This window comes from Cervus canadensis, chromosome 6 (assembly GCF_019320065.1).
Source record: "Cervus canadensis isolate Bull #8, Minnesota chromosome 6, ASM1932006v1, whole genome shotgun sequence".
In the NCBI taxonomy this organism is placed as follows: Eukaryota; Metazoa; Chordata; class Mammalia; order Artiodactyla; family Cervidae; genus Cervus; species Cervus canadensis.
In genome coordinates this window covers 10,094,714-10,155,661 of record NC_057391.1, presented here as the reverse complement: position 1 = coordinate 10,155,661, position 60,948 = coordinate 10,094,714, and the positions used below count along the sequence as shown (strand labels likewise).

The 60,948-nt window shown below is 45.3% G+C and overlaps 2 protein-coding genes across 2 annotated transcripts; one reads left to right on the top strand and one right to left on the bottom strand.

The window, feature by feature from the left end:
* Positions 1 to 1,279: 1,279 nt before the first annotated feature.
* On the bottom strand, positions 1,280 to 55,660 carry THBS4 (thrombospondin 4). Its single transcript, XM_043470764.1, has 22 exons — positions 55,125 to 55,660; positions 45,459 to 45,662; positions 29,311 to 29,558; positions 26,921 to 27,029; positions 26,458 to 26,540; positions 26,077 to 26,128; positions 25,653 to 25,855; positions 23,854 to 23,991; positions 21,547 to 21,615; positions 18,881 to 19,033; positions 15,769 to 15,873; positions 15,089 to 15,196; positions 14,624 to 14,783; positions 13,088 to 13,206; positions 12,162 to 12,214; positions 9,369 to 9,562; positions 8,310 to 8,488; positions 6,016 to 6,064; positions 5,722 to 5,918; positions 4,956 to 5,128; positions 2,059 to 2,198; positions 1,280 to 1,503 (listed from the first exon to the last, which is right to left on the bottom strand). Exons 1-22 carry the CDS (start codon positions 55,210 to 55,212, stop codon positions 1,442 to 1,444), a joined length of 2,886 nt encoding a protein of 961 aa, XP_043326699.1. The 5' UTR covers positions 55,213 to 55,660; the 3' UTR covers positions 1,280 to 1,441.
* LOC122443020 (JNK1/MAPK8-associated membrane protein-like) lies at positions 30,473 to 32,087 on the top strand. The gene has a single exon (XM_043470765.1). It carries the CDS (start codon positions 30,489 to 30,491, stop codon positions 31,404 to 31,406), a length of 918 nt encoding a protein of 305 aa, XP_043326700.1. The 5' UTR covers positions 30,473 to 30,488; the 3' UTR covers positions 31,407 to 32,087.
* Positions 55,661 to 60,948: the final 5,288 nt, after the last annotated feature.

Genomic DNA, 60,948 nt, shown 5'->3' with positions numbered 1-60,948 from the left:
GGTATACTCTATACCAAAGACTGGGTGGAGAGCCAGGAGGGCCAGAGGGCTCCTGAAGGTCTTAAGGGCTCAGGAAATAACCTTTCGCTAAGATACAAAAAGCAAGGAAAAGGGGGAAGGATTGAGAGATGACATTCTCCAACCATATTAATTTACTTCTCCTTCCTGGGCTCTCTTGAAGTGGGATAGATCTGTAGATGTGTCATGATAGCAGTGTGGCCCTGAGACCCTGGGAGGCGGCTCCTGTAGCAGGATCCGCCTGCAAGATTAGACAGTGTCAACAAGCAGGTGATTGGTGGACAGGCCTAAGCTCTGTCCCCTCACTGAAGACCCTGATTGAAGATCCTAGTCCTGACTTGAAGCAACCTATGCCTGTAGGCTTTACATGTGAGGGGGCCCCAAATCCTCCACATCTTGTATCGGTCATGCATATACCACTGTAGTTTCTACTGAAATCATACTAAAATGATTGTGCCAGTGTTTATCCTTTATTTATGATTTAAGATATTTCCAGGAATTCTGGAATAGGAGAATATATTGCTGCCCAGCAGTATTCCTTGAAACAGAAATCTAAGGGAATTTATTTTAAAAATTGGCCTGGATCATTTGCCTTACAAATGCAACAGGAGAAAAACTAGTGCAAAAATCAGGCAAGTTTCTGTCCTGAACATACAGTGAGGCTGCTGATACCACCATAGATAGTGTATGTTGTCAGCAGCTTTCTGAGTTGAAGGAGGGCTCATGTCCATGTATATTATTGTCCTTATTACTTAAGAATCAACCATCTAGCAAAAAATGGACTGGAAATCTCCATACCAGGTATTCAGATTATACAGATTATAGGAAGACATGGTCCTTTAATTCTCAATTAGCTGACATTCCACTAGGGGGAGCCAAATATATAAAAAAGCACAATTGAACGTGCTGGTAGAGGTCCGGGTGGAAGGCGTGTGGGGTGGAGAGGGTATCAGAAAGAATTGGACAAACTTGCCTCAGGATCGGTCAGGAAAAGTCTTCATAGGAAAGTGTCCCTGGGCAGTGTTTCTGAGGTTCCCTACCCCAAATAAGGAGGCTGCTGAGGTGAGCATGGAACTGTCGGGCTTCTCTGTGAAAGAAACAGAAGGTGAGACCTCTGGCCTGAGCCTTCTGACTGATGTACATGGTCAACCTCATGACTGAAGAAAAAAGATCCCCTGGCAATTGTCTGTGGACTCCGCAGAGAACAGCAGAGTCCCCGTCAAAGCCTGAGTCACGTGGAAGTGATGTCTGGGTAACATGGTTTTTAGAAATTATCTCTTCTTTATTGCCACATTCATATAAGAAGTTTGGTATATCTGCGTGGGCAAAAAGAAAGCCACACTGTATACAAAGAAAGTTGTAGGAAGTTAAAAAATATATGACTTTAGTGTTTGGAAAAGCAGTTACGGATTGCGTCTTCCGTTTATTTATCCAGGCGATCAAAATTCTGGGTCTGAAATTCTTGGAAGTCCTCTGGGATGGTGTCTGCAAAGGAGGACAGGTACAGGGGCATTAGGAAGGCTCCCTCTAGCCCTAGCGCACCTCGAGCTGGGAGGCAGCCTGCAGGGGTCGCTGTCAGCCCGCCCAACAAGCCCCCAAAGAACCACCCCCAACCCCCCCAACCCCGCAGCCATTTTCTACCTCAGGCTGCTTTGTGAACTGTTGGCTTAAAGCCCAGAAGCGTCATTCACAGGCCAAAAGAAAATGAGCAGGCAGAATGGGTTTTGAGTTTATGATTATGTTTGAGCTATATAAAAATGAAGGCTGCCTCTCAATTAAATCTGCCTCCATCTTTCACAGAACCCTATGTCTAAAGCCAAGCAGTTTAATAGTTTAATTCTCTGGGGTTCCATCTCATCTATCAAATAGGAAACGTGAGCTCTGTCTTTTGCTTGGATCACAAAGGGACCCTCAGATTTCAGGAATATATGTGTCATGACCTTCAGCTTCTGAGAGAGATGTGTGCTATACAATAAGCTGGCATTGTTTGATTTTTTTTTTCTAGTAGTAATAATATTCAGTAACAAGTATGTACATTACCATTGCAGCGATATTTGAGATTGGACCAAATGATGTTTTCCTGGGAGAAGCAGAACACGCCGAGCCGGCCTCCACGCATGGTGGTGTCTATGGTGACCCCAGAATCAGCCACCAACTCAGAGCCTTCATAAAATCTCACCCTGTGGACAACACGGATGGAGTGGGTTTCAAACCAAGGTCGGGGGAACCACCCATCAGAAGACTTAGGGGGTCCCACTTCCTGGCCACCGACGTCCTTGCTCCGTTTCATCTTCCACTTTTCTCGGACCTGGACCGTGCTTCCCTTGCTCTTTTCCTCTTTCCCTGCTAGACTGGGAGATCCGTGAGGTCAAGGACCACCTGTCCACATCTGCCCTTCTTCTGTCTCTTGAAAGGCCTAATGAGGCTGGGCACTGAGTCCAACTCACTGGGTCCTCGCCCATGAGTCAGAGAGCACAATATGACCCAGGACCAAGAGGCTTTGTGACTTCCCTGTGCAGTGAGTTGCCTTGTCCAGACATCATGCTTAAAAACCACTGCTCTTCCCTAGGTCTGAATGATATCGCTCAACTGGTGGGATCCAGGAGCAATGACTTTCCTTGGGAGGGACAGCATTCCCTAAGCAGGATTTTAGAAATGTGTGGGGGCATTTTGGGCTGTCACCATGGCATTCAGTGGCAGGAGGCAGGGATGCTGGGTGGCTTACAAGACCCCGGAGAGAACAATGAAAACCTGTCCTGCGTCCAGACACCTTTGGGGTGCTCCTCCAGACCCGTGGGTAGGAACAGACCCTTGGCCTGTTTCTAGTTATCTGGGCTTAAAACCCAACTCAGTTGTGAATATCAAGTATTTTTGCACTAATATCAACTGATTTTTTCCAAGGTAAACTGATAAACTGTTGAGTACACTTGACTCTTAAACAATGTAGGTTTGCATGGGCCTACTAATATGTGGATTTTTTTTCCCCATAAATACTACTTCACTACATGATCTGCGGGTAGTTGAATCTGCAGATATGAACCACAGATACAGAAGGCTGACCATGGGACTTGAGCATCTGTGGATTTTTGTCCATTGCAGGTCTGGGAACCACCCCCTGAATTGTTCAAGTCAACTGTACTTCACTGTCTTGTTTAAAAATTAAGCGGTTCACTATTTATCTTATTGGAGTATGGTTGATTTACAATGTCTTACTTTCCGCTGCGCAGAAAAGTAGATCAGTTATACATATATCCACCCTTTTTAGATGCTCTTTCCACAAAGGACATGACAGAGTACGGAGTAGAGTCCGCTGTGCTGTACACTAGGTCCTTATCATCTATTTTATAAACAACGATGTGCACATGTCAGCTCTGACCTCCCAATCTATCCTTGTCCCCCCGGTAACCGTAAGGTTGTTTTCTACATCTACTGCTTCTGTTTTGTAAAGAAGTTCATTTGTACCCTTTCATTAGATTCCACACATAAGAGGTATCATACGATATTTGTCCTTCTCTGTAGCTGTCCGTTATTTTAGAAATTCACAACACTGCTGGCAATACCACGTTGTGTCCACGACACACCACCTGTAGCAGGACATCACCTCTGCAGTGATTCTAGGTACACGGGCCAGCGGCAACCTCACTGTGTGTTCTGCTATGGTTGTGTCCAAGCACTTACATGATTTTGTTACAAACCTTATTTCTCCATTAGGGATCATATTGATCCTTAAAATCATGCAGATAGGTAATATTTTCTATGACTTCATTTGGGATGGAAGAGGCGGCATTTCAAAATATTTGTTATAAAAAAAGGGGCATGCGGCTTAATAGGGCTGAGCATATGACAACTTCCCTCTAGACAGACATCACATTTGGTGTAAAGTCTCAAAGAAAGACAAAGTATGAATTAGCTTTCATGATTTCCTTTTTTCCACTGGGCAGCTTTCCTGCCCCGGTCAGGAAAATGCAATCAGCACCCCTTCCTACAGAAGTGCTACATAAGCTGGTGTGGATCTGTAAGTCTAAGGAATGAGAAAGTAAGTACATTGCTGCTGCTAAGTCACTTCAGTCGTGTCCAACTCTGTGTGACCCCATAGACAGAAGCCCACTAGGCTCCTCTGTCCCTGGGATTCTCCAGGCAAGAATACTGGAGTGGGTTGCCATTTTCTTCTCCAAAGTACACTGACTACATGTCAAAGATGTGGTTCTAAGACATCCTAGCTTCTGAGAATAGGTGTTTGTTTTTTTAAACAGTCCTACAGGGAAGTTTCAAGGGCTTCCCTTGTGATTCAGATGGTAAAGAATCTACCTGCAATGTGGGAGACCCACGTTCGATCCCTGGGTGGGGAAGATTCACTGGGGGAGGGCATGGCAACCCACTCCAGTATTCTTGCCTGGAGAATCCCATGAACAGAGGGGTCCAGTGGGCTACAGTCCATGGGGTTGCAAAGAGTCGGACTTGACTGAGCAACTAACACTTGTTCACAGGGAAATAAGGCAGAACATGGGCTCACAAGAGGGTCAGTTCGTGCTCAGGGTAGTATGTGTCGTTGCCATGTCAGGCGCAGGGGAGACCAAGATAAAATGAGACACGGGTGCTGCTCTCCTGGAGTTTATCAGACCATGAGGGACTCATTGCAGCATGAAACGTTGAGGTAAGTGGTGATACAGGGTCCAGAGGGACCACACAGGAGGGCGGATGAGAGAGTCAGTCTCGCCTCACACGGGTCAGGGGGCAGACTGTTCTGGTGCCCAGGCCTCCCCCACAGAAGGTCCTTCCACCCCCCAGTGTGGCCTTACCATCCGGTGGTCAGTCTGAGTGGGGTGTCCTCCTCCTACCTCTTTTCTGGGAGCCTGAGGTCCTGGCTCGCCCTCGGGAGCTGTCTGCTCAGGGGAGCAAAGGCTCTGAGATGTGGGAGGAGGGGGTGCAGCGCCTACCTGATGTAGCCCACCTGGGGCCGGTGCTGCAGGAACCAGCGGTAGGACACCTTGTCCTTCCAGCCCACGTTCCTGGAGTCCTTCCACAGCAGCCGGACCTGGTCACTGGTGTCCCCTGTGTGCCACAGCGAGTTGCGGAGATGCTCCCCCGGACCCGTCTTGGACTTCACGGCCTGGACAATGACACAAGCAAGGTCTTAGATGCACAGACCACACCTGCATCCCACATCCCTGGGGTGGTGATGGGGTCGGGATTCATGGGTGCAACCTGGCAGCCTTGAATATGGACACAAGGCATAAACACTTAAATGCCATTTCTACTGTGGTCATCCCCAACCTTCAGTAATCAGCACTGGCTGGTATTCCACTAACTTGGTCCCTGCTTTCCCTGCTGTAAGCCCCATCGCTCCCCACATTTGGCCAAGGAGGGCTCTGAGCTCTGCCTTTCCTCCCAGCAGGAGTGACGGACGTAGCTTCCCAGCCCTCCTGTACAAGGCTGGCCACAACGAGGAAACACATTAGTCAGTTTCCAAGGGAAGTGTGCCCGAAGATGTACCCCTAAATCTTCCCTACCTCTGGGGTTGGACGTTCTCACCCAGAGGGGAGCATGCAGCTCCTACGGAGAAGTGAAGACATGGCCCCCTGGATGGGCTCCAGAGTTCCCAAATTTGAGCACAAATGCATCCATTTCTTAATGAATAAATGCCATATGGGAGAACACAGAATTTAAGAGGGTGAAGGGCCTAGAAGAAAGGGAGATGAGTACCTTGAGCTGAATGCCAGGTTCCGCGACAGCTCGGAACGGGGTGGCCTGCCAGTATGTCTGCTCTGTCTGCTTCCACATGACCACGTAGAAGCTGGAGCTGTCCTGGTAACCAAAGATGAAGCCAGCATAGTCATCGTCCGTCTGGGTGTTGACGTGGAAGGTCCCTTCGAAGTCAACTCCGTTAAAAGCCGTGTACCCTGTAAAGATCAAAACAGATGAGAAAAACAGACAAACCACACGGGTAGCTGGAAAGAGTGAATTCCACACAAGCAGTGACAGAGGCCCTGGACATACCCACTGCCAGGCCAGGATCACTGTTCATGGTCTGCACGATCTCCATGCCCTGCAGAGAGAAATGCAGGAGTTAAGATTAACCTCAGAGGGGATGGAATAAGCTCCAGGAAGCTCAGATTCTCGGGCATCACCGGTGAGCAGTCAGTGATGTCTGAGCTCCATGTAAAGATTTCACTATCTGAAGAACTGCCCTATCTTGTTATGTGCTCAAAGAAAGCATATACTTTTCAACAAAACAAAATTTCAATGCTGACTAGAAACAGTTTTGCTAAAACTGTCACTTGAGTTGACTCAATAGACTCTTAATTAGAGAACATACACTTAAAATTTTTTTTTAAGTTTTAATTGGAGAATAATTGCTTTACAACACTGCTGGTTTCTGCCATGTTGTTGCTGTTCAGTCGCTAAGTCGTGTCTGACTCTTTGCGACCCCGTGGACTGTAGCCCGCCACCCTCCTCTGTCCATGAGATCTTCCAGGCGAGAATACTGGAGTGGGTTGCCACTTCCTTCTCCAGGTTTCTGCCATACAACAACATGAATCAGCTGTAAGTATACATATGTCCCCTCCCTCTTGAGCCTCCCACCCCAGAGCCCTCCTCCCACCCCTCGGCTGCCAGAACATGGGGTCGAGCTGTGTCATACAGCACCTTCCCCTAGCTATCTACCTTACACATGGCAATACATGTTTCAGGGCTATTCTGTTTGTCCCACCTTCTTCCCTCACTGTGTCCACAAGTCTATTCTCTGTGTCTGTTCTCTACTCCCGCCCTGCAAATAGGTTCAGCAGTAACCATTTTTCTAGCCACAAAAAGGGACAAATTTGAGTCAGTTGAACTGAGGTAAATGAACCTAGAGCCCGTTATACAGAGTGAAGTCAGAAAGAGAAAAACCAATGTCGTATATTAATACATACACATGCTTTTTAATGAAAGTGACCCACTGGGTAACACTGGAAAATCTACTAAGCCTCTCTGTGCCTGCCTTCTTTAGTTTCACAAGGAGGCGAACACACAGGAGCCCCTGCTGCAGAGACTGGGGGCATGGGTCTAGGGTCAGACTGCCTAGGTCCCAAATCCAGCAATCTCAGCTGCTGACCTGCCGTGCTACCGTGAGCAATCAGTCCAGCTTTGTAAGACTTGAGCTCAACATCTGTAAAATAAGTCTGATTAAAGTGCTCCGTCAACAGGACTGTTGTGGGGAATAAATGCGACGTGGGAGAGCGCCTGGCTCACGGTCGGCACCCTCTGAATAACCCACTTCTCTCAGGAGGGCCTGTGCTGCGGGAGGAACTGGGAGACTGGGTTTGACACCCACACAGCAGTGGTGCTGCGTGTGAACCGGAGAACTGGGGAGAACCCGCTCAGGGAACGCTCCTCACACCGCCTGGGAAGGAGGGCCAGAGGCAGGGGATGTGTGTGTGTGCCCGCTCAGGGAACGCTCCTCACACCGCCTGGGAAGGAGGGCCAGAGGCAGGGGTGTGTGTGCCCGCTCAGGGAACGCTCCTCACACTGCCTGGGAAGGAGGGCCAGAGGCCGGGGGTGTGTGTGCCCGCTCAGGCCGGGGGTGTGTGTGCCCGCTCAGGGAACGCTCCTCACACCTCCTGGGAAGGAGGGCCAGAGGCCGGGGGTGTGTGTGCCCGCTCAGGCCGGGGGTGTGTGTGCCCGCTCAGGGAACGCTACTCACACCGCCTGGGAAGGAGGGCCAGAGGCAGGGGTGTGTGTGCCCGCTCAGGGAACGCTCCTCACACTGCCTGGGAAGGAGGGCCAGAGGCAGGGGTGTGTGTGCCCGCTCAGGGAACGCTACTCACACCTGCCTGGGAAGGAGGGCCAGAGGCAGGCGTGTGTGTGCCCGCTCAGGGAACGCTACTCACACCTCCTGGGAAGGAGGGCCAGAGGCAGGCGTGTGTGTGCCCGCTCAGGGAACGCTACTCACACCCGCCTGGGAAGGAGGGCCAGAGGCAGGGGGTGTGTGTGCCCGCTCAGGGAACGCTACTCACACCGCCTGGGAAGGAGGGCCAGAGGCAGGGGTGTGTGTGCCCGCTCAGGGAACGCTACTCACACCGCCTGGGAAGGAGGGCCAGAGGCAGGGGTGTGTGTGCCCGCTCAGGGAACGCTACTCACACCGCCTGGGAAGGAGGGCCAGAGGCAGGGGTGTGTGTGCCTGGGTGACCCGCTTCGCTCTACAGCAGCAGCTAAAATGACGTTATAAAGCAACCACTCTCCAATAAAAACCAGTTTTAAGAAGCCTGTGTTGAGAGGCAAAGCGGAGCCATCGCCAGCCCCGTGGCACTCACCTGGTTGAGGACCACCCAGTTGGGGTCGATCTGGGCATCCCCTTCAGGGTCCAGGACCACGGTCTGATAGGCCCTGAAGTCGGTCAGGGTGACCTCTGCATTCTCTGGGCACACGTCTATCCGATCAATGACCTGGTCCTGGTCAAAGTCGGCCTCACAGATGTCTCCCACTCCGTCACCTGAGGGAATGGAGGAGGGGAGCTGGGTAATGCCCACCATCCCCAAGCCACCCCCTCTGTGGCAGGAGCCAAAGAGAGCCCAGAGCTAGGGCTAGGTCCTCAGCCTGCGTGGAGAGAGAAGCCCTGCAGTCAGCTGTGGCTGAGCCGGCCCCAGGGTCCTCGTGGTGGGTGGGTGAACCCCGCCGCAGGTGGTCAGAAGGACGTCCCAGCGGCAGCGTGCGGGTATCTGTTCAAAGCTGACCTGACAAGAAACCCTGGGTGGCCTCTAGGACAGGCATCTCACTGACAGGTGGGTCTTAAGTCTGACCTTACATAAGCAAATGTCTGCAGTACTGTCTGGACTATGACACAGAAAAAGCAGGGAAATTATGGCCACCAGACACTCTCTCAGAATAATTTACAGTGACCCTTAGGCTGAATCTAGCTCAGAGTGTCTTTTGTCCAGCTAACAGGATGGTATTAGTATTAAAACTTGAATTTGAATACTTGGCATGGGCATGCCCTTGCCAGCTCACCACCACGCTTACCACCGTGCTCACAACTCTGCCATCTCCCTTCCGGCTCTGTGCACACCTCTCCCCTGAGGGCATCAGAGCCTGTGAACCCTACCCCGGACTGTGCTGCTCTGGCCTCCTCTCCCTCCTGCTCCCGCTGGGACCCTGGTGAAAGGTATGGACAAGCCCCAAGGGGGAGCGCCTGGTTGCTTCCCGGCCCCGTGTGGTCTCAGCCCAGGGCTGTGCCCTTCTCTGACAGCTGGAGGCGGGTGACTCCCAGGGCTCTCCTGGCCACACGAGCGGTGGCTGCCCAGAGACGCAGGGCCCGGACCGAGGTGGGCCACCACGAGCCTGGCTGAAGGGAGCCCCAGACTGAGCCCGCTCACTGTTCCTGTCCTCCTGGGCAGGGTTGGGGACCAGCCGGCAGTTGTCGGGTCCGGGGGGGACCAGGTCTGGGATGCCATCGTTGTCATCGTCATCGTCACACTCGTCTCCTATCCCATCCTTGTCAGTGTCCAGCTGGGCGCTGTTGATGACAGTGGGACAGTTGTCTGTGCTGTCCTGGTGCCCATCTCCGTCGCTGCGGGAGAAAGGAGGGAGGGTCTATGTCACGGCTCAGCAGGGGACAAGAGGAGGCCAGTTTTTAGGAGGGGGAGTTTGGGTTTGGTCTTTTATCAAACTTCCCTGGTGGCTCAGATGGTAAAGAATCTGCCTGCAATGCAAGAAACCCAGGTTCGATCCCTGGGTCGGGAAGATCCCCTGGAGGGCATGGTAACCCACTCCAGTACTCTTGCCCGGAGGATCCCATGGACAGAGGAGCCTGGCAGGCTGCAGTCCTTGGGGTCACAGAGTCAGACACAACTGAGCGACTTTCACAGGTCCTTAGATAAGGCTGCCTTATGGGCCTCAGAGACCGTTTCCTACTTCCGTGACCTGTTGAAAACAAGATCTTTTCTATTCAAAATAAGGGTCAATTTCTGTGATTCTGTGACCAGATGCTCCTTTCAGTCCCTGGCACAACTACGATTCCTGGCAGAGACTCTGGGAGGGGAAGCGAGGGAGGGGCAGCGAGGGAGGGGCGGGGGCGCCAAAGTGCTGGCTGAGAGCCCTGGCTCAGCCATGCGCCTGCCCGTGGCCCCAGCACGACACGTGGCGCCCCGTGGCTCGGCATCCCCCTCTGTACCACGCGGATAGTAACAGCCTGCCTCGCAGGCTTGAAGACTAAAGGCTGATTAGGACAGTGCATATTACATATTTATACATGAAAAACCACTTCCAGGGGCCTGGTCCTTGGGAGGCCCTGGGGTGTCTCCTTTTCTAATACTCTTCACCATGCCTGGCCAGTAGACCCGAGAAGCTTCAGCTGTGAATGCACAAGGAGAAGTGGACGTCAACATACGTTTCAGTCTCTGAGTCTCGATTTTTTCCCAGGCCTGCTGGCCACCAGGGGAAGAGTGTGCCCTGTCCCCAGGCTTCCCTGAGTGGATAGTGGCCTCCTATGGCTACTCGGGATTACAGCAGATATTCCTTTCACCAGTTCTATCCATGGCCCATCCTGGGCTAGCAACTACCCCCACGATGGGGTGGGAAAAGGAGGCCGGGGACCAGTGCATGCCCTTCAGGCCAAGTTTCCCAGATGGGACCCAGGGAAAGTGAGGTTGGCTCCAACAGCGGGATTCCTGGGCCTGTGGCAGGACTGTTTTCTAAAACATAAGCCTGAGCTATTGCCGTCAGCAGCCATGCCATATAGCCCTGAATGTTTTTATGCAAAACCAAGCAGTTTCTGTCCTCAAGTCTGTGGGAATTAAAATGTAGCAAATGAGTCATTTATTTTAGGCAAATTCTAGAGGGTGGTGGGACAGGATATTTTAGAAAGCACTCAGATGGCAATCAGAGTGCAGGATGACCTGCAACAGGGAACATTCGTGATGTTCATCACCGAGGGAAGTTGTCAGGGTACCAGTCCCACCCTCCACTCAACAACGGAGATGTCCTGTGTCAGCCTGTCAGGGACTTGCCTCTCCTCACGCTGTGGGAACAATAATACCTCACTTACCATTTTCTGCAGGTCACCCAGGGGCCGGTACTGCGCTGGGAGCTTTAGCTACATTATCTTTCATTTGCACCATCACTTTTAAGATGCATGCAATTATCTCTACTTTGCAGATGAAGAAGCTGAGACTCAGACTGAGAAGTAAGCTGACGTTCACTGAGCCAGCATGTACTCTGCAGTGGATGGAGATGGGGCTTGACAGGGTCAATCCGTGAGCAACGCTGGGCTTCAGCGCTGCTGGCTGTAGGGCAGCCTCTTAGGAGAGGCTGAGGAGGGAAGCTACCTTGTTCCCTTTGCCTTTCAGACCCTTTTCCCTCCCTCATCCCTGTCCTGCTGCCCCTGTGATTCCCTACGGAGATGACAGGGTCCAGAGTCTCGGACTGCAGGTGCCTCTAGCAGAGCTGCCCATGTCTATGTTTTTGATGTTCTTATAGCATCTGATCCAGCTCTCTGTCCTAATATAGGCCTCCATCTATGTGGGACTAAAAGGGCTGACAACATTCATTTGCATAGAACAATTCCACCCAAGAAAAGAAAACTGAATGAAAAAATTCCAGAGACAATGAAATCACAAAGATCTCTCAGCAGACTGGCAGCTCTCTATTTGGGGATGATGGTGACGCTTCCCTGAGCTGAAAGAATATGTAATAGCAAAAGAGCTAATATCCATGCAACAGAAACTGTGATATGTACTTTCCATAAAATTAACTCAACCTTCACAATAGTCCTAAGAGCTACATTCCACTTTCAGCCCCATTTTACAGATGAGGAAATGGAGGCACAGAGAGATGGGCAGCTGCTGTGTAAGGCTAGCTGATGTGTAAGTGGAGAACTGGGATTTCCATCCAGGTGTGTTGCTCCAGAGTCCATCTCTAACGAGGGATGCCACACTGCCTCTCCTGTGATACAGTCTCAGTTGCTCGAGTGCCTCGTGGCCCCTCCTGATACAGTCACCTCCCCCATCCACAGAGGTGCAGTGACCCTGATCAAAGACAGAGCTATTGCTCCTCTGGCAACTCAATCTACCCAGAGAGCCCCCAAAGCATGGCAGCAGCAGAAAGCTCTGAGAGAGAAACTCTCTCTGAATTTTTCATCTGGTCCTATGCAGTTGGGAGACGTGCCATACCTGTCCTGATTGGTGTCACAGGAGTCCCCAACCAGATCGTTATCCACGTCAGACTGCAAAGGGAACAGAATGTGTTATTTATCCCTAGGCCTGCACAGAATGTTCCGGAGAAGGCAGACCTGGCCCATCATCACTGGATCTCAGGAATTATTTCTTTGAAACTGAGGTGGTGCAAACTGCAAAAGGACAACACCATATTGGTGTAGGCACAATGCTGAATTTTCAAAAAAGTCTTCCAAAATATCAAGCTCCAAGGATGAGCTGCCTACACACCAGATGAGCTGACTAGAAAAGGGCGCCGGGGCAGTGTGGTGGCAGGTGCAGGCGTGGCCCTCTGGCACGGGTCGGAAGGGAGCCAACCACGGACATGAGGATGAGGCAAGCAGGTTTTGCTTTGCGTCTGCATTTTGGAGTGGAGCCAGAATGGGAGTGAGTCAGAGGGCAACAATGACGACCCTTTCCCAGGACTTTCAAAATACGTGATACATCAGACCCAAGGATCCAGACAGGAAAGAGGAAGAGAGAAGAGAAACTACACATCGCTGATTGAACCTAATCTGAAAGGTTCATACACAGGGGTTTGGGGATGAAAAACGGACATGAGGCTCCCCATGGTTAATTTCCATTACATTTTCCTTTCAGCAGGAAAAAAAACTTGTTCTGGGCATCCTTAGACTCCTATGACTGACCTCAGAGGGACTCTACAGCCTGTGAGGTGAGTCAGAGGGCCCCAGATGTCCTGCAGTTTCCTTCCCATCACCTCCAGGCCTACGTATCCAACAGTATCACCTCTGCTGTTAGGAGGAAGGCAGCAGCAGCAAAAGGGGCTGGTGGGCTCTGCAGGGTTCTTCCAGACGCTGGTCTTAATGTGCATCTTTGTACGGGGCGCTCAGCCTGGGGTTCAGCTTCCCCTGGGTCCTACTAACCTGGTTCGGGTTGCTGACCTCAGGACAGCTGTCACAGGCGTCCCCCACCCCATCACCGTCTCTGTCTTCTTGGTCACGATTGGGAACTTTCTGGCAGTTGTCCAGGATGTTTTTTATTCCTGCAAGAGAGGAATGCTTCCCTGAGTCAGGCGAACGTCACAGAAAGGTCTGGAGCACAGACTCTCAGGGGCTGTCACCATCAGGCCAGCACGCGGGGAGTGGCATCTGCCCAGGCCATCCCCGGGGAGCACCACCTCTTCCAGCAGTTATCTGCTGTGTGTGCATGCTCAGTCATGTCTAATTCTCTGTGACCCCCATGGACTGTAGCCCCCCAGGCTCCTCTGTCCGTGGGATGTTCCAGGCAAGAATACTGGAGTGGGTAGCCATTCCCTTCTCCAGGGGTGCAGTTATCTTGAAGTAACATCAAAGGATGGATTCTGGCAGGCTCAAAAACGAACAGTGACTTGAGGCATTTATCCAGTGAGTTAGAATCTGTCCAAGGTGTCGAGGGCTATCACTGTGACCAAATGAGGCATCAAGAGGGCCAACCCTGGGGAGGGAGGAGCTTGTGGGTCTGTTACTACCAGGGACCCAGGGCTTGGGCAGTGATGGGCTGGAGCCAGGCCCCTCATATCATTTCTCCCCAGCTTCCTGTTCAATTGTGTCATCTCCTCTTGGTACCCTGGAACCAGGGATGGTGGGAGTGGTATTTACATCATGGAAATGCAAATGCTACAACTCAGGGCCTTTTCTGTTCATTTTGCTGAGCTGGCTTACCAGCTATAAGGCTTATAGAAGGTAAGGTTGCATTTTAGAGAGGTGTGGATTTTCTGGAGTAGGGTGTTGGTGGGTATAGTGTATTTCTAAAAGGATATTCCTTCAAGGTCCTGTGATGTGATATGTTTTTCAGAAATGATCGGATCCAGCCTATACTTTGATGACAGTCATCTATGTTTTATGGGAGCTATACAGAAACAAATGTCCTTCCCCCTGGCCTGTGGAGCTCTAGAACTGTCCTCCAGGGATGCTACTCACACAGACCAAAGTATGAGGCCCTTCAGTGGACCCTGGAGCTGGCTGATGGCAGCCACCTCCCCTTCCACTCTCTGGGAAAAGACCTGATTCTCTGCGTGAGGAGCCTGACCTGCGGCTGCAGCACTTGACCCTGCTCCGCCCCTCTCCCTCAATCTTCTACTTCTCAGGCTCTTACACTTGAGAAGGATGGTGGGAGGGAGGAAGCTGTAGTCTGAGAAGACAGATGTCCTCCAAAGACACAGCCTTGACAAGACATTGCTTGAAGGGATTCCTACAGCTTCTGGCAATGACGTCGCGTTCCTGGAGCATCAAGATTATTAAACATGGGAGAAATAAGTAGACAAAAATAAGTGGACCTGGGGTCCCCCAGGCTCAGGCTGTGTAAAACCACCCAGAGCAGGAAGGCCTTCAGAGTCAGTCATTCTATTCCTGCTCCTAAGAGAGAACAAGGAGAAAAGCACAGATAGGTCCTGAGGGAAAGACTGAGCGAGGCAAACCCACCGTCCCCATCCATGTCGTCATCACAGGCATCGCCTTTCCCATCCCCGTCGGTGTCTTTCTGATCGTTATTCAGCACGTTCCGGCAGTTATCACAGGCATCCCCAAAGATGTCTTTGTCACTGTTCCTCTGGTCCACGTTGTGGGTCAGGACACAGTTATCCTAGAGGATCCCGAGACCGACATTGACTGAGACCCCCGTGTGCCTGGTCCTGTGGTGGATGCCAGTCAACCTCCTCCCACCCCACCCCCCTGCCACAGGCATGAGATGTCAGACCTCAGGTGGGCAAAGCTCCTCAGTTTTGTATTTTAAACATTTCGGAATCTCAGAATAAAAAGTTACAGTGCCGTGGAAACACAGGCGTGGAAACGGACATTTGGGATGATTCATATAAACAGTGAACTTCACGGACTTTCCTCTACCACCTCTGGCCATTCCCAGGCCCTCCCAGCAAAGCAGGTGCCTACCTGCTCATTCAGGATCCCGTCCCCATCAGCGTCCTCATCGCAGGCGTCTCCAATGCCATCCCTGTCTGCATCCTCTTGGCCAGAATTTGGCACATACTTGCAGTTGTCCTAAGTTGGAGAAACACAGCTCAGGGGGACATCTACGTTTGTCTTTTTTTCAGCTTTATTGAGGTATTTTAACTGACAAAATTGCAAGACATTTAAAATGTATAATGTGATGATTTGATACATGTGTCTATTGTGAAGTGATTCCTCCACTGAGTTTATTAACGTATCTGTCACCTCACATATTTATCCCCATCTTTATTTTGCTGAGAACATGTAAGTTCTACCCTTAGCAAATTTCAAGCATACAATACAGTGTTAACTACATTAGATCCACAGATCTTATTCACCTCATAATGGACAATTTGTACCCGTTTACCAACTTCTCCCCATTTCCCCACCCCATCTCCATCTAAGTCAAAAACTTTCTGACCTCAACACACTCTATACCTATCTGACTTTACTGTCAATGGCCGTTTTGCTACATTGAGATGCAGCTACTTTAAAAATACAATTCTGAATGGAACCCACAGAACCTCTCCCCCATATAAGATGAGGCTTTGGAAAGTCACAGAGCGAGTCTGTATATGTGCTTGCATGTGTGTGAACGTGTTTCTCCTGCTCGTCCCCCTCACCTTTTTGCAGTTTCTGGCAGAGCATGGCAGTTCTTCATCAGGGTAACTGTCAATGTCCACATCCTTTCCACAGATGTAGCCGTCCCCAGCCCAGCCGACCCCACACTGTGAAGACAAAAGCCTGTCAAGAGCCCAGGCGTTGAGCCTGGTGGGAGGCTGGGGTTTACAAGGGCCTCTGCTCCTGTGCACAGGCCCAGAGGGAGGGCCCAGAGCCAGGAGGCTTTGTTGGTAGGATTTTAAAACTATTAAGCTGTGTTTTGAATATTGTAGTCTAATGGTTCAAAATTCAAAAGATACAAAGGCAGAGTGAAAGTTCCTTCTGCTCCTGGGCTCAGGAATCCAGGCAATTCACTCTTATGAATCCTTTCAGAGACACGCTGGGCAGAGACCAGCAAACATATATTCTTTTCCTTTTTTTTGTCCTTTAGCACAACTGGTAGCACACACATATACTACTCTGCACCTTGATTTTTAAAAATTAACATTACATCTTGGGACTCTGTCCATATCACTGCATGCAGATGTATTATACATAAATTGGAATGCATGCACCTTAATTCAACCAGTCCCCTACTGGTGGGTGTCAAGTCGTTAAAAACTTTTTCTATTGCATACAATGCTGCCACAAAGAATTCTAGTAAATTTGTCCTTCTGCACATTTGACAAATTCCAGTATATTTGACCTTCTGGTTTCTTAGTGTGAAATTCCTGGTTCAAAGGGTATTTATTTGTATTAATATTTGTAATTTGGGATTATTGTCAAAACATTCTCCAGGGGAAATAAATGCACACATGGGGAGAGAGGCTGTTGAGGCACTTTGCTTATCATCCTGGCGCCGTATCTCTGTATCTAATGGTCTTCTAGATCATCTTCCACCATGCGGGGAACCTTTCAAGGTGCTTAACCTCTATTCATATCCCGTAACAGGAGAAGGTTCCCACAGGTGTATTGCTGGGTCTGTGCATTCTCTATTTTTCTGAAAAAGTCTACCCAAGTTCTCTGCCACCACCAGCTGCTGAGAGAAAGCCTTCATTGCTAGTAGAATAGGCATTAAAGTTAACAGCTATTCCAGACCAGACTCTATAGGCATTTTCTCCAGTCCTTACAGTGATGGTGCAAGGTCATCATTACCCAATTTTACAAAAGAGTCAACTTAGAGCAGCGAAGTCCCTTGCCCAAGGTCTCAGGGCTGGGACTTGAACTCAAGACTGTCCCAGTTCAATGTCTTCTGCCATATGTATTTGGTTAACATGAGTTATCCCCCTCATATCCATATCCTAGTGGGCCTGCTTAAAAGATGAATGATAAACCTAAGAGAAAGGCAATCATTCCAGAAGGGTGTCCGGGGTGTGAGGTGGTAGCTGGGAGCTCAGCCCAGGGGCAGGATAGGGACCAGAAGGGACAGGTAGAACAGAAGAAGGAACAAGGGACAAGGGGGCCTGGCAAGTGACAAGGAACCAGTGAGGTGGGGGGACAGAGGTGGGGTGAGAGTCTGGAGAGCAGAGTCAGGGCCAAGGGAAAAGAAACTTGACATGAGTTAATGTTAAATTTCCTGCCCTCATTAATCAAAATAAGGTGATTTAAGACCAGTGACTTCCTAGGCTGCAGCCTGTCTCTTCTCAATCACGTGCACCCCTCTTCTGCAACCAGAAGCATGGAAGGCAGGGTTCCAAAGACACCCCTCCCGTAACTACCCCTATTTCCGTTCAGTTGTTTCAGCAGGGCCTTTAGAAGGCCTGGAAAGTACAGCCATGGGGGTATCGTCCTTGACTCATTTTAATGAAGAAAAAATTTCCTCTAGGAACAAATACGTTTTTAATGAGCCAGTTTCTGACAGATTAAATTATTTTAGTAGTCACTCCAAGTGTATTAATCCTTCACCATCTGTCGCTGTGCCTTATTACAAATTCAAAAACACATTAAGAGCCCCATCACCCACCATCCCAGGGGAATCGTTAATTTGTTCACAAAAGATGAGGACTTAAACATAGATATATGCTTGCCTCTCAATGGGAATAAACATGCCCCACTGATAGGAATTAAAGAAATCGTTGGTTTTTTTCTCCCCCTTCAACCCAGCTTGTTCCCTCGTCAGTACCTTGTACAAATTACTTATACCACTGGAGAGAGGGCATGGCATTACAGTTATTTCTTTAACTTGGTTTTGCTTCTCCTCATTCGTCCTATTTGAAAGCCATGTGCTCACAGTAGAAAACTTTGAGAACAAAAAGTAAAGAAGTCCGAGGTATGAAGAAGAAGGGAGAAGTCTCCCAGAATCCATCCTGCTGTTCAGGCTGACTGCTACACCAGTCTCTAAGGGGCCTGATCCCCGGGGAGGAAGGAGGAAGTGAACAGCTGAAGATGGATTATTTAGCCATGTCTAGAACTGAACTGAACTGAACTGAGAAGCCCCCCACTCCCGTCCCAGGACTCTGGGGCTGGGGGTTTGGGGACAGATGGCAGTAACAAGCTCCATTCCTCACCAAGGGCCCGCCCTACACCTGAGTGGTGGGAGACCCTCGTGAGGCTGAAGTGCTCTGCCCTCTTCCCCGGCCTCCCCTCCCCAGGCGGTTCTGGGCCAGGAGATGCACGGAAGGAGGAGCAGCTCCTCCTGAGCCTGGCAGAGACGGGCAGAGAACAGCGGGTGCTGGGGAAGATGGAGGCTTCACTCCCAGGGCAGTTCATCTCCTGGAGTGTTAGGCCAGACTTGGAAACTGGACGTCCTCGGGGCGAGGACAACGAGGAAGGGCAGTGTGCTCATGAAAACCAGCAGCTTATTGAGGGACTAGTCGAGGGAAGGCGTCTCCCCCGATCCTGGGGCTCACCTCCTGGGCCTCCCACAAAGGGTGTATGGGAGCTGGGGCTCCACCACCAACATGCCCAAGAAGATGGTATTGACCCACGGCCAAGAGAGCAAAGGTGGCTGATGGTTAGGTGACTTCAGATTGCTCCCCCAAAACTTCAGCTGACTCTGTTATGACCACATCCTTCGTTTATTTTGATGGAATTGCTTTCGTTTTTGAGTGCTTTTACTCTGAAGCAAGCAGAAACCAGAGATGGGTGGTGGTTCAAAGGGAAGATGGAAAACAAAGCAAGTAGCAGATGACTTACCACGCACGTCACATCCCCCTGCCTCTCTTCGATGCACTGGGCGTTCACACTGCAAGGGTTCAGTTCTGGATCTCTGCAGTTTCTCTCCATTTTGCATCCCCTCATCTGATCACCGATGTACCCTGGTTTGCAAGGCCCACAGCGATAAGATCCCTGCAAGGAGCAGAGCGAGATGATGAGCTGGGGGCTCGGCCCTGGGAGCAAAGGGCCTATGATGGAGTCTATTTGTATGTGGACTTGATGATGCCAGGACCAAGTGAGCCCCATCCCGGCCTCTGTTGTGTGTGTCTTATAACATCGTGTGAATGTTGAGGGAGACACTAGCAGACTGGAAGCCACAGCCAGCCACAGAGACATGAGAGGATAGAACCAAAGGCAGAAGAAGGCTGGCCGGCGAGCCACTTGGTCTTGCCAGCTCCACTGTGGAGGGCCAGGAGGAAAGGGGTGAAAACCTTAATGAAGTCCTGGGAGGTGGACAGAGAGAATTTACTTTGGGGACAAAGGATATGGCTTGGTTAAAAGGCAAGTTAGAAAAAAATTTTTAATGTTCATTTAAAAAAAAAACTCAAGTGATGAACAGAGAAATGTCGGTGGCCTAGCACTGAGGATTTTTGATGAGGTGGGCTGGTGTGGAAGAAACCTGGCAAATGAGCTGTCAGGTCCATTGGGATAGCACTTCCAAGGCAAGCCTGACTTTTTTCTTAAGACAGCTTTACTAAGATAGAATTTACATACCGTGAAAGACACCCATGTAAAGTATACAATTCAGTGATTTTAGTCACTCACAACTCCTTAATCACTAAGTGCAGAAGATGCTCTCCAGTGATTTTTTTAAAATATTTATTTGGCTGTGCAGGGACTTAGCTGTGGCATACACGATCTTCAGTTGTGGCATGTGGGATCCAGTTCTCTGACCAGATATAGAACCCAGGCCCTCTGCATTGGGAACATGGAGTCTTAGCCACTGGACCACCAAGGAAGTTCCTTTTTTTTTTTTTGCTGCACCACAGGGCTTGTGGGATCTTAGTTCCTTAACCAGGGATTGAACCCAGGCCCTGGAAGAGACCTAACCATTGGACTGCCAGGAAATTCCCTCCAGTGATATTTCTTGGCCTGTTAGCCTCCCTGGACCATGGCCTTTGGTCACTTCTCCCCTCTTCTTTGCTCCTCTGCTCATCTTCCTTCGCCTACTTGTTCATTTTTGAGGTTCTCTAGAGTTCTACTTTCTAGACAATTCCATTGCCTACTTTTCTTCTCCTGGGGTGGCTTTAGTTATTACCTTCATGTCAGTGTCTCCCAGATCTATTTCTGCAGACTAGCTTTCTCCTGGTAAAAAGCTAAGAAGCAGTAAGTCCCAGTATATTAGCAGGCAGAGTCGTGAATAAAAACGGTTCTGCAGGTGAACTGGACATGTGTGGTCTTCGCCTAATTATTTCACTTTACTGTGCCTCAGTTCCTTCAGCTGTAAAATGGGAATAATGATAGTGCCTACCGACAGATTGTTGTAAGGATTAAAATAAATGGCAATATTTATAAAATGCTTTGACATATAAGGAAACTAGGAACCTAGAGATTACAAACCTTTCCCAGGAACATACTCTAAGTGAGAAGCAGTGATATTGTTGTTTGGTTGCTCAGTCATGTCTGACTCTTTCCGACCCCATGGACTGTAGCCCACCAGGCTCCTCGGTCCATGGGATTTCTGAGGCAAGAGTATGTGGAGTGGGTTGCTATTTCCTCCTCCAGGGGGATCTTCTGACCCAGGGATTGAACCCACATCTCCTTCACTGGCAGGTGGATTTTTTTTTAACCGCCGAACCACCAGGGAAGCGAGAAGCAGCAGTAGCTGAAGCCACTAGTTCTTTCCTTACAGTCTACTCGGCTACATCTATCACCTTGGAAAGAGTCAACAGGTACTTCCAGAAATAAAACCCTTTTCCAAAGAGTTAAAATTTAGACCCCTAAGTGTTAAGCAGTTTAATTTAATACAAATGACTTTTGAGAAGTTCTGTAAAAACAATGAATACCATTTGGGAATTGTCACCAGTAAAATGCCTATTCTGGAATACTGAACTATAAATACAAACTAAGAACCTCTTCCTATTTAAAAAAATATAAGAATGATAATATTTTATTAAATAAACACTCGTCCAGAAGAAGCCCAACACTGCAACTTTGAGAGATGATAAAGAACAAGTTTGGCATTTTGAAAATTAATATTTTGGACATGCTACTCTTGCTTGTGAGATCTTAGTTACCAGACCACAGACTGAACCTGTGCCCTCAGCATTGAAAACACACAGTCCTAACCACTGGACTGTCAGGGAATTCCATTATAAAGTTATTCTTATATAAAGAATTACTTATCAATTACTCTTACAGTAAAACCTTTTTCAGTACAAAACTTTTTATTTTTTGGCCATGCTGCATAGCATGTGGGATCTTAGTTCCTCAACCAAGGATTGAACCTGCATCCCCTGCAATGAAAGTGTCGAGCTTTAACCACTGGACCACCAGAGAAGCCCCTCAGCACAAACTTTTATCCTCATTTGCAAATCAAATATATTACGCCCATATGTTCTCTACTGCCCTGGGGTTATGATTTATAGATACACACTTGTTTTAATCACTGGTCATCAATAATAAGAGCCATGAAACATACTTACCAAAGTGTTAATACAGATAGAATTGAGAACACATGCTCCGTTTCGACACTCATCAATATCAGTGCAAACCTAGTGTGGAAGAGTTGAAAGAGGCACACTGTTTAAGTAGACAGGCAAATACATTTTGCTTTGTTCTGACATCTTTGGTTGAAGCGACAACATGGACTTTCAGAGTGGCTGGTCATCAGAGCACTGTTTTAGCCATCTCCCTGTGTTTGCATTGGTCTGGGCTCAACCTAATGCCAAGTGATAGTTGACTCCCTGGTATTTAAAGTTGTTCAGAAACTTAACATGATTAATCTGCTCCACAACCTCAGGAAGGTTCCACTTTACCCTGCCTGGGGCTCATGCACTTCTTCTACCCAAGGATTTCTATCTTTACTCAGTTCTGAAAAACCCCTAGTTCCCCTCTGCTCCTGTTCCTTCTGTTCCTTCTTTGTAACTACACTTAAACAAATATTAGACTTTCTTAATCTCTTTTGACTCTTAACTTCTCATCCCTGTTTTCCATATTTTTCTTTCTCTGTGCTATATTCCAGACGATTTCCTTAGATATACCTTGTAGACAATAAATTCCCTGCTAGCTGTTTCGCTCATCTATTTTATTTTTTATGTCAGTTATTATATTTTTCACTGAATAAATTTTACTTGGTTATTTTTTCAAACCTGACTACATGTATTTTTTCCGCATTGCCCTATCCCTTAACTATGGTATCTATTTTTTCCTTTTTCTCCTTCTGAACTCATTTTATATTTGTCATATCTCCTTAGGGTAGCTTCTTTATATAAATTACATTTTTGTTTATAAGTGTATTCTTAGTGGCCTTGCTTTTGCTTGAGAGTGTCCCATGGGCCCTAAGTTTTGGAGTCTCTTCACAAAGTGGTATCAGCCAGGGCCCTGGGGATTTTACTGCTCTAAGGCTAATTTTTATGTCAATTTTGGGGCTTGTTTCTGCATTCAATCTGTAACACAGATTCAGAGCTCACGACTTTATGTTGTGCAACCTCGGAGCTTTGATTTGCTGTCGGGAACCATGATTTGCTGTCAACCATTTCCCAAAACTGACATCAAGCTTCCTATTGCTTTGCAGGGGGGTGGCTAGGGAAGTTTTTTCATCTCCTTGTAAGGAGGAGGGTAGCTTTCTGAGGCTTCTGGCTTTCTTCAGGGGTACCAGGTCTTTCCAAAAGTATCTGCTATACCCACATAGTGCATGAACCCCAGTGTCCCATTTGGGGGGCCTATACCCATCTCCCATCCCCCATGAGCTGCTGTGGCATCAGCTTCCATCCACAGCTCTGAGTCTGAGTTCCCACTTTGCTTCTAGAACCTGCACATTTCCTTGTATTTCTTTTGATATTGGTCATGCATTAAAATTTATTGTTAAATGTTAGCAAGTTGGCTCCCTTCGACTAGAGTTCCTTCTGCCATACTGGAAATCCACTGGAAGGGCTCCTTCCTAGCTGACATAAGGCACCTTCTATTTCTTTTCGTCTGTTTCCCTTGGCTTAGTCTTGACAATTCTGTCTTTACAGAAGAGGAAATAAAGCTTTAGGTCATTACTCTAATGACTTCTTGCCATCCCTGTGTGTCTAGCTTGGTTCCTTTTTCCAGCCTGAAAAATGATGCCCTCTAGAATTCTTTGATAGGCAGCTAGGAAATAATGAACCTCTGTCCTCTTCAAAGCTAATAATTTCCCTAAGGTAGTAAAATATATTTATAGACCAACCATTTTTAAGTGCTGAATACATCAGAAAGAATTTCATAGTCAGTTAGTTAAATAATGACCAGGATATAGTAGAACATCGGGAAATAAATGGAGACTGTCACAAACTGCTCAAGAGATTTTTGGCAATTTATGGCTGGTATAAGAAGGAAGGGGGGTTTCCCCGAGGGATTATTTCTACTCTTGAAATCCTCTCATCTCTAAAACAGCTTCTGATCAGCAACAATGACTCTATAGAAGTGACCTAATTTTTCAAAGCTTTTATTTGTCTCCCCAGTTCTTAAGTTATTGTGTCACTAATCGTTCAAACGGCTACCGACAAAATAAGCCCGGATCCAGGCACATATCCAGTTTTACTGCCTTCACTGCTTTTCTAAAGATACTCGATGATCCCAGTTGACTAGCTGGCCCCTCACCAGCCTTTATGGACATGTATATCCAGAAATGAGTTGGAAAAGCCTGCTAATGTGCCCATAGCGCCTGAGGACATTCCACACGCCCTTGTGGAATGGAAAAGAGATGGGAACGAACCAAAGGTTTCCTGTTGGCGATTAAAGATCAAAAGACCACCACTTCAGCCCACCTGCTTATTTGTCTTGGCGAAATTGATCCCAACGCCCTGCATCATGGGCCCCGTGAAGCCCACCGGGCAGGCATCACATCTGAAGCCAGGAGCCAGGTTTACACAGCGCACGCCAGGGTAGCAGGGGTGGTATTTGCACTAGAGAGAAACAAAAATTCAGCCTGTAGCCACACAGAGAACACACGCTCAAATGTCCATTCGTCTCTTTGCACAAACTTGTGGAATCACTTAACTATCCATTTTTTGGTGGCTGAAATGATCAAAGGCAATAAAGGCTTCCAATTTCATAGTGACTCACAGAATCCCTGACCCACATGGCCTGGAGGTTGCCTTGTTGTGAGCTTCACTATAGTATAGAATGAAGCACAGCTGAGTGGAAAGGGTCCTAATGTTAACCAGTCTACCTCCCAGGGCAAACTCCCTGATATTCTAACTTGGAATTTAAAAATGTCTGGGAGAGAAAAATGCTCCTGGACCACTTGTCAGGTGGACATTGAGTCCAAAGGCATTATTAAAGCAACTACTCAAAGAAAAAGACCTTGAGAAGATCAAGCCAGGGCAGTTGTCATTTCTTCAGTAAGATGTGATTCATCAGGGGCTGTTACTGACTTTGTACCCTATGAAGCCCATGGCTATTTCAAGGCTCTCACAGTCTAGGAGATTCATTCTTTTTTTTTTTTAAACCACTTCGACTAATGTAAAAAACATGACCACTTCCTGCCCTTTCAAAAGAAGGAAAATTCCAGTTCACAGATAAGATCCACATGCAGTTCTGTGAAACATGTGCAGATGCTCTTCCAAAGGAGGGATAACTAGAAATCATTTTAATTGCTTACTACCTGGGGAGGTAATCGGCTACCACAAGTCTGTAGGATGCCTGTACATAAGCTAGGCTCCTTCCAGCCTTCCTCTGGCCCGAAAGTGTGAAAGAGTTAGTTGCTCAGTTGTGACCGACTCTTTGTGACCCCGTGGACTATAATCTGCCAGGCTCCTCCGTCCATGGGATTCTCCAGGCAAGAATACTGGAGTGGGTGGCCATTCCCTTGCCCAGGGGATCTTCCTGACCCAGTGCTTGAATCCTGTGCATTGACTCCCCTGCACTGCTGGTAGATTCTTTACCATCTGAGCCACCAGGGAAGCCCTCCTCTGCCCTGATGAAAGGACAAAGGCACAAGCTGGGTCAGCCTTGCCACGGGTTACGAACACTGCGTTGAGACTGGACCAGTGACTGGATAACTATAGTCCTGAAACAATCTCTGTCAGAGGCTTTGCCATTTGGCCAAAACAGCCTGTATTTGCCGTATGTGTCTTTCTGGCTCTGTCTCTGGGCACATTTGGTTACTCACAGATTATGGGACCTCCTCAAAAGGTCTTGTTGGTTTGAGATTCCTCTCACTCCTCCATTGAGGAAGCCTGAAGAAATCAGTTGCAACCCCTAAAGTATATACCCTTACCCAGATGGTTCCCTTTCCACATTCACAAGCGTACAATAAACATCACAGTAGTCCCAGAGACTGCTTATAAGAATCAGCGGTAGAGTCGAAGGCTGAAATCTCAGCACTGCAGCGACACGCACCACCGCGGTGGGAAGCCCAGACAGGAGGTACAGTGATGGCGGCCACAACTGCAGGTCGCGTTTCCGCCTCCCCACCACCCACGGGTCTCTTTAGATTCCCGAGGGAGTCGTTTTTATGTGGCCTGGAGGACAACCCAAGTCAACCCTCAATCATGGAGCCGGCTTCCCTTCCCGTAAGCCGTAGGATGGATGCGATACGGAGGCTGTCGAGCTGAGTGTTTACCTCATCCACGTCGGAACAGGCGATCCCGTTTCCGGTGTAGCCCTCGGGGCAGGGTCCGCACTGAAAGCCGTCCCTGGTGTCGGTGCACCGCACGCCGCGGAAACACGGGTTGGAATCACAGCGGCGCACTGGGGGTGTCGGGGATGCCGCGGGTACCACGGGCACCAGGGTGTTGGGGGTTGGAGACTGAAAGCTGAGCGGGCCTAGACAAAAACCATCATCCACAGGTTTCTAAACCACCGGGAAAACAGAGCTGATACAGGATGTGGCTCAGCTTCCCGGTGGCTTTCTTTTCCCTTGCCTCCACCTCGGTGCCAAACCTCCACAAACCGCAGCCGGCGGAGCCTCACCCACCCAGGCCCTTCAGCAGTCCGCACGGGCTTGTCCAACTCAGAAGCATGCCAGTTACTAGAAAAGCACTTACCGCAAGCCTGGCATTCGGCTATGGTGTTTCGCAAAAATGATGTTTCCTTGACCTTTAGAAGTGGGAAGGGGAAAAAAAAAAAGATGGAAAAGGAGTACCTGATGTATAATCCAGGAATGAAAGAATCCATGAGTGGCAAACTATTAAACAGAACCTAAAGGAATGTTAACACAGCCCTGGGTGGCTCCCATTCTGCCTGGAGCCCTGGTGTGTTTATCACCCTGTGGCCCCCCATTCTCAGAGCCCTTTCAGCAGAGCCCCAGGGCAGGAGGCTGCATGGGGCCACCTGAGGTCTGGTTCCAGGCCCTTCCCTGCCTTATCAGCTCCAACAGACAGCGTCTCTGTTACAGGGCTTTTCTGTTGGTCCATCCAGCTTGTTACCTGCTGTCTCAGAAGATCCTTCACCTCTCCCAGTAGCTGGTTTAGCTGTGACATCTGCCCCAAGAACTGCCGATTAAAGTCTCCTATAGGAACAGCAGAAGGAAAGGAGCATCAGAAGGTGACAGCTATTTCTATAGGGACTCAAAAACAAATTATTTCCCAGAGAATTATCATGATGAAAAACTCAGGGTATGAGATTTTAACATGGGGTAACATTCATCTAATTCGCCTAAAAAATAGTGATAATGATGCTGCTGCTCTAGTCCAAATTCCTATGAGTTATACAAATACAAGAGTGATGAAGTTACCTCTTGCCCTGGACTTTGGCACAAAAGCCTGATTTCTGTAGACACACCCTATAGGACTGCCCTGCTGACAGCCCACCCTTCGGGGACAGGACCCAGCCCATGACGGGCCTGGGGGTTTATTGATGGAGGTGAGCAAACGGCCCGAGCACACACACCTGTGTTTGTGGTGGCCAGTGGCTCGCTCTGCTGCAGGAAGCAGTCTTGCAGGCTGGCCACCTGGATCAGCGAGCCTCTCACCACCAGCTTCAGCTCTTCCAAAGAGTCCTGGAAGAAATTGGATTCATACCACACATTGCTGATGCCATTCAAAAGCCAGTGGGCATGCAGACTCACAATTTTCATAACACAGTAGGCCTGAATACTTGGACTCTGACATCTTACATAATTTTGTGGGTTTGCATTTTTTCCTGAAGCCCGCGAGCCCTGCCCTTCTGACTGAAGCAAATATGGAAGCAGCCAGCAGCTTAGGAGAGTGCTGGCCTCCAGTGTGGTCTGAGAGTTCATCAAGGTGACTTGGAGAAAAGAAAAGGCCCTTTTCCTTCATGGTAAACAAGTTCTTTTGTGGTAGGAGCCTCTTAAGAATTGTGTGTTTATGGAGTTTAGATTGGAATGAGTAAGACATTGATCCCAATTTTAAACACTATTATTTTTAGGATGTCTTGGCTCCAGGTTTTAGCAAAGTCTCCGGTTTCCTTGGATTATGAGAAAGAATACATAGTATATTCTATGATGTACATTTTTGTACGTTTTCATATATTTTCACATTACTGGATGATAGCAATCATTCATTGTTAGTCAAGTTAATTTTCTCACCCCTTAATTTTGTAGCTTTTACCTGTACCCATTATTTTATACACAGATGATAGAAACGTTTATGTTAACTGCTGATGTGAGGTCTTCATCCTTATTTTAGAAATGAGCACGCTGACGATTTTCAGAGGGACTCTGCTTTTCAATTTAGTTAAGATGTATGCAACACGGTTTATGTAACAGATATTGTGTTGGAACCAGACCATAAATTCTATGGAGGCCATGACTATTTTGCCAACTATGGGATACCTAATGCCTAGAATGTGCATATTGACTGATTGATTGATTAAATGAGAAGATGAATATGAAGATAGAGCATTGTGGTCCTTGCTGACAATCAAAGGAAGTAGAATCTGGGGGGAAAAAACCCAAAAAATTTCATCTATTTCTGATGACCTTGGCTTTTAGAAATTGACTTATTTGGTGGTGGATACTAATTTCTAAAATACTGACATAATTTCTTACTGTCATTCTGACTATCTGGGATACTTTGGGGATTCAGAAATAGAATTCAGCGTATCTCCTCATTTTTTTTTCTCTTTCCATAAATCTACACTAAATATATGTATATATATATATGTATGTGTATATATATATATCTTTCTCTCACTCTCCAAATGTAGATTTCAGTCTTGAAATTTCTGCTTGAAAATGCTCTCTATATTTTAAGCACAAATTCTAGTATCTGATTCATAGTTTTTATATTATTATCTAAAGTTTCTCAGCATTCCTAGTTATAACCGAAATTGCTGTTTATAACCTGCTTCTTTGTACAAAGGGCTCAGAACACCTTGGTACTGGGTTGGCCAAAAAGCTTGTTCAGATTTTTCCCATAACATTGTGCAGGAAAACCCAAATCAACTTTCTGGTCAACACTATACAAGCATATATAAATAAGTTAAAGCACATATAATAATGAAACAGAAATGGAAAATTGTGATTGTGATAAATAAGACAACAACAATATGGGCCACAGTGGATGAACATGGTTATTGATTTTGGCACTGACTTCCATATCAGATGAAATTCAGGAACTATGACCAATTATAGTAATTATTGGAAAAGACAAAGAATACTAATTATTTATAGGAAATGGAGTATTTCCTCCATTTCCTATAAATAATAAAATTATATTTTGTTTTTTAACAAAAGTATAAAGGAATACATGTGGCAATTTCTACAGTAGGTGCAAGGACATAATGGAAAAAATACCACCAACTAAAACAGAAGACAGAAGTGATGTGATATGTAAGGCCTCGTGGAAGTAAGTTGGCAATAAGGTTCTTTTTGTTAGAGATGCTCTAGTAAGACCTATGGAAAATGTTGTTCCTGGTGTTTGGCAAGTTCCAATCATTCTTTTTTACTTCTATTAAAAAACTATACTTTTATGAAAGATTAAAAATAGATCATCTTACAGCAATAAGATAGTTTAAAAGTTTTTGCTATTCCTTTTCTACTTTATAATTATATGCCCAAAGTCTCCACTTATCTAAAGGAGTAGTAGCTCTTAATTTTGACTTCACATTAGAATCAGTATTTTTAAAAGGACTGATGCCGAGGCACCACCTCCATAGACTGATTTGTCTGGAGGGTGAGCCATCTAGCAGTTGGTTTTTAAGTGCAGTAAGTGGTTCTAATATGCAATCAGAATTAGACCCATTCTTGACCTCAACCTACTCTTCTGCATTCTCAGAAACCATCTTTCCACTTTGGAGAATGGTCTGTGGGTTCTTACGTGTGCCTTCCTCTGGAAAGTCCTCAGTTCCACAGCCTCGGGACTCTGGGCGAGGCCGGAGAAGGCTCTGGGGAGGTTGTGGATGGAGTCCACTCGGGTGCAGTCCAGGAACAGCTCCACGGAGCCGGCACCCCGGTGCAGGTTGGTCAGTCTCAGCAGCAGCCTGTGCCTCCTGCCGTCAGCCAGCTGCAGGTTGTTGAAAACCACCAAGTGAATCCTCCCATCGTTCTTCAGGTAACGGAGGACGGCTGGAAGCAAGCACCGACCAGTGAATGATGAGAGAAGGGAAGAGGGGGTGGCCCTGTGCCGAACAGCCTCCAGGTGACAATGACAAGGCCAGGTCATCGGAAAGATGCACGCAAGTCAGAACCATAAATGTTCAACGTTTTGTGTGCACTGGCCACCCACTGTTGCTGGGGATGTTTTGTGCTCATGAAAAGAGATGATAAGTAGTAAATTTGAAAACAAACAAGATAATTTCAGATAATGATGAATACACTAAATAAGCAGAACACACTGAAAGTCAATTAACATCCAAGTAAGCTCCTGAGGGCATGAATTCATTAATTCTCCAACACTTCCTGAGCACTACTACGGGGATGGGTGCTGCCCTTCATTGTCTTAAACATTTATATTCTATTCATTGCAACCCTATGAAACTGGAATTAACTACAGGTGAGGAAAGTGAAGCTCAGATAAGTGAAGTAACTTGCTCAAGGATATAGTAAGTGACAGGCTAGAATTTAAAGCCGAGTGTGGTTTATTCCATGGCTAAAGAATGCTAGGCCTGGATGGGGTTTTGTAAGCATATGTTGAATCAGGTGTAATCCGTTGTATTATCCCTCAGTAAAACCTATTTTCAAATTTTAACAATGCTCAGAAAACCAAAGGTATCCATGGATGCAAAAGAAAGACTCCATGGGAGATCCACTGCCTTACATAAAAAGACATTCTCAGTATCATGTTGAGTGAAAAAAAGCTACAGGTCAGTATAGGTTCGCTCCAAAAAAAACTATGTATGCATGTACATACAGTATACACACAAATACAGAAAGTTAGAAGAAAATATTTGTACGGTCATTTCTGGGTGTCTGGTGATATGTGTTTCTTTTTTCTTCATTTTCATTGTCTGATTTTTCTATACAAGAAACGTATGCAAGTAAACCTACGAGCTGCTGATGGCATGCCTTGGACTTTATTGTGGGAAGACCCTGTTATTTAAAAATGGCTCAACTGAAATATATGGAGAATGTGGGGTGTGTCCAAGAGGACAGAGAACAAATGCACAGAAATACTGTCAGCCTTGCACAGAGTCTCCAGAACTTTATGATTGGCTCTATCTTGGCTTTATGGCTATGCTTCCTCTTGTTTTACATTGGTTCTTCATTGAATGGTACTCAGGGAAAAAGAGTTCCAGCGCCCTCTTCCAGCACATTACTGCACTGTTTGAATGCACCATGGCAGCTATCATCACCTTACTTGTGAGCGAGCCAGTTGGTGTGCTTTATATCCGTTCATGTCGAGTATTGATGCTTTCTGATTGGTACACCATGCTTTACAACCCAAGTCCGGATTACGTTACCACAGTGCACTGTACTCATGAAGCTGTCTACCCATTATACACCATTGTATTTATCTATTATGCATTCTGCTTGGTATTAATGATGCTACTCCGACCTCTTCTGGTTAAAAAGATTGCCTGTGGGTTAGGGAAGTCTGATCGATTTAAAAGTATTTATGCTGCACTTTACTTCTTCCCAATTTTAACCGTGCTTCAGGCAGTTGGTGGAGGCCTTTTATACTATGCTTTCCCATACATTATATTAGTATTATCTTTGGTTACTCTGGCTGTGTACATGTCGGCTTCTGAAATAGAGAACTGCTATGATCTTCTGGTCAGAAAGAAAAGACTCATTGTTCTCTTCAGCCACTGGCTACTCCATGCCTATGGGATCATCTCCATTTCCAGAGTGGATAAACTTGAGCAAGATTTACCCCTTTTGGCATTGGTACCCACACCAGCCCTTTTTTACTTGTTCACTGCAAAATTTACCGAGCCTTCACGGATACTCTCAGAAGGAGCCAATGGACACTGAATGTAAAATGCCAAAAAAAACCTAAGAAGTGTTCTTAATTTAAAAAAAAAGTAAAATAAAAAAATGTATTAGTACTCTTCTGTCGTACAAGGGAATATAACTGTCAGTACATCTGATGTTTTGGGGAGTTTGTTGTTTTCTTTTTTCAATTTAACAGAATTTATGGTTTCAAGGAAAATGCAAAATACCATAATTCTCCATTATGTACAATAACACACTACACTTACAGCACTCTGTTCTATTCCACTGGAGGCCTATTAGGAAGCACTTACCTCTTGCAACAATTTAACTATTCTTTAGAGCAAAATCATGTTTCTGTGTACCTAGCAATGTGTGATGTTCCTATTTTTATTAAGAAAAACTATTAACAAGTATAATCTGAAATCCTTAACATTGGCATAATTGTGCATGCCCATTGTGTTTTACTTTGTTTTTCAAATATACTGAATTATAAAGTCAAGCATATTTGTGGGGTCTGATAGCAAACAGAAATAAAGTATGTTGTTTTTGTTATCTATTTATTTTCACCAATACAGTATTTTGATCTACTACAAAAATAGAGCATAATTTATATAACAGGTTTTTTGTTTTTAGGTAGTTTTGTTGATGATATCCTCAGGTTATTCCTCTCCTGTAAAGAAAAACATTAATAAAAAGCTTAACTACAAAAAAAAAAAAAAAGAAACGTATGCATCACTTATATAATACAAAAAAAGTTTAAAAAAAAGAATTCCACATGTAAACCCAGAGTGTGCTACAATCAATCTGTATGATTCACAGCAAGCAACTGGGACCATCTCTCTTCGGGCGCCTCTTCTGTGAGGTGTAAATGCCAACTTGGTGCTGCCCAGGCAGGAATACCTGTTTACGCTGTGGAATTGCCAGAGAAAACAATCACCACTTTGAAATTTAAGGGTGTTTTTGAAGACTTCCTCCAAATACACTCGACTTTCTAGGTTGATTTCCCCACCCTTCTACAATCTGCCTAGATTTTCTTTTCCATTTGACCATGGCTAGAGGGGGGCCAGTTGGCATCTGAGTCCGTGGTATAGAGAGAAGCCAGGAGGCGCCAGGAGATCTTCCCTCATGCCCATGGGACCACTACCACTTGCTTACTGAGAGAGAAGAACTGGTGAGACCCGGCAGGACAGACTGCCTAGAAGGCCTTTCTATGACTATAGGACAACACTATGCTTCTGAAGCAAAGTATTGGTAAGACTGAAATGTGGAATGAGGAGAAAGAAAATAGACGTGGGTAGACATTCTTGAGGTATTTTAAATATGGGATACAACAGTATTTTTGCCCCTTTTTTAATATTGTTGAGAATTTATAATAGTAACAGCATGGCTTGAAATTTGAGGCATAAAGTACACAAAAGAGGGGGTAAATTGAGCCCAAACATATGCACTAATTCAATATTTTAAAACCTCCACTCCTTTACTTTTGAAATAGTTTTGTAAATCCCCAGCATTTTTACGGGCCAATGAAAACACTACTCAGACCACCAAACCTCAACCCGGTCACAGACACATACATACTCAGGATCTCCTTATTTTCCTTTCAGCCACAACCTCTGTTCCTCATATTAATGGTTTAAGAGGATACGTAGAGTAGCTTAAAACAAATACTCGTGGTTTTTCTCCCCCAACTGAGATTTCTGGTGGAATTCAAAGGAGACATATTTTAGCGGACCTCTTGCCTGTTTTTAGCAGGCCTTCCAGGCCATGTGGGTCATGATTTATTTTCATAACTGAATTGCTAAGTTTAATTTTACAAATACTACCTAGTGGAGTAATTTCCACCTAACAGGTGCACATTAAATGTTGTGAATATGAACTTTCAATGAGATGACTGCATTGAAAGCTTTTCACATATAAATCGAAAAGTTTAGAGTGGCAATTTAACATCTACTGCAGACAGCCAAACCTGCTATTGTGTCCATGCTGTCTTTTAAGGGCATTCCACACTTCTGCCTTGCTTGGCGTTGCAGTGCAACGCTGAATTAGGTTCCTCCCGCTCCCAGATCTTGCAACAAGAGCAAGAGGGGGAGAAAAAAAAGGAAAAGAATTATGGAAACTACCCTCTTCGCAAGGTCTGTTAGCAGAAAAATTATCAAGTGCTTCGACATTTACTATTCTTCACACTTGATCCAATAATTCTCATTTTGCTTATGGCTTTCATTTTTCTTTTTTATTGCAAGTTCCTTACTTCAGTGCTTCTGTACTTATTTTAGCTTCAGAGCAGTAACATTTCCCAGAGAGTCGACAGGCACCTGCTCAAAAAACACGTATCCCCCCCAGTCATACCGAGACTAGAGACAGACTCAGCAAGCCAGGAGGCCGCAGCCTGGGACCCTCCCCGAGCAGCTTCAGCAGCAGCCCCGGCAAGAGGGAGAGCGCAGACCCAGCTCCCATCCCCTCACCAGTGCTCACCTCACCCCGTCTTAGCCCCCTCCCCTTCACACATACACACACAGGGAGCATCGCAGAGGGCAGAACACCAGTCGGCCAGCAGGACATCACTGCGCCTCTGGAAGGAATGCAGTCAGGCCCGGGAGCTGGGAGGAGCAGTCTTCCTTCGCTGCATCCCACCCCTGCCCCTCGGCACCCCAGGGAGCATTGCACTCAGGAAGCAGCCGTCACTGGGGACAGCTCTGCTTCTTCAGCTGAGGCACATTCCGCTCTGCTTATTTCTCACGGAAACAAGTTAGCCTGGTGATTCCAACCTGCTTCTCTCTCAGGGTGAGCACCAAGAACCCGTCTGATTAGAACCAAAGGCTGCGGGTCTTCAAACACGTTTCTGTCTCTACGCTGTTCCATCTCTGGGTTTCTCTGCCAGATTCCTGACTCATCTTCCTGCTCAGGGTCTTTTCCTGTGCAGTTTTTCTGGACGGACAGCTTGACATGCCTACATGACTGTTCTGATCAAACAACTACCTTCTCAGTGCAACACACAAGCGAGCCAATGGAATCCTTCACCAGCTCCCTAGTGGTTCCCAATTAATGTGTAACTTATCCCAGGACTGGCCTAACCTTCTAGCCACCTTCCATTCTGCTGATGACTGCCAAGCTGAACAACCTGTTTTAACAACCCGTTTTCACGCCTCTCTAGCTTTCCCCAGCCTCTCTCATCCTTTTCTTTCTGTGCAGAATATTCTCTTCTCCCTCCCTCTCCTTCCTGCTCCATCACTGCTACAAATCGAAAGCCAGGATCCAGCTCAGATGCACCTGACTCCCTCTAGTCTTCCATCTTCCTCATGACTGGAAGTTATCTGCCTCATCATGTTCCCTTAGTACTTTCTCGGTGCTTTGATAGCTGGACTTTTCCAGCCAAAACTCAGAGACTTCAATCCCTGTGTCACCCTGAGTCCAGTTTTTAAACTATTAAAAGGATTTAATAAGACCTGTCCTTCCTACTTCATTTTCTGTTCAGTGGTGATTAAATAAGAAAATGCAAAACTATAAGCTGCTACACACATGTAGGTACAATTATATTTGCTTATTTCTTATCTTCTCTACTAGAGCATAAACTCTTGGGACAAGGAGTCTATTTCTTACTAATTTTCCCATACACCACAGCATCTGAGAACACCAAATACAACTGTTTGTTGAATGAAAAATTGATAAAATATAATATTCTTGTGTTTACTCTGACTTTTTAAAACCCACAGTCTTAAAAAAAAAAAAAAAGAGCAGTTTCTATTGGTTTACTTATATAAATCCTTCCCTTCTAAACTTAGCATCTTTGTGTACTTGAGAATCTGGAGCCTGATTTTATGACTACATTTCCATGTCCAGGTAATAACCTGACAGAGGAACCACATAACCTAGCCTGATTAAATGCCATCCCAGTGACTGGAAGGAGATGAAGCAGCAAACCCAAGCAATGAAGATTTGAAATATTGCTATCATCTTGAGAAAGAATTTTCAAAAGGTGCTTTTTGAAAAGTGGATGGACATGGTAGTCAAAAATATTATGATGTGTTGAATGTCAAAGCTATGAAGTAGGCTGCCAGGTTTAAAGAACTGGAAATGATAATATTTTGCCTGCTTGGGCTAAGGAGTTCAGAGTGACGTGGCCTGCTGGGGCAGCGAACTCGGCAAGGTAGTCCGGGGCTTTCTGCTTTGCTTGGCAAATGGCTTTGCTCTTTGGCACTTTTAAAGATATGATGAAAGCTGCTGCTGTCAACCTTTCCTCTTCTTCTTAAATAATTGTATATTAAAAGAGCCTTCTTGCCATTAATGTCTCTTGTGATGGATGTTCTTGTTTGCCTTGACTCATTTGTCTTTATGCCCTATACACTGGATCTTTGTAACTTTAGTGCTTTGGAAATACATATAAAAGGGAAACGATCAAATTGCTTTTCCTGAAAGTACTGTGGGTGACTCCCAGGTGTGATAAATGCAGTATGTGTGTTTGGAAATTCTTTTCATAGCAGTTTCAACCAATGTAAAGTTTACAGAATACACACGGAGCAAAGAAACCATCCAGTGAAAGGAAGCACAGCAAGTATAATGAACTAGAGGGCTCTATGCTTGGATAAGTTACGAGGCATCACTACACAACTACCTGGTGGGGAGACAGTAGTAAGTGTGCACAGAATCTCAAGGTCACCTTACAGGAGAAAATTACAAAGCAACTTTGATGCCCATGGAACTCTCTCTAGCCTTAGCAGAGCCACAGAATATTAGCATTATAAGTCATCCAGCTTAATATCTCACTCCACAAATCCCTTCAATAAAAATGTAGCCTCTACCAGCACATTTCCAGTAACAAAGAACTCATTACTTTGCAGAAAAACCCATTTCACTTTTGGATTGCTCCCCAAGATTTTCCTAATTCAGAGCCAGTATCTGTTTCCTCTGCCTTACACCAGTGTGTCCTAATTTTACTCTTCACAACTATAGACAGATTTAATCTTATCCTCAATCAAAGTGATATTCTTCAAATATTTTTAAGGCAACTTTCATCTCTCTCATGTCTTCTGTTTGACTCCTTGATTTCTCCAGTTCCTTTAACTTTTTGACTTGTGGTATTAAAAAAAAACAAACTAGGACTCAGAAAGGTGCCAGTTTAGTGACTCTCTTCAAAGTAATCTCTGACTTGACAATGTGCCTATGAAATGTGCTCACAACCAGACACAGTATACTAGATGTGGCTGGATAATTAAGAATCCAGGGGGACTACTAGCTTCCACAAATCTGGTTACATGTACATATTAATGTACAATTAATAGAAGAAAACAATAGAGTGGGAAAGACCAGAGATCTCTTCAAGAAAATTAGTTTTACCAAGACAACATTTCATGCAAAGATGGGCACAATAAAGGACAGAAATTGTATGGACCAAACAGAAGCAGAACATGTTAAGAAGAGGTGGCAAGAATACACAGAAGAACTATACAAAAAAGATCTTCATGACCCAGATAACCAAGATGGTGTGATCACTCACCTAGAGCTAGACATCCTGGAATGTGAAGTCAAGTGGGCCTGAGGAAGTATCACTATGAACAAAGCTAGTGGAGGTGACGGAATTCCAGTTGAGCTATTTCAAATTCTAAAAGATGATGCTGTGAAAGTGCTACACTCAAGATGCCAGCAAATTTGGAAAACTCAGCAGTGGCCACAGGACTGGAAAAGGTCAATTTTCATTCCAATTCCAAAGAAAGGCAATGCCAAAGAAAGTTCAAACTACCGCGCAATTTCACTCATCTCACACACTAGCAAAGTAATGCTCAAAATTCTCCAAGTCAGTCTTCAATAGTACGTGAACTGTGACCTTTCAGATGTTCAAGCTGGATTTAGAAAAGGCAGAGGAACCAGAGATCAAATTGCCAACACCCGTTAGATCATCGAAAAAGCAAGAGAGTTCCAGAAAAACATCAATTTCTGCTTTATTGACTATGCCAAAGACTTTGACTGTGTGGATCACAACAAACTGTGGAAAATTCTTCAAGAGATAGGAATACCAGACCACCTTAACTGCCTCCTGAGAAATCTGTATGCTGGTCAAGAGGCAACAGTTAGAACTGGACATGGAACAACAGACCTATTCCAAATCGGGACAGGAGTATGTCAAGGTTGTATATTGTCACCCCGCTTATTTAACTTATATGCAGAGTACATCATGCAAAATGCCAGGCTGGATGAAGCACAAGCTAGAATCAAGATTGCCGGGAGAAATATCAATAACCTCAGACATGCAGATGACACCACCCTTATGGCAGAAAGTAAAGAAGAACTAAAGAGCCTCTTGATGAAAATGAAAGAGGAGAGTGAAAAAGTTGGCTTAAAGCTCAACATTCAGAAAACTAAGATCATGGCATCTGGTCCTATCACTTCATGGCAAATGGATGGGGAAGCGATGGAAACAGTGAGAGACTTTGTTTTCTTAGGCTCCAAAATCACTGCAGATGGTGACTACAGCCATGAAATTAAAAGACGCCTGCTCCTCGGAAGAAAAACTATGACAAACCTAGACAGCATATTAAAAAGGAGAGACATTACTTTGCCAACAAAGGTCTGTCTAGTCAAAGCTATGGTTTTTCCAGTAATAATGTATGGATGTGAGAGTTGGAGTATAAAGAAAGCTGACTGCTGAAGAACTGATACTTTTGAAATGTGGTGTTGGAGAAGGCTCTTGAGAGTCCCTTGGATGGCAAGATCAAACCACTTCATCCTAAAGGAGACCAGTCCTGAATATTCATTGGAAGGACTTGATGCTGAAGTTGAAACGCCAATACTTTGGCCACCTGATGCAAAGAACTGACTCACTGGAAAAGACCCTGATGCTGGGAAAGATTGAAGGCAGGAGTAGAAGGGGATGACAGAGGATGAGATGGTTGGAAGGCATCACCGACGTGATGGACATGAGTTTGAGCAAGCTCCAGAAGCTGGTGATGGACAGGGAAGCCTGGTGTGCTGTAGTCCATGGGGTTGCAAAGAGTCAGACATGACTGAGCAACTGAACTGAACTGACTGAACTGAAAATTTAAGAACCTTTTAAAAAATTTGCATCACCCTATCTGTTCTTTCATTCAGCAAACATTTTTGAGCAACTAGTAAGTGCCAGGCACTGAGCTCAACACTGGGTGGTTCTTCACACTGTTGATTAGAGTGCTTAGGGTGTTGTTGCTGGTGTTGTCGTTTAGTCGCTCAGTCGTGTCCGACTCTCTGCGACCCCATGGACTGCAGCATGGCAGGCTTCTGTGTCCTTCACTATCTCCCAGAGTTTGTTCAAACTCGTGTGCCATCGGTGATGCCATCCAACCATCTCATCCTCTGTCTCTCCTCCTGCCTTCAATCTTTCCTAGCATCAGGGTTTTTTCCAATGACTTGGCTCTTCGCATCAGGTGGCCAAAGTATTAGGGTTTCAGCTTCAGCACCAGTCCTTCCAAAGACTATTCAGGACTGATTTCCTGTCCAACTCTCATATCCATACTGACTACTGGAAAAAATCATAGCTTTGACTAGATGGACCTTTGTCAGCAATGTGATGTCTCTGCTTCTTAATACGCTGTCTAGGTTTGTCATAGTTTTTCTTCCAAGGAGCAAGCATTTTTTAATTTCATGGCTGCAGTCACCATCTGCAGTGACTCTGGAGCCCAAGAAAATAAGTCACTGTTTCCATTGTTTCCCCATCTATTTGCCATGAAGTATGGTACTAGATACCACGATCTTAGTTTTTGGATCTCCCACAACCTGTATATCTGCAATTTACTTTTCACTGCTAGAGAAAGCATTTACAATTATTGTTAAATTTCATCTGATTGTGGCTTGTTGTGTCAGCTTGGTAAGACCTTGGAAATCTTGATGATGGCATCCTATATGTTCAACTGTCTTTTCCAGCTTTGTGCCAGTTGCAAACATGATAAAATACTGTCTATGTTTTCACCCAAGTCACCGATTCATTGAGAAGTTCAATGCCGAAGACAAAGCCTTGCCTGAAAACACTACATACTTTGCTACAAGGCAACTTACCAATCCTCAATAGTACTATTTATGTAGCTCATTCCTTTTTTACATGATTCAGAAAGGTATATTAAGTGACTTCATAAAATTGATTTAAAAGTTTAGGACTTATTTTTAGTAAATCTGTCTGCCTTCAAATAACCCTAGCTTTCTTTTCCAGGAAGTCCCCAAATGTATGAATAATAATACAACCCTCTGGGAGTTTGTCTGAAAGTTCACGAAAATTCTTTGCGCTTTCTGCATATGGCCACTTTAGCTCATTCAATGGTACCTAGTATGAATGTGGTGAAAGTTAAAAGGGAAAATGAGCACAGTCTTCAGTACAGTCTTGCTTCACTGGAATGGCTCCATAAATAAATATTATTATAAAGTGTCTCATTTTTCCGCTTCAGTATTTGGTTCGGAATTCTAACTATTTTTTTGGCTGCACAACGTGGTTTGCAAGATCTTAGTTCCCTGGCCAGGGACTAAACCTGGGCCCTTGGTAGTGAATGCTCAGAATCCTAACCACTGGACTGACAAGGAATTCCAGAATTCTAACTTTTAAACTCTTTCATCTCTTTCAAGTTGTATCTCTCATCAGCCTGCAGGCTTCAGAACAACCACTCTGAACTATTTGACTTCTCCTATCACAGGCTGAGGAGCTGGGCTGACTCTGTCCAGTCATTACCACCAGTTCTTGGAGTTCCCTTCATTTCCACAGCACCAAGTGGTTTTTCTGTGGCTGTCAAACTTAAGCTAAAGAAGAAGTCCTCATGCTTTTTCTGAGAGGTGAGGTTTTTGCTAAGGCAAGCCAAGAGTTCACCATCTCATCAGTTTTGGAAGACAGTTTCTTAAATAGTAGAGAGATGTCTCTGTCTGTCTATCTATCAAATATAGGAATCTGAAATTTTTATTGAGCTTCACAGCCTAAAAAAGTTATTATACTTTATATAAGTCAGTTTCTGCAATCACCCTGAAAGGTAGCTATTATCACCCTCGCTTTAGAGATAGTAAATTGAGGTTAAGAGCGATTCAAAGATGTTTTCATGGTGACACAGTTGTTAAGACTTTTAACTGTGACTCAAACTCAGGATACTACCTGCAAAGTTGTCTGTATGCCAGATTCAAGAAAATCAATCATATCTTCTACCCAGCCCAGGTGGTTTCTACAGAATGCTCATTTCTATCAAGATTATATCACCTGTGTTACTAATAATCTGATAGATCATTTCTATCAGAGACACTACCTGCATTTCTTTTACATCTGCATCCAAATGGTCTTCAACACTCATTCACTCAAAGGTGATTCTGAGCCAGACCTGCTAAGTGACAGACCTTGTGTGCATCTAGAATTCCCACAAGTGTTTTCCTAGCAGAGCTGCTCTGATTCTCAGCCTCCATTTGTTCTACGCAGGCTCTTCATGAGACGCTCCATGTACAGGGCACTGCGCTTTGTGCTGCAGCAGACACAAAGGGGGTTAAGGGATGTTCAGTCCCCACCTTAAGGGGGCTTATAACCTACTGGAGAAAAGGCATATAAGTCATTCAAATCCAAGGCAGATTAAGAGTGGTGCCTTCTGTGGAGGTGCAAAGTTATAAGGAAAGGTGTCAGGAGGAGTGTGAGATGTGCCTTGCATGCGGAAGATTTCAGTATCTGGAGACGGGGCAGGGCACGCAACGTGGGCAGCAGAGGGCAAGAGCAAAAGGACAGAAAAGGAGAGACAGCGCGCCTGAGTCCAGGGAACCGTAGTTAAATCCATCCCATGGAAACATGGGCTGCATGGACGGCTGGAAGGACGGATAAACTGGAAAGGCTGCTTGGGAATCAGGCAGCGGAAAGCTCTGAATGCCCAGCAGGGATGTGTCTGTCTTACTCAGTTTGGGATGGGAAGTCACTCTAGGTCTCCGGGGTCAGATATAACTAGATCCAAGTTACGCCTTGTGGACAGTAATGAGGCAGCCGTGAGAAGATGACTTGGAGAATGAGAAACAGAGAGTTCAGTTCAGTCGCTCAGTTGGGTCCAACTCTCTGCGACCCCATGGACTGCAGCACACCAGGCTTCCCTATCACCAACTCCTGGAGCTTGCTCAAACTCGTGTCCACTGAGTCGGTGATGCCATCCAACCATCTCATCCTCTGTCGTCCCCTTCTCCTCCTGCCCTCAATCTTTCCCATCATTGGGGTCTTTTCCAATGAGTCAGTTCTTTGCATCAGTTGGTCAACGTATTGGTGTTTCGGCTTCAGCATCAGTCCTTCCAATGACATTTCCTTTAGAAATCAGACTGGTTGGATCTCCTTGCAGTCCAAGGGACTCTCAAGAGGCTTCTCCAACACCACAGTTCAAAAGCATCAGTGCTCAGCTTTCTTTATGGTCCAACTCTCACATCCATATGTGACTACTGAAAAAAACCATAGCTTTGACTAGATGGACCTTTGTCAGCAATGTGATGTCTCTGCTACTTAATATGCTGTCTAGGTTTGTCATAGTTTTTCTTCCAAGCAGCAAGCGTCTTTTAATTTCATGGCTGCAGTCACCATCTGCAGTGATTTTGGAGCCCAAAAAACAGAGTCAGAGAGAAACAGAGAGCCCAGGGGCAAACTCCCTTCTTTGCAGCTCTCATGGGAAACGCTTGAGTTTCTCATAGGAGCTCATCTAGGGCCCAGATGACCAAACCTTGCTCTTGGATACCATCTGTGCAGTCGCCCTCTCCCAAACCATAGGGGGAAAGATGTGTCCTATTTCCTACTCCAGTGCTTCTAGTCACAAGAGATATATCTTGACTTCTGTTTCACTATTCTCCATGAAGATCAGCTGAGCCGAGTCAGCTGAATGATGACTGGGGTTCACCTTTCAGGAAGGTGATTCTTCCCCACCCTCCACAAATCTCAGCAGGGGGTGCATGGGTCCCCGAAGGGTCAGGCCACCGAAGACGTCCTGCTGCTCTTTGTGATCCCTTGCTCGCCTGGTGCCTGCTTCCCCAACTCCCTACTCAGATGACTGTGCTCACCCCTTGCCCCAACTAGTGACTGTTCTAATCCTTGGGCAACTCCACCAGCTGGTTTACTAAATGTATTACTGTAACAGGGAAGAGTCGATTCCGACTCATGTTGGATTGGTTTCTTTGACTTTAACCTTTGCTTTCTGTTGCTGTTGTTAATATAACCATAGATGACGGCCTGCCTCAGGGAACACTGTCCCTCCGCCTGAATGTTAAAGTGGCTGTGTTCAGCTCACAGGGCGACAATCTGACTCCGCTCACCTGTGCCTGGCTGCAGAAAAGAAGAAGTTAACACATCCTCTCCTGTTCTGCAAAACAAGTGGCCTTTTTACGTTACTTCCTCACCGCCTTTCCCACTCTGTTCCATAAAACAAACTGGCATCCAGTCCCTGAAAAGATGATTTTTTGGAGACACTACTCTGCCATTCTCTTGGTCTGCCAGCTTTCTGAAAAAAGTCATATTCCTTGCCTGGACACCTGTCTCACGATTCACTGGCCTGTCATGTGGCAAGCAGAGTGAACTTGGACTCAGTAACATTACATCTGCCTTTAGTTAATCTGAGGTCATTAATCTCAGGGGGGCTGTGAGAGATGTGTCCCAGCTGCAGGTTTCCCTGGTAACTGACAGTCAACCAGTTGTCAGCTCCCCCTACAAATGGTAGCCTCCGTATCCCCTGAACAGCCAAGATTGCTGCCATGTCCTGCCTGCTGTCTGCCAGATACAGTGGGATGTCTCTCCAGGACCTTTTGCTGCAGACTTGTAAGAGCCCCTTTCCCGTAAACCAGTGATGTCTGTTGCCATTTCTGGGCTCTTTGTTCAGTCTTGAGGTTGGGCAACAAGACGTACAGGTGTCCAGGATGCAACCCAACACCGCCTCTGAACACCTCCACAGGGAGTTGCAACCACACACCACATCTTTTTCTTGGACCTGATGGACCCACTGACTTCCCTTTCTTGTTCCAGTCAGAATGTGCTGTTGCTCCTTCCGAGACCTTTCAGTGATGGCAAATCTTGGCATTTTTTCCTACTGCTCCAGGGAAACTTTTATGTCAAATTCTTCAACTCTCCCAACTCTAATTTCGGTATAAATTCCTCTTCGTTTTCTGAGAATTGTCATAGGACTCCTTTTAAAAAAATATTTTTTTCTAAGAGCTATTTATCTTTTCTAGTAGGCTGGCAGGTGGAGAGGTATGCACAATCATTTCCTCTTTTTTCTCCTGTAACATGGAAATCAGCTGGTATTAACAGCTGACTCACTGATGACTCTTCAAAGGAAAAGCATCTACCTGCCCAAGCATCTAGCATTCCCCCAGCCTCCACGGAGCAAATAGAAAGAAATCAGTTCAGGCGGAGGGGGAGTTTCTTCCTGTTTTTCCACTATGGCAGATTTAGAAGTAGAGTGAGATTCAGTGAGAGTGAAAACCTAGAGGCAGAGTTTTTCACTCTACCGAGGGCCTTTTAGCCGCTAAGCTGAGTGAGCTAAAAGAGAAACCTTCCAGAGCATTTAAAATAGTTTAGATAGCTTCCCAAAAGGGAAGCTCCTCCTCTAAAGAGCAGGGTGGTTTTTATATAAACTGAATAGCTTGGGTTCTCAGAAGACGAGCTGTTCCTTCGGTAGATCTGAGGCAAAATGGGGTTATCAGAACCAAGGTAGAGAGATGGGGGAATTGACCTCCCAACACAGCTTCAGGTGGGGCAAAGGGAGCAGGAATGGTTGAACCATCAGCTAAATCACAAACCAGGTCCCCAACTCCTTCCATGATCTGAAACCGCACCCCAGCCCCTGAGAGGCCAAGAGGAACCGAGAAAGCAGACTTGAGTGTTGGGTGGGAGTGGGAGGAGGGAAGGAGGATACTGGAAACTGACATAAAAGAAGGCACTAAAAGCCCGTTCCTTTTGGCTTTTAACTCTATTGTCCCATGAACGCTAAGAATTAGGAGTTTCTTTCAGTTCCTAACACCTGCAGCTTTAAGTGTTCAATCACAATTAGAGTCTGAGAGAGTCTGAAGTGCTCGAAGGATCTCCTTTGTAAAGCAAATTGAAATAAATAAAAAATCTCTGCAGGAAGGACCAATCCTCCTCTTTTTTTTTTTTATTAAAAACATCAGGCAGCACAGACACGTATCTGTCACATTCCTCAATAAGCAGGAACAGGTGCTGTCCCCAGGGCACGGGCAGAAGAGGAGGAGATGGAAAAACAGTGACCTTCTTCTCTGGGAGTCATTCTTAGTATACCGTAGTAACTCACTTTGACAGAGAAACATTTGACAGCAGGGGGAACAACCAAGTGACAGATCTGTGTAAATTGGCCCAAAACAGGTAGAAAAGAGAGCCGTTCATTTAGTTCCACCTGTGAGATGTATTGTCTCCATCAAGTCCTGGCCACATGCCTCTACCGGAGCACGAAGAATGGGGTGAGTGGCTATTACAGGCTGAGTGCTTGTGTTCCCCTCAAATTCATATGTTGAAGCCCTGGTCCTCAGCGTGACGGTATTAGGAAGTGGACCTCTGGGAGGTAATTCGGTTTAGATGAGGTCATGAGGGTAGGGCCCTCCTGATGGCATCAGTGTCCGTATAAGAAAAGGAAGACAGAGTTTTCTCTTTCTCTCTCTCCACCAGTACACACCGAGGGAAGGCCATGTGAGGACACAGTGAGAAGGTGGCCATTTACAAGCCAGCACACAGGCTCTGACCAGGCACCCAATCTGCTGGCAGCTTGACCCTGGACTTACCAGTCTCCGGTACTATGGGAAATTAAAGTCTATTGCTTAAGCCACAGACTTTATGGAGTTTATGGTATGTGTTACAGCAGATCGAACTAATATAGTGGCTTAATTGCCCTGGGTCCTGTCCCTTCAGGAACTGGATCCAGAATAACGGGGCAATCCCAAAGCGCATTTTGGCCATAAGCAGTCTTCCTTCTTTCTCCAGATATCAACCCACCCTCCCTGTACAGATAAATATACAATTAGAAGAATTTGGTATTGAAAGTTGAAATGAATGGTGGATGGAACCACCTAAAGGAAAGAAGACCCCCCCCAAATCCTGGAAGAGGCAGAGAGGATTTTTAAGAAAATTATTTCTACAAACTTGCTTACCTTTGTTTAAGCGTCCCATGACAGTAAATTCAAAATATTTGCTGTGGTCAGCTGAAGAGTAAAGGCCGAAGATGGTGGCTGAGCTTTTCGACTGTAGCTTGAAGGTGGAGATCACATAGAGCTCATTCAGAGTGGGGTCTGTCAGGATTGGCTGCAGAACACTTGGATTCAGCCTCTGGCTGGCAGATGGGAGAAGGTCAAAGACTGGGGAGAATGGGAAGACAAGGACAATCAGTGAAAGGTTTAACTTAGGGACAAACATGTTTTGTTGTTGTTTGTTTTTTTTTTTTGAGGGGGAATAATTTTCACAGTAAGCAATAAATTAAACTGATATTACAATCATTTTTCCACATTGTCAAACTCACCAGCTCTCTCTTATCACTCTACCGTGACTGGATATTTGAGCCAGAAGAAATATAGCACAATATTCATCACCAAGTTATAGACCCCAAGAGAAGACAAAATTTGCAAACCCATTTTGCCTGAAGAAGTGACTCTGAAAATGCCCATCAGGAAAAACACTAAATGTTTAGTATGTGGGGGATCAGGAAAGAACATGGGCTTCCCAGCTGGGGCTAGTGGTAAAGAACCCACCTGCCAACATAGGAGACAGAAGAGACAAAGCAGGTTTGATCCTTGGGTCGGGATGATCCCCTGGAGGAGGGCATGACAACCCACTCCAGTACTCCTGCCTGGAGAATCCCATGGACAGAGGAGCCTGGCGGGCTATAGTCCACGGGATCGCAGAGAGCTGGACATGACTGAAGCAACCTCAGCATGCACGTATGCGTACAGGTAAGAGCATCCAAGTCGCTGTTTTTCTTATGTCCCCTAGTAGTGAATTTCTGCCTTGGGATCCCTCAGGTGCCTACTGGACCAAATCCAACTGTCGATTCCTGGTCAGTAATAAATGACAACAGGGGAATGCCACATAAAGCATGGGTGTGGTGGGAGATACAGTGTCAACAAAACAATTTGCTACCTTTGTAGGACCTAAGTGTGCCTTTGTGCATTTACAGTTCTCCAATATTTCTCTGCTAAGAAATCCTGACTCTGACAATGTGGAAACAAAATAGAAACAAAAGAGTACAACGTGCTTTCTATCTCTTGACTGTAACCCAACAGAGTTGGTCTACAAAATCTAGAATCTAAATTTATATTGTACAAGTTGCCTTTGATACAAGCCAGCTGCTCTTTTAAACTTTATGAAAGGTATAAAAAAAAAGTGTGCCCAGTTAATTTCAAAGGCAAAGGCCAAATTTTGGTAACTCTCGCTAGACTGTTACCTAGTATTTCTTTTGGTTTATGCAAAATTGTTTGAACAATTCCACAGCCTGCAAGAACTTCAGGCTCCAGAGCTGTTTTCTGGATATAATAATCTGGTTACTAAAGACGGTCATAGTATTCGTAGTTTATAAAGAGTTCTTACAAATCAATGAAATAAGCACCCTAACAGAAAAAAAATGGGCATATAACATGCAAAAACAATTTACAGAAAAGGTATTACATGGGCGAATGAGTACATAAATAATGTGTTCCCATGCTTAACTAACGATGAAGGAATTGCTAACTTAAACCTGAAGGTAGGGCTTCCCCCTGGTGATCCAGTTAAGAATATACCTGCAACGCAGGGGACCCTGGTTCGATCCCTGCTCTGAGAAGATCCCACATGCTGCAGGGCAACTAAATGCGTGTGCCACAACTGCTGAGCCAGTGCCCTAGAGCTCGCAAGGCACAACCAAGGAGCCCACACACCGCAACTACTGAAGCCTGTGTGCCAAGAGCTTGTGCTCAACAAGAGAAGCCTCCACAATGAGAAGCCTGCACAGGGCAAGGGAGGGGAGCCCTGCTCCCCGCAACCAGAGACAGCCCTAGCCCAGCAAAAAACACAGAGCACAGCCATACATAAATAAACAAACGTCAAAAAACACATTAAGGTATTGTTTCCCTCATCAAACTGAAAAAACATAGTGACTAGACAGGGGAAGCGGTAACACCAGGGTTTCTGGTTTGTTTGCAGACTAGTCTGTGCCTTTAATACTTTTCCTGAAACATACTGAGGCTTCACAGAGCATTCTCAATGCTTTCTATAGCAATAACCCTTTAATTTTCAAATGTGTTCTCATCCTGTCCCCTGATGGATGCACGGTCATTAAGTAGCTCAAATAGAAAATAAAGATGCAGATTTACTTCATTTGGGCTCAGTTCTCTGGGCCCCAGGCCTAGATAGAGGAAAGCAACTCTATTACCTAAACCACAGAAGCTGAAATCCTCTAGACAAAGAATACTCCAGTGATTGACTTGGTCTCTGCTTCCTCTGAAAAAACAATAAATACAACAATAGCCAACTGTCGGTGAGAATTCGGGGAACTGGGTACTCACAAACCAGTGGGTAAAAATTTACACTAGAATAAACACTTTGAAGCCAGTTTAAAAAACAGTATCAAAGATCCTAAGACACACATGCTCTTTGACTTAGTGACTCTACTAAAGGAATTTATCTTAAGACAATAATGGATAACACAGTAATGTATTTAGGTCCAAGGAGATTCACCACCAGTATTAGGTCTAAAGCTTCTACATAGGAAGGAGTTACGTGAAAATCTAATTGGAAGAGGTGGGAACCTTGGATCTTTGCTGGCATAGCATTTCACCTCTCTTTACCAGAGATAGTAGGGTTTGACAGAGATTACAAGGGTTCAGCCATCCTAAGTCATCCTGTGGCACTGCAAATGTTCAATAAATAATCTACAATTTCAAAACACTGGAAACAATCAAGTGTCCTAAGCTAGAGCCCTGGCTAAATATATTTTATGCTGCACTTAGTCTCATCCAACTCTTTGCGACCCCATGGACTGTAGCCAGACAGGCTTCCCTGTCCATGACAATTCTTCAGGCTAACATACTGGAGTGGGTTGCCATGCCCTCCTCCAGGGGATCTTCCCAACCCAGGGATAGAACCCAGGTCTCTCAAATTGCAGGCAGATTCTCCACTGTCTGAGCCACCAGGGAAGCCCAAGAATACTGGGGTGGGGAGCCTATCCCTTCTCCAGGGGATCTTCCCAACCAGGAATCGAACCAGGGTCTCCTGCACTGCAGGCGGATTCTTTACCAGCTGAGCTACCCAGGAAATTCTGGTCCACCCCAAAAGAGGAATACTACCTATTAAAAAGGGTAACACAGCTGAATACTTACAAGGGAAAGATGCTCATGACATATTAAGGGGAGAAAGATTATCACAGTAATCCAAGTCTATGTCCCAACTAGTAATGCTAAAGAAGCTGAAGTTGAATGGTTCTATGAAGACCTACAAGACCTTCTAGAACTAACACCCAAAAAAGAAGTCCTTTTCTTTATAGGGGACTGGAATGCAAAAGTAGGAAGTCAAGAGATACGTGGAGTAATAGGCAAACTTGACCCTGGAGTACAGAATGAAGTAGGGCAAAGGCTAACAGAGTTTTGCCAAGAGAACACACTGGTCATAGCAAACACCCTCTTCCAATAACACAAGACAAGACTCTGCACATGGACATCACCAATTGGTCAACACTGAAATCAGAATGATTATATTCTTTGCAGCCAAAGATGGAAAAGCTGTATACAGTCAGCAAAAATAAGACCGGGAGCTGACTGTGGCTCAGATCATGAACTCCTTACTGCCAAATTCAGACTTAAATTGAAGAAAGTAGGGAAAACCACTAGACCATTCAAGTAAGACCTAAATCAAATCCCTTACAATTATACAGTGGAAGTGAGAAATAGATTCATGGGATTAGATCTGATAGACAGAGTGCCTGAAGAACTATGGATGGATGTTTGTGACATTGTACAGGAGGCAGAGATCAAGACCATCCCCAAGAAAAAGAAGTGCAAAAAGGCAAAATGGATGTCTGAGGAGGACTTACAAATAGCTGAGAAAAGAAGAGAAGCTAAAGGCAAAAGAGAAAAGGAAAGATATACCCATTTGAATGCAGGGTTCCAAAGAATAGCAAGGAGAGATAAGAAAGCCTTCCTCAGAGATCAATGCAAATAAATAGAGGAAATCAATAGAATGGGAAAAACGAGAGATCTCTTCAAGAAAATTAGAGATACCAAGGGAACATTTCATGCAAAGATGGGCACAATAAAGGACAGAAATGGTATGGACCTAACAGAAGCAGAAAATGTTAAGAAGAGGTGGCAAGAATACACAGAAGAACTATACAAAAAAGATCTTCACGACCCAGATAATCACGATGGTGTGATCACTCACCTAGAGCCAGACATCCTGGAATGTGAAGTCAAGTGGGCCTTAGGAAGCATCACTACGAACAAAGCTAGTGGAGGTGATGGAATTCCAGTTGAGCTATTTCAAATTCTAAAAGATGATGCTGTGAAAGTGCTACACTCAAGATGATAGCAAATTTGGAAAACTCAGCAGTGGCCACAGGAGTGGAAAAGGTCAGTTTTCATTCCAATCCCAAAGAAAGGCAGTGCCAAAGAATGCTCAAACTACCACACAATTGTACTCATCTCACACGCTAGCAAAGTAACACTCAAAATTCTCCAAGCAAGGCTTCCACAGTACATGAACCGTGACCTTCCAGATGTTCAAGCTGGATTTAGAAAAGGCAGAGGAACCAGAGATCAAATTGCCAACATCCGTTGGATCACTGAAAAAGCAGGAGAGTTCCAGAAAAACATCTACTTCTGCTTTATTGGCTGTGCCAAAGCCTTTGACTGTGTGGATCACAACAAACTGTGGAAAATTCTTAAAGAGATGGGAATACCAGACCACCTTACCTGCCTCTTGAGAAATCTATATGCAGGTCAGGAAGCAACAGTTAGAACTGGACATGGGACAGACTGGTTTGAAATTGGGAAAGTAGTACATCAAGGCTGTATATTGTCACCCTGCTTATTTAACTTTAATGCAGAGTACATCATGAGAAACGCTGGGCTGGATGAAGCACAAGCTGGGATCAAGATTGCCAGGAGAAATGTCAATAACCTCAGATATACAGATGATACCACCCTTATGGCAGAAAGCAAAGAACTAAAAAGCCTCTTGATGAAAGTGAAAGAAGAGAGTGAAAAAGCTGGCTTAAAGCTCAACATTCAAAAACTAAGATCTTGGCATCTGGTCCCATCACTTCATGGCAAATAGGTGGGGAAACAATGGGAACAGTGACAGACTTTATTTTCTTGGGCTCCAAAATCACTGCAGATGGTGACTGCAGTCATTAAATTAAAAGATGCTTGCTCCTTGGAAGAAAAGCTATGACCAACCTAGACAGCATATTAAAAAGCAGAGACATTACTCTGCCAACAAAGGTCCAGTCAAACCATAGTCAAAGCTATGGTTTTCCAGTAGTCATGTATGGATGTGAGAGTTGGACTATAAAGAAAGCTGAGCACTGAAAAATTGATGCTTTTGAACTGTGGCATTGGAGGAGACTCTTGAGAGTCCCTTGAACTACAAGGAGATCCAACCAGTCCATCCTAAAGGAAATCAGTCCTGAATATTCACTGGAAGGACTGATGCTGAAGCTGAAACTCCAATACTTTGGCCACTGATTCATTGAAAAGACCCTGATCCTGGGAAAGATTGAAAGCGGGAGGAGAAGGGGACGACAGAGGATGAGATGGTTTGATGGCATCACCGAATCAATGGACATGAGTTTGAGTAAACTCTGGGATTTGGTGATGGACAGGGAAGCCTGGCGTGCTGCAGTCCATGGGGTCGCAAAGAGTCGGACATGACTGAGCGACTGATCTACACTACAAAAAGAACTGAAAAGCAATATGACAAAATGCTAACATGAATAGTACCTATCTCTGGGCTGTATGATTATATTTACATTTTAAACTTCCTTTTGTTTATCCAATTTTCTGTTGTTGTTTTTTTTTTTTTTACAATTAAGATGTATTACTTTTCTAAGAAAAAATAGTTACAAAAGAAATAGGTAAAAGCCTAGTTACTTAGGAATGTCTACTCTTTTTATAAGATGATCTGTCTTCAGGTTGGATCTGTATGCTTTCATGTATACTGAGAAACTTTCACAATTAGTGAAATTAACTCTAGCAGTGTTGGAAAGCAGATTATCTATTATGTTCTTTCTTGTGTCCCACATTCCCCAAACGTGAGGATTGCTGCCCAGTATACTTCAAGAGGGGGTGGAGAATTTTTACACTTACAGAGAACTGGAAACTTTATATTTTCACCAGTGAAAGAGAAGGGAAATAAGATAACATATTTAAAAGTTCCCTCTAGGACAAGACATCTTCAGGAAAGAGATGTGTGTTTCAAGGATGGGAACTGCATGCAGAACTAAACTCTTGGTATTCCTGATTGTTGCTTTGACCATGATTACTTCATAATTCACCTCCAAGTAAATCAACCACATTTCAATCTGTATGGTTCTTCTAATCCACTGTCTTCGCTCTCAAGAGGCAGAGTTGGGATTAGTTAGTAATGAGTTTGGAGAGCATTCTGAAAAGGAAATGAGGCACTACAAGTTTCTATTAATGTTATTACACTTCAGTAATAGTGCCAAGATCCAAGCACAATCTTCTAGTGTTACAGGTGAAATTACTGCTACCAATAAGCCCAACCACCATGTCATGAAAATCAAATACTTACTAATAAGACTAGTAAGGCAGCTCAGAGGAAAAAGGAAACAAGAAAATTTTTCAGCTGAGCTGATAGCTGCAAGACTAATCAATTCAATAAAGGAATCTATCAGAAATTTGACTTAATCAGATCATCTACAGCAATTAAATTAACCAGATAATGTAGGTAAAGCCTGATTTCAAGTCTCCACAAAACAGGCAGCTCTGTCTCAGGAGAAGCAAAATCCATACCTGCACACCATGAAGTTGCGTGTTCAAATGTCAAGAAATCGAGTAACACAAAATATTAGACCCATGAATTCAAACATGTTAAATAATGTCTGCAATAAGAAAGTTTTTGAATTGTGTTAAAAAGCTTCCTTCTGACACCAAAAGCAAAGGCAACAAAGAAAAGTAAACAAGTGAGACTACATGAAACTAAAAGGCGTCTATACAGCAAGGGAAACCAGTGAAATGAAAACGCAACCTATGGAGTGGGAGAAAACATCTGCACATCACATCTCTGCTGTAGTTAATATCCAAAACACATAATGAATTCATACAACTCAACAGAAAAGACAAGCAAAACAACAAAGAACTACAACCAAATATATTTAAAATTGGGCAGAAAATCCAAACAAACTTTTCCCCAAAGAAGACAGCCAGCCAGCGTATATATGAGCAGATGCCCAACATCACTAATAACCAGAGAAATGCAAATCAAAACCATAGTGACATGTTACCTTACACCTGTTAGAATGGCTATTATTAAAAAGACAAGAAACAGCAAGTGTTGGTGAGAATGTGGGTAAAAGGGAACACTTGTACACCACTGGTGGGAATGCAAGTTGGTGCAGTCACTATGGAAAACAGTATGAAGGTTTCTCAAAAAATTAAAAATAGAACTACCATCAGTTCAGTTCAGTTCAGTCGCTCAGTCGTGTCCGACTCTTTGCGACCCCATGAACCGCAGCACACCAGGCCTCCCTGTCCATCACCAACTCCCGGAGTTTACTCAAACTCATGTCCATCGAGTCGGTGATGCCATCCAGCCATCTCATCCTCTGTCGTCCCCTTCTCCTCCTGCCCCCAATCCCTCCCAGCATCAGGGTCTTTTCCAATGAGTCAACTCTTCGCATGAGGTGGCCAAAGTATTGGAGTTTCAGCTTCAGCATCAGTCCTTCCAATGAACACCCAGGACTTATCTCCTTTAGGATGGACTGGTTGGATCTCCTTGCAGTCCAAGGGACTCTCAAGAGTCTTCTCCAACACCACAGTTCAAAAGCATCAATGATCCAGCAATTCTACCCCTGGGTATTTATCCAAAGAAAATGAAACCATTAACTCCAAAAGATACATGGAGTTATTCATCACAGCACTATTTATAATAGCCAAGATATGAAAACAACCTGTGTCTATCAATGGATGAATGGATAAAGAAAATGACATATATATGTGTATAGACACATATATGAGAGTATTATCCAATCATAAAAAAGGAATGAAATCTTGCCATTTATAACAACATGGATGGACTTCATGGGTATTATGCTAAGTGCAATTAAGTCAGGTGGGGGAAAAACAAATTACGTATGATCTCACATGTGGAATCTTAAAAACAAACAAACAAGAAGAATCTCATAGAATGCAGAGAACAGACTAATGGTTGCCAGAAGTGGGAGTGGTGGTTGTGGGGGTGAAACAGACGGAGAAGGCCAAAAGGGACAAACTTCTAGTTATAAAATAAGCCGTGGGGATATAACGTACAGCCTGGTGACTACAGTTAATAGTACTGTATTGCATATTTGAGAGTTGCTAAGAGAGTAGATCTTAAAGTCCTCATCATAAGGAAAAAAACTGCAGCCATGTCTGGCCACAGATATTAACTAGACTTGTGGTGAATGTTTTGCAATGTATACAATTATCAAATCATTATGTTGTACACTTTAACATGACATTATATGCCAACTATACATTAATTTTTTTAAAAAAAAGGTTTCCTTTCTTATCTTCCCAGAAGGTTACAATGAATAAACTACAGTGTTTTAAACATTTCAACTCAAAACTAAAAGCAGTTCAGTACCCCCTGACAATACAATTCTGGTCTCCCCGACTGGAATCAGAATGAGTTACTTGGTGAAATGCAAAGTTTAAACGGGTAATTACTGCAGTGGGAGGGGAAGGGGCCAGGACAAGCAATCTCGATTCTGGCTTCCTAGAAATAGCAATTTTTACTTCAAGTTTTATTTCCTTAGCCGGAAAGAAATTAACCCCAGGCATCAATTTCAAACAGATGAAGGCTATCACTGGCTAGCCAATTAGAGCCCTAAGATCTTTTCTTGGTTAAATAACTTCTTCCTTTCGGTCTTCCCAAAATTCTATTTAAGCTTAAGTGCTTTCTGCACAACGGTTCTTTTCACAAAGGGGTTTGAAGATTGATTATCCAAGTGCTTTTCAAGTTATTTATCGACTTTTTAACCTCTGTAGAGAAAGACCCATTTCTTAGCCTTCCTGTTCAATTTACCTCCAGAATCAAGAGATCAAGCCAACTCCCAAAGCCCCAGCAGAGCTGGAGCAGGAAAAGGTTAGTGGCAGGGCAACAGAGTAATACTGCACCTTTCTTAGGTATGTGACCTCAGAGGAGGGTAACGTCGAAGGATTTAGGATGTCACCGCTGAGGGGAGGGCGGACCACAGTGCCGCAGGGCAGGGAACCCAGATTTCACCGTACTCCAGGCGGGACGTGTTCGAGGTCTAGGGCCGCGCTACAAGCTTGGAAGTGAACCCCACCTCTTTGCCTAGATTGAAAATAAATTTTACACCCCCCTCCCCTCCAAACTATTGTATAGGGAGTTGATCTCACCGCCAGTTAATCGAACCTCCGAAAATTCTAATCTCTAATGACCTATTCCAAGCACAATACGCTTTGCCTCGGGCCCGAGAGGCACAGAGAGGTGCCCGGAGGGACCCAGGAGCCAAGGGCGGAGCAGCGCGCGGGGCTGGTCCCTCCGTTCGCCCCAGCGGAGCTGCGGGACGGCGGGCTCGGTGGCCCGGAGCCCGGCCCGCACCCACTTACCCTGCGGGGTGGCCTGGGCGCCGGCCCCCAGCCAGGGCTGCAGGGCCAGGTGCAGCAGGAGGACGGTGGCTCCGCGCGGGGCCAGCATGTTGGCTCTCCGCGCTCCCCGCGGGCGCGCGGGAGTCTCGGCAGCTGGGCCCCCGCCTGGGCGTGCGGGCGGCGCGCGGCCCCGGGTCGGGCTTCCCGCGGGCGGCGCAGGTGAGACGAGCGCGGCGGGTCCAGGCAGCCGTCGGGGGCCGCGCTCGCGTCCTGGCGCCGCGGAGCTGGGTGCGCTGGCGGCAGGGCTGCGCGCTTTATGGTCCGGCCGGCCGGGGCGGGGAAGGGCCGAGGCCGGGGCGGCCCCTTTGGCCAGGATCCCCTTTGGCCGGGAAGTGTGGGGGTGGCCGGAGCGGCGGAGAGAAAGGCGTGAGCGTGGGGACCGGGGACGAGAAGGGGCCCCCCCTCCGCCCGACTCGGTTCTGGGGAGGTGGGCGTGGTCGCCGGTCCCGGACGGACGAGGAAGTTAGGAGGGTGGGAAGAGCGAGGATGGAGCTGGCAAGAAAGTGAGGACACGCAGGACAGCGAAGAAGGAGAAGAGGGGGGCAAAGGAAGCAGAAAATGACACTGACCCGCTAGCTTTGGGCACCGTCCCTCCCCCACCTCTTCTTTTCTGACCGGAACATTGTTTGGACAAGCTTTTAACACCCGTCTTGGGCTCTGCGCGAACTTCTGCCTCCCAAGGTGGTCCAGTGAACAATTCGTCTCTTTTCTTTCTTCAAGCTTGTCTTGAATACTTCAGATGATGAATATTTTCCCCATCAGGCTTTGGGATGTGAACAGTGAATGTTTCAAAGTTTTTGAGTTTTTAATGGAAATAAAACACATCTCAAGGAATCTATCCAGACAGAACCATTTATAGGATGGTAGAGTTTTATGGAGTATTTTTTTCCAAATACTTGTCTGCCCACTTCTGTTTCACCCTCCCAAAAGATTCCAAGTGACAGTTTAAAGCTATGGAAGTAGGACCTAAAAGAGGGGGAAGGAACATAAGGAATTAGCCTTCCTTCTAGGCAAAGCCCCCTAAAAATAATGTGGATTAACTAGAGGAAAAAATATTTCAGAACAATGGTAACTTTCCCCTCATAAACAATCTTGACTAATGGAGAAAATCCAGCAATGTATTTATATCCCTTTCTTTAAGTCTCAAAGAATTCCATTTCAAAGTTTAAGAATAAGCCACACACTGCCACAAGCTGGAAGATTAACTCATCATCTTATTCCCAAACTGTACTAGAGGAACTCCAGTTGTGATTCCATTTAGAGCTAATGACCTGGAAATTTCTGAGCTATAGTCAGAGTTCCTTTCTATTATATGTATTCGAGGTCTACCATACTCTAGTTCGGGCTTCATTTAATGCCATGTTACACTGAAGTTTCTGTATGGAGTGGGTCACCGTATGTCTACATATGGGGGAGCACTGAAGAGACAAGGGCACATGTTTCCGCAGTGTGACCGCAGTGAGATGGCTTAGACTTGGGCTTCCCAGGTGGCCCCAGTGGTAAAGAATCCATCTGCCAATGCAGGAGGTGCAAGTTCGATCCTTGGGTTGGGAAGATGCCCTGGAGAAGGAAATGGCAACCCACTCCAGTATTCTTGCCTGGGAAATCTCATGGACAGAGGAGCCTGGAGGGCTACAGTCCATAGGGCCACAAAGAATCAGACACGACTGAGCATGCATGCAGAGTCTTCAAGCCTCCAGACAGTGTCCTCAGGAGTGGCCTGGGATACACGGGGCTCCAGACTCCCAACTTCTACTTTAAGCCCAACAGCTTTGCTTGTATATGTTTTATACAATGGACTTCAGAGTAAGTGGGACTAAGCTGGAAGTTATTTGAAGGCAGATACCATATTTTTAAATCATCTTTGTTTAGTCCTCTTTCCTAGGCCTCCCCAAATCCCAGCAGATTCCCAGAAAAATAGCTTGCACAGGTAGGCACACAATAAATTTTGGTTGAAACTGAATGAGTACTAAGTGTAATTGAGCAACAAAAGAATCAAATGCCTTTCTGCTAGCCTGATAGAACTTACAATTTAGTTTTGTTTTTAAAGAGGATTTTTATGTAATTTTATGAGGCTATTCTTTGGGGAATCACAGTCAGCTTTTTCTTCATGTCGTCAGAATCAGGAGGAAATTTAATTTCCATAAAAATCTATTAAATTGGCTGTGAAATATATGGTAAAGGAGGCAAAAGAGTTAATTGGTGTCTTTTCTGTGCCACTTCATTAAACTATCTGGTGTTATACTTACCACACTGAATTTTAATTTATCTTAATACTGTGCTAATTTATTTAATTTCCTCCAAGTAACAAACTGCAAACTCTTTAGTAGTATCTCATTTATTTTTTATAGTCCCAATTTCAAGGACAGTTCTGGCACTTGATAGTGAGTAGCTCATTGAACTGACTTTCTCTTAGTAAAGTAGGGTAGGAGGTTATGATACGTTAGTAATCTATTTGTACTATAGATTGCAGAAATGGCCCCAGTGCTTCACTCTTTCTCTCCATGCAGCTTTTGTTTTCCTGCTGTAGCTCTCGGCTTAGATATGTAGCTTTTTTGGTCAATACAAATGTAGCAAAACTCCTACAAACAGAAGTTTAAAACATAACTGGACTGGCTTACTATTCCACTTTTGCCTTTGCCTTGATAGTGTGGCTGCACTAGCTTCTTGGAGGTTGAGACATGGAGCAGAGTTACAAGTCATCCTAGGCAAAGCCAGCTGAGATCCACTTACAGCTGACTTACCCAGGTGAATATGTTCTGGCAAGATCAGCAGAGCTGTCTTGTTGATTCCAGCCATGAGAACAACAACTTTTTTTTTTTTTTTGCATGCCTTTAAGATTTTGTTGTTCAGTTGCTCAGTTGTGTCTGACTCTCTGCAATCTCTTGGACTGTAGCATGCTAAGCTTCCCTGTCCTTCAGTATCTCCCAGAGTTTGCTCAAACTCATGTTCATTGAGTGGTAATGCTATCCAACCATCTCATCCTCTGTCGCCCCCTTCTCCTTTTGCTTTCAATCTTTCCCAGAATTAGGGTCTTTTGCAATAAGTCAGCTCTTCAAATCAGGTGGCCAAAGTATTGGAACTTCAGCAGTAGTCCTTCTAATGAATATTCATAGTAGGACTGACTGGTTTGATCTCCTTGCTGTCCAAGGGACTCTCAAGAGTCTTCTCCAGCACCACAGTTCAAAAACATCAATTCTTCAGTGCTCAGTTTTCTTTATAGTCCAACTCTCACATCCATACATGACTACTGGAAAAACCATAGCTTTGACTATAAAGACCTTTGTCAGCAGAGTGATGTCTCTGCTTCTTAATATGCCATCTAGGTTTGTCATAACTTGCCTTCCAAGGAGCAAGCGTCTTTTAATTTCAAGACCACAGTCATCATCTGCAATGATTTTGGAGCCCAAGAAAATAAAATCTGTCACTGTTTTAATTTTTTCCCCCTTCTATTTGCCATTAAGTGATGGGACAGGATGCCATGATCTTACTTTTTTGAATGCTGAGTTTTAGGCCAGCTTTTTCACTCTCCTTGTTAACCCTCATCAAGAGGCTCTTCAGTTCCTCTTCACTTTCTGTCATTACAGTGGTGTCATCTGCATATCTGCTGCTGCTGCTGCTAAGTCGCTTCAGTCGTGTCCAACTCTGTGTGACCCCATAGAGGGCACCAGGCTCCCCCGTCCCTGGGATTCTCCAGGCAAGAACACTGGAGTGGGTTGCCATTTCCTTCTCCAATGCATGAAAGTGAAAAGTGAAAGTGAAGTCGCTCAGTCCTGTCCGACTCTTTAGCGACCCCATGGACTGCAGCCTACCAGGCTTCTCCGTCCATGGGATTTTCCAGGCAAGAGGACTGGAGTGGGGTTCCATTGCCTTTTCCCCTGCATATCTGAAGTTGTTGATATTTCTCGGGGCAGTCTTGATTCCAGCTTGTAATTCATCCAGCCTGGCATTTCACATGATGTACTCTACTTATTCATACAATAAACAGAGTGACAATTATAGCCTTGTCTTACTCCTTTCCCAGTTTTGAACATGTTGTTCCATGTCCAATTCTAACTGTTGCTTGTTGACCTGCATACAAGTTTCTCATGAGACAGGTAAGATGTTCTGATATTCTCATCTCTTTCAGAATTTTCCACAGTTTGCTGTGATCCACACAGTCAAGGCTTTAGAATAGTCAATGAAGCAGAAGTAATGTTTTTCTGCAATTTCCTTGCTTTTTCTATGACGCAACGAATGTTGCCAGTTTGATCGCTGGTTCCTCTGCCTTTTCTAAACCTAGCTTGTACATCTGGAAGTGTTCAGTTCACATACTGCTGGAGCCTAGTCTGAAGGATTTTGAGTATAACCTTGCTAGCATGTGAAATGAGTGCAATTATACAGTAGTTTGAACATTCTTTGGCATTGCCCTTCTTTGGGATTAGAATAAAAACTGACATTTTCCAGTCCTGTGGCCACTCCTGAGTTTTCCAAATTTGCTGACATACCAAGTGCAGCACTTTAACAGCCTCATCTTTTAGGGTTTCAAACAGAACAGCTAATAAGATTTGGGGGTTGTTTATTATGTAACATTATTATAACATCACAATCTTATTGTAGCAACTGATACACTAGGCTTCCTTCCATTTCCAACTATTGTATCATAGAGTTAGAAATAACTCTATGACATATTATGACTCTAATAACATAGAGCTATTGCTCCATTTTTGATGTTTGCTGACAGATTTCAAACTTCAGTGCTCCCCTTCCTTTTGCTTCCATCTCTGAGCAAGCTGATGAGAAAGCCTGGGTGCTCCTTCCTTGGGTGCTGGGCAAGCCCTAGATCATGCATGGGAAACCCCTCCTGGCCCACCCCTTAACCATAATGCAACCCCAGAGCCAGCCTCCTTTCCCCGCTTTCACAAGCCAACTGTAGACAGCTTGGGGGGCCACCCTGCTCTCCCCAGAAAGCGTCCCTGCATGAGTCATGAACCTTTTCAAAGCCTCTCGCAGATGGGCATGGAGATACCCATCTTGCTTCTGCTCCTGTTCTTCAGAAGGGGGAGAAGTTACTCATATTACACATTGTTATTTGACACAGTTAAATGGAAGCTTTATAACATGTATTCATTGATATTTGAATAAAGTTATGACTACTAATGTCAAGTTTTCCACTTGAATTCTTGAAGGGAATAGAAATGGAAGATAATTGTTAACCTTTAAAGATGGTTTGAGGGTCTTCACTGGTGGTCCAGTGGTTAAGAATCTGCCTGCTGATGCAGAGGATAGGAGTTCAGTCCCTGGTCCAGGAAGATTCAACAGGTTGCAGAGCAACTAAATCCTTCTGCCACAACTAATTAGCCAGTGCTCTAGAGCCCATGCTCCGCAAGAGAAGCCACCACAATGAGAAGCCTGCACACAGCAACGAAGACCCAGCACAGCCAAAAATAAATAAGTAAATCTTAAAAAAAAGATAGTCTCAAGGGAGTATGGTTTATACTCTAACGAGTGATGACATTTATGCTGCAGTTCTGGAAATTGTAGACTTTGGGCTCTTGTTTAGTTTAATATTAGTAACAAAGGAAGGTTCTTGATTAAGTAACAGGAAAACAGCTTCTCTAGAAACTAGTTAACATGAGTAAGGGCCCAGTAAATGAAGCAGGGGGCTTTTGGTTGGTGTTCAATTTGAAGTAAAAAACTTTGTAGAACTCAAAAAAGATATGTTGTCTTAGCAATTAGGGTCTGAAGATTAGTGAAGCAAGAAAACACTTTATTTTCAATCTCTATAAAGGTCTAAGTAGACTTA

Excerpts from the sequence above, each read along its gene's own strand:
- LOC122443020 (XM_043470765.1), top strand. The coding sequence starts at position 30,489 with ATGGCATGCCTTGGACTTTATTGTGGGAAGACCCTGTTATTTAAAAAT.
- THBS4 (XM_043470764.1), bottom strand. The coding sequence starts at position 55,212 with ATGCTGGCCCCGCGCGGAGCCACCGTCCTCCTGCTGCACCTGGCCCTG. Across the intron at positions 26,129-26,457 it reads AGGATCTTCTGAGACAGCAG|GTCAAGGAAACATCATTTTT; the intron begins GTAACAAGCTGG and ends CCACTTCTAAAG. Across the intron at positions 2,199-4,955 it reads CCCCAGGTGGGCTACATCAG|GGTGAGATTTTATGAAGGCT; the intron begins GTAGGCGCTGCA and ends TGTTGTCCACAG.